Source organism: Dendrobates tinctorius, unplaced genomic scaffold (genome assembly GCF_039654945.1).
Source record: "Dendrobates tinctorius isolate UK_male_01 unplaced genomic scaffold, ASM3965494v1 ptg000038l, whole genome shotgun sequence".
In the NCBI taxonomy this organism is placed as follows: Eukaryota; Metazoa; Chordata; class Amphibia; order Anura; family Dendrobatidae; genus Dendrobates; species Dendrobates tinctorius.
Genome location: NW_027361706.1, coordinates 14,318,141 through 14,390,229, shown reverse-complemented (window position 1 = coordinate 14,390,229; position 72,089 = coordinate 14,318,141). Strand labels below are relative to the sequence as shown.

The following is a 72,089-nucleotide window of genomic DNA, read 5'->3' as shown; positions in this document are numbered from 1 at the left end:
GCGACCCAGTGCATTACGGCAACATTCACACTAGGCGTTTTTGAGGCTTTTTTATGCAAATTTTCAGCTGCGTTTTACAGTACCAGCAAAATCTCATGCACACACATTGTTTTTTGTTTTTTCTTTGTATAATGGAGCATGTCGGTTCTTTCAGTGTTTTTCACCCATTGGCATGAATAGGTGGTGAAGAAATGCTGAAAATCTAAAGTAAAAATGGAGGCATCAGGTTTTGCTGTGTTTTTCTTTTTTTTGTGCTAAAACCTGCTTTTATAGAATAGGACTTTTTTTATCAACACTAAACTTTATCAGCACGCAGAAGAGACAAATCTAGCATGCCAAAATTGCAGCAAAACAAGCAAGAAAAACCAAGGAAAACATGTTTTTGTTTTTTTCTGCAGCTTCTTTCCATGAACAAATAGAACAATCGGTAATAAAAAAAAATTTAAAAATTTAAAAAAAATAGCTGGGCATCAGAGATCAAATGAAAGGTGCCAATAATAAAAGTATATATAAACACACTAAGTAAATACGAGTTCGGGGAAAGAGGTAGAAAATTAAATGCTAGAAAAAATCCCTATGTGGGACAAAGGAATCCCCACGCGTATCGCAGAGATTCGCCTTCCTCAGGAGCTTAAAAGAATGGTTTCTTAAAATATTTCTCACATCTGTACTTAGGCCGGTTTCACATTAGCGCTTTTTAAGCGCACGCACGGCCGGGGGTAGCTCCGCCCCCGAGCCGGCTCTCTGCCCGGCGTGCCCGCCCCTTGCTTGTAGCGCCGCCTACTAGCGGACAGCGGCGCCTGCGATCGGCGCACCCTATCTTTAGCATAGGGTGCGCAGATCGTGCGCAGGCCGTGCGCTAGTTGCGCTTTGACCTGCGCTGCGCACTTTTGACGGTGCGCCGTGCGCGCCAAAATCCAAAAAGTTTGATTTTGGCGCGCACGGCGCACCGTCAAAAGTGCGCAGCGCAGGTCAAAGCGCAACTAGTGCACGGCCTGCGCACCCTATGCTAAAGATAGGGTGCGCCGATCGCAGGCGCCGCTGTCCGCTAGTAGGCGGCGCTACAAGCAAGGGGCGGGCACGCCGGGCAGAGAGCCGGCTCGGGGGCGGAGCTACCCCCGGCCGTGCGTGCGCTTAAAAAGCGCTAATGTGAAACCGGCCTTATTCAACCACCTTGATAGAACAAACCTTCTAAATAATAGAGATCGATGGATCTTTCAAAATTTCAAGTCGCCAGATTCGATTAAGTTTCCTAGAAAAATCTATTTGTAGAAAATCAAGAGTACTCTAAAGACTCGACGTGTATGATGATATTCTTTTTTCCTCCCACACTAATCTTCTTCACTGCTGCGCTATCACACGCCTTATGTACAGTTTCTACGGTGTTTTATGACTCTTTCCCTATCTATATTTTTAAGCCATGACATCCTTTCAAGATCCAGATTCGCCATAAAATGACTGCTGCACTTTTCTGCTTTTATAATCTCTCCAGATTGGCTGTGATTTGATATCTGCAAGGCATTATGAAGTGGAACCATCGGAGGTCATCTGATCCTTCTTTGGCTAATGCAATCTGTAAAATAGGTGATCTTCAGATTGATAAAATTCACCAGGTTCGGTGAATTCCTAAAAATTTGACTTGCTCATCTCTAATCTAATCTGTAATTAGGTTCTTTTTTTTAGACGTTGAATTGCTTTATACATTGATTTTACCCTTTTTGGGATAAGTGGTTGCTTATTTATTCAGTACCATGTGTGATTAAATCACCAGAAGCCAGGCAGCGTTACTGTGCAGCCAGCTCTGTGTGGTCCACTTTCCTAATCCGTGTAAGAAACCGAGCACAGAACTTTCTCATCCGCCCGAGTCTCGGTCTTGTCACAACCTGTTTTATTTGTGCTGACGCTGTCAAGAGCGTCTTCATGTTGACTGAGTATTTCTTAATTCCAGTGCTCCACTTTACAATGTGCTCAAGCTTAAGATGTGCTCTTAGCTACTGTGTCAAGCTTTGCTCTGAAGGCTAATACCTAAATGGCATGTTATACAACAGTCTTATGAGTGTTTGGAAATGTCATGTCACGTCACTCACCTCTTCCAATAATGAATATTACAAAAAATGGATTATTCAACTGTGTCGTTCACCTGCGTCCCCAACACTACTGACTGTGAAAGTCCTTCTTATTTAGAACATTCTTTGCAATGTCCTTGGCCAAACGTGAACCATTCCATCTAATGCCCTTTTGTTATTTATCACATAGTATCAAGTGCAATTATGCACTGATCAGCCATAACATTAAGACCACAACCGATGAAGAGAATATTGATCTTGCGACAATGGCATACACATGCGTTAATAGGTCATATAATCAGGGGTTTTCTTAGAAAGATATCCCCTTTTGACGCTGTCTTTGATAGACAGATGTGAGTACACACCACAGATTAATGTATATGGAGCTGCGTGGTCAGAGTGCCCATGGTGACCAGTCTGCTACCAAAGTTGCCTATAATGGACATGTGAACATCAGAATTGGACCCTGTCGCAATGGAAGAAGGCGGTTTAATCTGATACTTACTTCCATGTTCTCTTCTACATCATGAGGAAGGACAGGCATGTGCATTGTTTGCCTGGGGTAGACATGCAAACAGAATTACAAGCTGACAAAGGAAGTGTGGTGGTGCATAAAAACTTTGGTCTTGACACTCATGTTGGGATTCAGCATTTGTGTTGGACCCTGGCACTGGTATTGTGTTTCTGGTGCTTGTACTAGGTATCGTCACTTATGTTGGGTCCGGGCCCTCATGTTGGTGTTGCTTTCACAGGGGCCATCTACTGTAACATGGCACCGATATTGCCTAATGACAGTGATAACACATCTTGTCATTATTGTGGAGTCTGTGTCAGAGCTAGTTTGGACCTCCACAATATTAAGCAGATGGGTTTAATGTTATGACATATACACTGCTCAAAAAATAAAGGGAACACTTAAACAGCAGAATATAACTCCAAGTAAATCCAACTTCTGTGAAATCAAACTGTCCACTTAGGAAGCAACACTGATTGACAATCAATTTCACATGCTGTTGTGCAAATGGAATAGACAACAGATGGAAATTATTGGCAATTATCAAGACACACTCAATAAAGGAGTGGTTCTGCAGGTGGGGACCACAGACCACATCTCAGTACCAATGCTTTTTGGCTGTTGTTTTGGTCACTTTTGAATGTTGGATGTGCTTTCACTTGTGGTAGAATGAGATAGACTCTACAACCCACATAAGTGGCTCAGGTAGTGCAGCTCATCCAGGATGGCACATCAATACAAGCTGTGGCAAGGTTTGCTGTGTCTGTCAGCGTAGTGTCCAGAGGCTGGAGGCACTACCATGAGACAGGCCAGTACACCAGGAGACGTGGAGGGGGCCGTAAGAGGGCAACAACCCAGCATCAGGACCGCTACCTCCGCCTTTGTGCAAGGAGGAACAGGAGGAGCAATGCCAAAGCCCTGCAAAATGACCTCCAGCAGGCCACAAATGTGCATGTGTCTGCACAAACGGTTAGAAAGTGACTCCATGAGGATGGTCTGAGGGTCCAACGTCCAAAGATGGGGGTTGTGGTCACAGCCCAACACCATGCGCGATGCTTGGCATTTGCCACAGAACACCAGGATTGTCAAATTCGCCACTGGCACCCTGTGCTCTTCACAATTGAAAGCAGGTTCACACTGAGCACATGTGACAGACGTGACAGAGTCTGGAGATGCCGTGGAGCACGATCTGCTGCCTGAAACATCCTTCAGCATGACCGGTTTGGCAGTAGATCAATAATGGTGTAGGGTGGCATTTCTTTGGGGGGTCGCACAGCTCTCCTTGTGTTCACCAGAGATAGCCTGACTGCCATTAGGTACCGAGATGAGATCCTCAGACCCCTTGTGAGACCATATGCTGCTGCGGTTGGCCCTGGGTTCCTCCTAATGCAGGACAATGCCATACCTCATGTGGCTGGAGTGGGTCAGCAGTTCCTGCAAGATGAAGGCATTGAAGTATTGGACTGGCCTGCCCGTTCCCCAGAGCTGAATCTGAGCTGAATCTGATTGAGCACATCTAGGACATCATGTCTCCCTCCATCCACCAACGTCACATTGCACCACAGGCTGTCCAGGAGTTGGCGGATGCTTTAGATCTGTTGTGAATTCACTTTCTGGCCTACCTCTGGTTACTGGTGAAGGTAGTGGAGATGGTTATATTGACAATGGGGTGGCGAGTTCTCTTTCCGGGCTCGCATAGCATCATCTAAGACCTCAGGAGGCAGGAAAAAAATCACCAGCAGGGATAAAGGGAGTCAGCTGTCTTAAATCCAGTCAGAAACTCCCAATGTCCAATCGTCCTCCTCATTATCAGGTGGCAGGTCTTTGTTAATTACCTCCTGTAACCACCAGAGCGAGTCGGGAAAGAGAATTCTCCACCCCTCTGTCAATATAACAACTCCACTACCTTCACCAGTAACCAGAGGTAGGCCAGAATGTGAATTCACCACAGTACCCCCCCTTGAGGAGGGGTCACCGAACCCTCATCCACGCCACCAGGCCGATCAGGATGGGCCCGGTGAAAAGCACAAACCAATCTATCGGCATGAATATCAGAAGCAGAGACCCAAGAATTATCCTCCTGGCCATAACCCTTCCATTTGACCAAGTACTGGAGTCTACGTCTAGCCAAACGAGAATCCAATATTTTCTCTACCTCATATTCCACATTGCCTTTAACCAATACAGGGTCAGGAGGTGCCGCCATAGGAACTACTGGCTCCACAAACCTCTTCAACAGAGATTTATGAAACACATTATGGACCTTAAACATAACTGGAAGAGCCAATCAAAAAGAAACAGGATTAAGAATCTCCAAAATCTTATAAGGTCCAATGAATCTTGGCTTGAACTTTGGAGACACCTCTCATACTATTTCTGTCTTCCCTAAACGAGAGAAACCTTTTTGCACACACATTTGCTGTGGGCAGTGTACAACCTAAGTTCCTTTTGGCAATTACTCTGATCTGCTCCTTATCTACATTTTCCACTAAAGCTTTTGTGGATTCAGGAGCAGCTTTGAATCTGATGGATTTGGACTTTGCTAAACGTTGTGGTTTTCCCATGATACCCCTGCAGACTCCTATCCCTTTGAGGGGTATTGATGCTACTCCTTTGGCGGAGAATAAACCCCAGTTTTGGACCCAGGTGATAATGCGGGTCGCCCCGGACCACCAAGAAAATTGTAAATTTTTGGTGCTGCACAATTTGCATGATACTATTGTTCTGGGTTTTCCCTGGTTGCAAACTCATAATCCTGTTTTGGATTGGAAATCTGTATCTGTGGTGAGTTGGGGTTGTCAGTGTGTTCTTAATGACACTCCTGTTTTCTCCACCTCTCCCCAGTCTCATGATATTCCTGATTATTTGGCTGATTTTTCTGATGTATTTAGTGAGAGTAAGTCTGCGTCTTTGCCTCATCATAGGAGTTATGACTGTGCAATTGAGTTAATGCCCAGGTGTAAATTTCCCAAGGGTCGGCTTTTCAACTTATCGGTACCCGAACGTGATGCTATGCGATTTTATATCAGGGAGTCGTTGGAGAAGGGTCATATTAGACCATCCTCGTCACCCTTAGGTGGTGGTTTTTTTTGTGACCAAGAAAGATGGTTCATTAAGGCCTTGTATTGACTATTGTTCTCTTAACAAAATCACTGTTAAATATCAGTACCCGTTACCCCTGATTTCTGATTTATTTTCCTAAGTTAAAAGTTCCTGCTGGTTTACAAAGCTTGACCTCAGGGGGGCGTATAATCTTATTCGCATCAAGCACGGGGATGAATGGAAGACGGCGTTTAATACTCCGGAGGGCCATTTTGAGTACCTGGAGATGCCTTTTGGGCTCACTGATGCCCCTTCTGTCTTACAATCCTTTATGAACGATATTTTCCAGGACTTTGTGGATAAGTTGTTGATCATTTATCTGGATGATATTTTGATCTTTTCCAGTGATTGGGATTCTCATGTGGAACATGTCCGGACTGTGTTCCGGATTTTGAGGGAAAATTCCCTGTACGTTAAGGGATCGAAAATGCCTCTTTGGTGTACAGAGGATTTCATTTTTGGGATTTATTTTGTCTCCGTCGGCTATTGAAATGGACCCGGCCAAGGTACAGGCCATTTATGATTGGGTTCAGCCCACTTCTTTGAAGGCTCTCCAGAAGTTTTTGGGTTTTGCTAATTTCTATCGTAAATTTATAGGTAATATTTCTGGTATTGTCAAACCACTGAATGATCTGACCAAAAAGGGCGCTGATGTGGTGAATTGGTCTCCAGAGGCAGTCTCGGCATTTCAGGAGCTTAAGCGGAGATTCACTTCTGCTCCGATTCTACGGCAACCTGATGTATCACTTCCATTTCAGGTGGAGGTAGATGCTTATGAGATTGGTGCAGGAGCTTTTTTGTCCCAAAAAGATCCTGTGACTTCTAAAATGAATCCCTGTGCCTTCTTTTCTCGAAAATTCTCCCCATCTGAACATAGCTATGACGTGGGAAATCGGGAATTGTTGGCCATGAAATGGGCATTTGAAGAGTGGAGACATTGGTTGGAGGGAGCTAGAAATCATGTTGTGGTCCTCACCGACCACAAGAATTTGATTTATCTTGAATCAGCCAAACGCTTGAATCCTAGACAGGCTAGGTGGGCCTTGTTGTTCACGCGCTTTAATTTTGTGGTCTCTTTTCTTCCGGGCACTAAGAATGTTAAGGCGGATGCCCTTTCTAGGAGTTTCTTTGCGGATTCTCTTATTGTGACCGAGCCTACTGCCATTCTAGGTGAGGGGGTAGTTCTTTCCGCCATCTCGCCCGATTTGAGACGTGCTCTGAAGGAATTTCAGGAGGACAAACCTGAGCGTTGCCCTATGGGAAAATTGTATGTTCCTGACTAGTGGAGGAAGAGAGTAATGTCTGAAATTCATTGCTCCCCATTGGCTGGTCATCCAGGTATTTTTGGTACCAGAGATTTGGTGAATCGTTTTTATGGTGGCCTGCCTTATCTTGTGATGTCAGGAATTTTGTGCAGTCCTGTGGGACTTGTTCTCTGTCTAAACCCTGTTCTCGTTCTAGTGGGTTGTTGATGCCCCTGCCGGTGCCCAAGAGACCATGGACCCATATCTCAATGGATTTTATTTCTGATCTTCCTGTCTCTCAGAGAATGACTGTTATCTGGGTGATTTGTGATAGATTTTCTAAGATGATTTATCTTGTACCACTCACAAAGTTGCCATCTTCTTCAGAGTTGGTGCCCTTGTTTTTACAACAGGTGGTTCGGTTGCGAATGGGGTTCCTGAGAACATTGTGTAAGACAGAGGAGTCCATTTTGTTTCCAGATTTTGGAGAACTTTTTTGTTCCAATCTGGGAATTCAGTTATCGTTCTCCTCTGCGTTTCATCCTCAGACCAATGGGCAGACTGAGAGAACAAACCAGACTTTGAAGTCCTATTTGAGATGTTATATATCTGCTGATCAGGATGACTGGGTCTAATTTTTGCCCTTGGCCGAATTCGCGCTAAACAATAGAGCTAGTTCTGCCACTTTGATGTCGCCCTTTTTCTGTAACTTTGGGTTTCATCCTCGATTTTCTTCAGGGCAAGTGGAATCTTCGACCTGCCCAAGTGTGGACACTGTGGTAGAGAGAATGCAGCAGATTTGCGACCAAGTGGTGGATAAGTTGTCCCTCTCTCAGGAAAAAGCCCAATGGTTTTCCCACCGGCATAGGACCATTGGTCCCCGGTTTAAAGTGGGTGATATGGTTTGGTTGTCATCAAAAAATATTCCCATGAAGGTTGAGTCTCCAAAGTTCAAGCCAAGATTCATTGGACCTTATAAGATTTTGGAGGTTCTTAATCCTGTTTCTTTTCGATTGGCTCTTCCAGTTACGTTTAAGATCCATAATGTGTTTCATAAATCTCTGTTGAAGAGGTTTGTGGAGCCAGTAGTTCCTATGGCAGCACCTCCTGACCCTGTTTTGGTTAAAGGCAATGTGGAATATGAGGTAGAGAAAAAATATTGGATTCTCGTTTGGCTAGACGTAGACTCCAGTACTTGGTCAAATGGAAGGGTTATGGCCAGGAGGATAATTCTTGGGTCTCTGCTTCTGACATTCATGTCTATAGATTGGTTTGTGCTTTTCACCGGGCCCATCCTGATTGGCCTGGTGGCGTGGATGAGGGTTCGGTGACCCCTCCTCAAGGGGGGGTACTGTTGTGAATTCACTTTCTGGCCTACCTCTGGTTACTGGTGAAGGTAGTGGAGATGGTTATATTGACAGAGGGGTGGCAAGTTCTCTTTCCGGGCTCCCTCTGGTGGTTACAGGAGGTAATGGAGCTGATCTAATTAAAAAGGCCTGCCACCTGATAATGAGGAGGACGATTGGACATTGGGAGTTTCTGACTGGATTTAAGACAGCCGGCTCCCTCTCTCCCTGCTGGTGATTTTTTCCTGCCTCCTGAGGTCTTAGTTTTCAGCTCAGTCCCTGCATGCTCAAGCTAAGTGTTCTTTTGCTATTGTTCACATTTGATTTGGTTTTGTCTGTTTCAGTTTTGTGTGGTCAGCCAGCCCCGCCTGGGGCTGTGCTGAATTTCCATTATTATGTTACTGCTTGTGCCAGTTTGTTTTTGTCCCTTATTAGAGTGGCCTCTCTTTGCTCTGTTTTCAGAATATACCAGAGTGCTGATATAGTGGGCGAAGTCTAGCGACTTCAGTATTTTTTTCTATCAGACGTGTTGGGCATTTTTGCAGGTTTTTTTGCGTGATTGCAGACAGTGTCTTTCCTTTCCTGTCTAGTTAGTTTGGGCCCCATCGTTTGCTCAGCCTATTTTTCTACCTGCGTTTGTGTTTTCATCTTGTCTCACCGACAATATATGTTTGGGGGCTATCTATTCCTTTGGGGGTCTGCTCTGGGGCAGTTTAGATTTTCCCTTTCTTGCTTTAGGCTTCTTTAGTTCTCTGGCTGTGTCGAGGCATCTAGAATCATCGTAGGTACGCTCCATGGCTACTGCTAGTTGTGTGGATAGAATCAGGGGTCTGCATTCCGCTTAGTTACCAACCTCTCTGGTTTTCTGTGGCTTAGCTTGGTCTTGCCTTCCTCCTCGGTGACCCAATCATAACAGAGATCCCTCAGGAGACCATCCGCTGCCTCTTCAGGAGCATGCCCAGGCATTGTAGGGAGGTCATACAGGCACGCGAAGGCCCCACACAATACTGAGCCTCATTTTGACTTGTTTTAAGGACATTACATTCCACCTTAATTTTGTGTGTGACTCCAAATCCAGGCTTCCATTGGTTAATAAACTTGATTTCCATTGATGATTTTTGTGTGATTTTGTTGTCAGCACATTCAGCTTTGTACAGAACAAAGTATTCAATGAGAATATTTCATTCATTCAGATCTAGGATGTGATATTTGAGTGTTCCCTTTATTTTTTTGAGCAGTGTATAATTCTGTTTTGTTTTATTATCGGATAGTGAGGACCTCCTATCTATCATCAAGTGCAGGTATAAGATCAAAAGAAAAAGTCTTACCTTGACTGTAGGTTGTGGCTAGTATAGCATGTCAACCTATTCTCTGCTGTAATACCAGACATAGTCTACCATGAAGGAAAGAGGTGCTGAATTAGGCCGGCGTCACACTAGAGAAATACGGACAAGTGAGAGGCGATAAAAACCACGCACTGCACACTGACCAATGATTCTCTATGGGGTAGCTCCCATCAGCCTTATATTTCTGTCGCATTTTTTACGGGCCATGCCAATCGCAGCATGTTGCGATCAGATGTGTGACTTGTGAGAAATACGCACCCGGTGTCCTTTAGAAAAGCCGGCAATTCAGTGCACAATACAGTAAAATCACAATGACAGGTTTAATAAAGAAACAAAATAATAGCTATATACACATAGAATACACACATATATATATATATATATATACACAATATATATACACACACACACGTCATTGAGACACATACAGTATATAAATGTATATACTAGCTCAAGAGCCCGGCGCTGCCCAGGCATTGTAACTAACTACGGTTAGTTATAACAAATTATAATGATTATATCTATATATAAAAATCTGAGTGTAGAGCCCCGCCCACTCCGCATAGCCACATTCACTATAATATCCCACATCATCTCGTCAGCCAGAGCTACCGGACTACTACCCCTAATATCCCACATCATCCCGTCAGCCAGAGCCACCGGACTACTACCCCTAATATCCCACATCATCCCATCAGCCAGAGCCACCGGACTACTGCCTCTAATATCCCACATCATCCCATCAGCCAGAGCCATCGGACAATTACCATTAATATCCCACATCATTCCGTCCGCCAGAACCACCGGACTACTACCACTAATATCCCACATCATCCCGTCAGCCAGAGCCACCGGACTACTCCCCCTAATATCCCACATCATCCCGTCAGTCTGGGGTCAGAACCAGAGCGCAGAGTGGATTTGCCCCAACTTCCATAATGTGGATCCCTTTAAGAGAGCCTGGGATCAGAACCACAGCGCTGAGTGGATTTGCCCTTACTTGCATACCAATGATCCCTTTAATAGAACTCTGGGGTCAGAATCAGAGCGCTGAGGGATTTGCCCTATCTTCCATACAGGAAATCCCTTTAAGAGAGCCTGGGATCAGTACCAGAGCATTTGAAGGCAATTGCCCTGACTTCCATACTGGAGATCCCTTTAAGAAAGGCCTGGGGTCTCTCTCTCTCCCCTTTTCCAGAGTTCTGTTCCTTTAAATTTCATACACTGGCTGCTGCTGCTGCGACGGATCCATCCAAAAACCGGATCCGGTGCATCAGTTTTTTGCAAATCTGCAACGGATCCATTTTTTCACACTTTGACTGTTTGGTATGAAGGATGTGTTATGCGTATATAGGCACGGGAGGGGGGGATTCATTTCTGTCATGTGCTCTCTGCTCCTTTCAGGGGGGCAGACAATGGCTGGGAGCTTATGGTCCCAGGGATGCTAGATTTCTCCCACCATGTCAGTGTCTGCTGAGGTGTTGTCAAGTGGGAAAACTTGCTCATAGCAACCAATCACAGCTCAGCTTCTTTTAACCAGCTCTGGTGAAATGAGAGATGCTTAGTGATTGGTTGCAAGGAAAACTGTTGCTCATAGCAACCAATCACAGCTCAGCTTCTTTTGAACAGCTCTAGTGATATGAAAGATGCTTCGTGATTGGTTGGTGATACACACATAAATACATACATTGAGTTATATATATATATATATATATATATATATTTGTACTTCATAGAGTTCTACATAGCAGAATAGCCGCAAAATCCATTGCCGGTTTCTGTAAAATCATTCCCCAACCTGTCATGAAATGACACATGGTTTACATACAGTAAACCACTTCATTTCATGTTTTTTTTTTATATGTCCCTGACTATTAATTAAATTAGGGTTTGTGTGTAAAATTTGGGACATCTAGGTGTTAAATTATGGGGTTAATTATTTGCAATAAAATGCGAGGGCTCCCACGGCAAAATCGCAACCAGAGAGGTAAAGCAGGTGAGTGAGGGCAGATTTTAATAGCCTTGAGAGAGACCATTGTTTTTGCCCCCAGACACCCCAGAAAAGGCGCATCTATAAGATGCACCTTTTCTGGCACTTATCCTCTCTATTCCCATTGCCCTGTAGCGGTGGCTAGTGAGTTAATATTAATGGGTTAATGTCATCTTGCAATTGGAAGGTGACATTAAGCCAATTAATAATGGAGCGGTGTCAAGAAGACACTGATCCATTATTAACCCTAGACTATTAAATGGTTAAAAAACACACGCAGACATTAATTAAAAATTATTTTAATGAAATAAAGACACCTAGTTTTTGACAAGATTTATTGCTCTGGTAATCCAAAAATAAACCATTGACCTGTAACAAAAATAAAACAAAAAACCAACCATATCCTTACTTCTCCGCTGCTCAGTCACGTCCCCCGCTGCAATCCATCAGAAAGGGTTAACTGGTTTACACAGGGATCGGTGCTAATGCAACCAGCCCCATGTAAACCACTGCCAGAATTAATTATTTCATCTCCGCGCAGTCTCCCTGGCTGCCCTGAAATGAACTAATTACCATGGGAAAGTTTCTACATTTTTTCCAACGCTCATAAGATCACCGCAGGTCAGCCATGGGACTCCACGCAGTGTCAGTGACATCAGCGGGAGTCCCCGGCTGACCTGAGGTGAACTGATGAGCATGGGAGAAAAGTCAGAAACTTTCCCACACTAATTAGTTCATCTCCAGGCAGCCAGTGAGGCTGCGCAGAGCTGAACTAATTCATTCTGCAGTAGTTTACAGTGGGGCTGGTCGCTTTAGCACCGGTCCTCATTGTAAACTATTTAACCCCTTGTGAAGGATTACAGCGGGGGACAAGACTGAACGGTGGAGAGGTAAGGATACTGTTGCTCTTTTATGTTTGATTTTTTGCAGGTCATGGTTTTATTTTGGAATAGCAGAGTAATAAAAATATGTCAAAAACTTGGTGTCTTTATTTCATTAAAATAAATTTTAATTAATGTCTGTGTGTGTTGTTTTTAACCCTTTCATAGTCTAGGGTTAATAATGGATTGATGTCTTATTGACACCCCTCCATTATTAATCGGCTCATTGTCACCTTCCAATCGAATCGTGATATTAACCCTTTGTTATTAACCCATTAGCCACCGCTACAGGTCAACGGGAATAGAGAGGATAAGTGCCAGAAAAGGCGCATCTTATAGATGCGCCTTTTCTGGGGTGTCTGGCGGCAGATTTTTGTAGCCGGGGGGGGGGGGGGGGTGGCAAAAACAATGGTCTCTCTCAAGGCGATTAAAATCTGCCCTCACTCACCTGCTTTACCTCTCTGGTTGCGATTTTGCCGCAGGAGCCCACGCATTTTTGTCCAAATAATTAACCCCTTAACTTAACACATAGACGTCCCAAATTTTACACATAAACCCTAATTTAATCATTAGTCAGGGACATATAAAAAAAAACATGAAGTGAAATGGTTTACTGTATGTAAACCATGTGTCATTTCATGTCGGGCTGAGGAATGATTTTACGAGAGCCGGCAATTGATTTTGCAGCTATTCTGCTATGTAGAACTCTATGAAATACAAATTATTGCAAGCCTGCGAGAAAATCTCGGCATACGGATCACATACGGATGCTTACATGGTAAAAATACACGGCAACACCCTGACAACGGATGACATACGGAGCACCATTTAGGGACCATTTATGCGTATTACAGCCGTACAATACGGTCTGTATTTTTATACGTTGTGTGTGACGCCGGCCTTAGGCAGAAAATACAGCTGTGCTCAAGTTTACATACCCTGGCAGAATTTTTGCTTTCTTGACCTTTTTTCAGAGAATATGAATGATGGCACTAAAACATTATCTCCACTCATGGTTAGTGGTTGGGTGAAGCCATTTCTTGTCAAGCTACTGTGTTTTCTATTTTATATCATAATGACAACCCATTCACAACATGCACTGTACATGTATGGCACATGTCATGTCTCCCCCTTTGATGTGGGCTCCGGCGCTTAGCCCACATCTTTCCCGGCACATGTCACCTGTTTTGAACAGCTGACATGTAACCCTAACAGCCTCGGGTGGAATCGCGATCCATCCGCAGCTGTTAACCTGTTAAATACTGCTGTCAATCTCTGACAGCAGCATTTAACTTGTGCTTCTGGCAACCGCGCCGGAAATACCGCCCATCGGTGATCGCAGGTCACCAACGGGTTGGCATGACAACCAGGGGTCTCCAGGAGACCTCTATGGTTGTCATGGACTGATTGCTATGAGCACCACCTGGTGGTCGGCGCTCATGGCAAGTGAGAATGTCTGCAACACACAGGCGATCTGATCATCGCCTGTATATAGCAGAGCCGATCGCACAACTGCAGCTTCTGGTGAAGCATGCAAAAAGTAAAAAACAACTTAAAAATATATTTAAAAAAAAGTTCTTATTACCCCCCTTTTGCCCCATTCAAACATACACATATTTGGTATCACCGCGTTCAGAATCATACGATCATTATAAAAAAAGAATTACCCCAGAATTACGCTTTCTTGGTCGCCGCAACATTGCATTAAAATGCAATAACGGGAGATCAAAAGATTGTTTACACCCCAAAAGGGTATCATTAAAAACGTCATCTCGGCACACAAAAAAATAAGCCCTAACCCAACCTGATATCACGAAAAATGGAGACGCTACGGGTGTCGGAAAATGACACAATGTTTTGTAAAACAAATTTTGTATTTTTGTATTTTTTTCACCACTTGAATAAAAAAGAGCCTAGACATGTTTGGTGTCTATGAACTCATAATGACCTGGAGAATCATAATGGCAGGTCAGTTATAGCATCTAGTGAACATGGTTAAAAAAAACAAAAACAAAACTGGAATTGCACTTTTTTTTTTGCAATTTCACCGCATTTGGAATTTTTGCTTCCCATTTTTGAGTACACAATATGGTAAAACCAATGATTTCATTTAACAGTACAACTCGTCCCGCAAAAAACAAGCCCTCACACAGCCATATTGATGGAAAAATTAAAAATTGATGGCTCTGGGAAGAAGGGGAGCAAAAAATAAATGCAAAAATGAAAAAGGGCTCCGTCATGAAGGGGTTCAAATATATCAACTTCTCCTGCTGTGTGTTTTGCTTTTTTTTTGCTGCAGCACAGATGAGTTTTCATAAAATCTCATTCATTGTGCTACTAATATAATCCACATATTAGGGGGTAAAATCTCTTTTTAATATCCTATATATGTTTACATTTCAAAACATTAATTTTTCAAATTGCCTCTTTGAGGGGGAAGAGGACCTTAAGGGTACTGTTACACCTAGCAATGCACCAGCGATCCCGACCAGCGATATGACGCAGTCAGGATCGCTGGTGCATCGCTAGGTGGTCGCTAGTGAGCTGCCACTCAGGCAGATCTCACCAGCGACATCGCTGGGGACGGGGATTGCTACTTACCTGTCAGACGCGGCGATCCTGCGTCCTCCCGCCCGCGTCCACGCGTCGCTCATCGTCACAGCAGGAAGCGCCGCAGGAAGCTGATGACGAGAAAGGGTCCAGCAGCTTCTCGCGCGATCAGCGATAACCAGCGGGGGAGCCGGTCGGAGGTAAGTATCACATGCAGCGATATCGCTAGCAATATCGCTGCAACGTCACAAAATCGGTGACTTTACAGTGATATTGCAAGCGATATCGCAGTGTGTAACGGGGGCTTAACTCTGTTGTCACCTATTGGATGCTCCAATCCTAAGTCAATATCGACCCTTTAACGATCCTTGCTACATAACTTGGGATAAGAAGCCAAACCATACACTCTCTTTGCAGCCTTGTGTTTTCAGGGTGCTTGCCCCTCATCAGTACAAATCAGAAGATCTAATTTGGCTGCGTGTCAAGTCTGTGATGGGGAGTGAGGTCGAGTCTAAATGGGAGGAACATTTCTCATTTGAAGAGCACCAGGCTGGCATAAAAAGACTTATTGACCATGCAATGGTCATCTGGAAATTTATATATGCAAATAGCCTCTTTAGAGAGGAAGACCGGAATTATAGTGTACCTATTGGATGTAGCAATATTTATTGACCATTTAACAAACCACTTTGGATGAGAAGCCAAACGAGACACTCCATTTTGCAGACACATGTTTTGGGGTACTTGCCCCTCATCAGTGCAAAGCAGGTGGTCTGATTTTCTGATTTTGCTGGGAGAGAGGCAGAGCTGAATGGATCGATATGCAGAGTGTCAAGTTCAAGTTCGTATGGAACTGTTTATTTCAGGAAATTCGACTTGAACAAAAATATAGCCTACCCGCCATGTGAATCATAAAGGACTGGCAAATGAGGCAAAAAATAATAACTCATCTCTGACTACCCCATTACCCAGTCCTCTTCTTTCAACTATCACTTGCCTCATCTGCCTGTTTTTCACTAAAGGCCGGGATTTTCTGTCACAACTAGTCCCTGTGGGCCACCGTGGGTTGTAAATCGTGACAGGCAGTGGGGCAGTAAGGTAGATTAGGTATTTAGGGGTTTTTTTGTATTTTACCTGTTATTATGCTTTGGGGTCTAGAGATAGCCCAAAGCATAAAAAGGGACATTCAATTCACGGACAATAACTTTGCTGCAAATTTTATTTCCCAGAGAGATTAGCACACACCGGCAAGTTCGAAAAGATCCACTCATCCACTAGTATATAAGTTTTGAAAAGGACCTAGGGCCATTGTCCCATTATAAATGATACTTTACAAACATTTTAACCAGTGACTATACCTCACATATGTACACAGTGACATCTGCAGGCTATTTATTTTTAATTTTGTAAGGATCAAAAAGAATTACTCTCCTACTTATACCATAAATACAGGTCAGGCAAAAACTAAGAGACCACCACATCTAAACCCTGTCATGGGCAGCCCATTCTCCAGACCTGAACCTCATTGAAAACCTCTGGAATGTAATCAAGAGGATGATGGATAGTCACAAGCCATCAAACAAAGAAGAACTGCTTAATTTTTTGCACCAGAAGCAGTGTGAAAGACTGGAGGAAAGCATGGCAAGACGCATGAAAACTGTGATTTAAAATCATGGTTATTCCACAAAATATTGATTTTTGAACTCTTCCTGAGTTAAAACATTAGTATTGCTGTTTCTAAAATGATTATTAACTTGTTTTCTTGGCATTATTTGAGGTCTGAAAGCACTGTTGTTTTTTTTTTAATTTTGGCCATTTTTCTTTGACAGAAAAAAAATATAAAATTTATTGCTTGGAAATTTGAAGACGTTTTCAGAAGTTTATAGAAGTTTATAGTTTTACGCTTGCCGTGTTTTTTGCCGCCCGTTTTTATGGGCTGGTTTTACGGGCCGTATTGCCGTGATTTTTGTGGTCTCCCGCAAAAACGGGCCGCAGAAAACCTTCTCAATTTTTCCTTGCTAGTTATAACAGGGAAAAACGGCGATCTGCAAATACGGTGTACCACAAAAACAAGCTAAGGTTGTTTTTGCGGCACCATTGAAATGCATTGCGGCCGTGTCCATAAGCCGTAAAAATATTGAGCAAGCTCGATATTTTTTCACGGCTGTAAATACGGCCCTCACGGCTATACGGAGCATGGCCCTCCTACTAATTTTTGGAGCCCCATAGAAATGCATTGGGGCCGCAAAAACGGCCAGCAAAAACACGGCAAATGTAAAACCAGCTTAAAAGAGCGATTTTACTCAAAAATAAACCTATGAAGAGAAAAATCAGACAAACTGAACATTTTGCAGTGGTATCTTAATTTTTGCCAGAGCTGTATACTTGGTAGTAATAGTCTAATACTTGTTGAGGGTTCTCTGTACTATGCGGCCATATTAACTCATCTCACAGCTTGTTTAATGATGCTGTAAACTTATTGGAATCCATGACAATCTATGAAACGTGTCAAGGCGCATTTGTGACCTACGCACGGAACATGATGTAATGTGGGTAGAAATAGTGTGTGGTGAATCTATTTAAATCCAAAATACCATTTCAGTAACCAGAAGGACAGCGAGCATAATATGCTGTAAACCCGCGTGGGTGCGCATGAGGAATAGAACTCCATCCTGCCAAATGCCATTCACTCCCAAGCTGTGAATAATGTGCAAAGAGGAAACGAATATTGGAAATTCCAAACAATGAGGATTTCTGTGAGATCTAAATTCTCATAATAGAGTCACAATCTCTGTCATCCAATTTATATATGGGCACCTTAAAGGAATTTTTTTTCTTACAAATACATTTATCACTGATCCACAGCTTAGGTAAAAAATGTTTGACCTTGCCTATAGGACTAACAAATATTGTCGAACAGTGTATTTGGTTCTGTCAAACCCATAGACATCAATTCCAACCTCAGTGAGAAGAATCAAGAGGAAAATAAAGAATCCTTCTTCGATTGCTCCTGATAAAACCTTAAATGCCACTATCAATCACTGACAGCAGTATTTAAGGTGTGCGGTCAGGAGGCACACCGTTCTATGCTTCCATACCCCCCCAACCAACGAGGCAATTGCAAGGTGATGGTGGGTTGAAAAGGCAGCCGGGGGCCTACTGAAGGCCTGTGAAAAACAGCCTATGGCTGAGCTTCATATTAAACTGTGATTTGTTCAATATACTGCAATACTTTTGGCATTTCAGAAAATAGTACAACTGATTACACAATTGCAGGATCAAGTCCCTAAGGGAACTGAAAACAAAAGTTGTATACATGTCATGCTGTGATGGTCTTAATTAAGGGAGAGGGGTCTCAAACTGTCCCTGGAACTGGGACCCTAACTATCCCTGTCCCGGGGATACTCTTGATGGTAGAGAGGCCTGGGTCACAATTCTTACTATGCTCCTGTTAAACCCTAATCTGTCTCCTCCCCCATCCCATGATGTATGTGACGATGTATGAGACAGAAATATAAGGTAAACCAGTCACACAGAGGAAACAGGGATAATAGAAAACCACTATCCCACAAACGCACTCGCCAAAAATAGGGATAATGGGGACAGGGAGGAATAAACTAAATAGGAATAAGGACAAGGAGATAAACACTCACGTACTACAGCAAACTACAGATCACTACAACTACAACTCCACAGCTTAGCACAGGAAGATTCTTTCACCAGCAAGGAAGAAATGCCCAGAGCCAGTTCATGTAGGGAGTAGAGGAGATTAGCAGCAGCAACAGAAAAAAGTCCTTAACCTCTCCAGCACTGAAGGAAAGGAAATCCATTTAAAATGAGACACTAATCACACCGTTTCTAAAGAGGAACTGTGATATCTTACCCGATGTGACCTTCAAACTCCAGGTCTCTCAGGGGGACGTGACACCCTCTTAACCATACCACAGCATAAGAATAGCCAGGGGGTCAGCTTCCAGGGAATGTGCACTCAAAATAAAAGTTGTGTTGCCCCGGCCGATGTTTCATTGTTGTACCTTTGCGATGAAGAACATTTAGGGATGTTAGCCAAGCCAGACACTATTGGTGGTGCGAATCGATTCACAGGAGCCAGTCCATCAGTAATTTGTGGCCATTGAATGGAATCCTGGAGAACCCTATGGATCCATTTGCACCAACTCTAAAAGACACCCATCTATAGACAGCTGTTTCTGGGGACTTGACTCTTCATTGTAGAGCAGGGCTTGGATGGCTAAATGAGAAGCCCTGCTTTGCAAGGATTGGATTTTCTTATGAAGAACTGCTTAGTATGGAGTCTTATTGGCAATGGTCCATGGGAACAGTATGAAAATTAGCTCTCTCCCAGAATGAAAGCCTCATTAAAAGGGCCAGGATAGCTACTTCCTATAGGTGACACTATAGGAACCTAAGTGAATTTCACCATGTGCCTCTTCATATTACCTCCATTTAAGTCACAAAAATGTGAAGGTTCCCTGCGTATCAGGAATGTGTAGTATTCGGTGTCATCCAGGGAGTACAAACAATGAAGAGCGAGACCCATATCTGAGCATAATTATGGATGCTTATTGTCATCTATGAACACAGAAATGATTCAGCCTGGTTGTTTGTACAAAAAAGCCAAGCTGCTAACCCAACAGCGAGTTCCAATATACGCTGGAAATGTTCAGTGGGTAATGAGGTAGAAAGTGTTTATCTAATCGCAGGGAGCATTTCAACACTCTCTAAGCCATTGGCATGTTAGCGGTAACACGATGACTTATAAAGTGTTGAAATACTGAAAAAAAAAAAGTTACAGTGGAGGTCCCGGCTTCAGACACAAGGGAAGCTGTCACCTGTTGTTGGGTTCAAGAAAAATGCACAGAATTAAGATATACAATCGCTGCTAAAAAGTGCTTGAGTATTAGACAAACATAGTAATGCACCTATCAGAGAATCCTGATTGATGACATTTCATCACTCCAGACCTGTCCGCTCCACCCACCTTCATGAAGATAAATGCGGGGGATTGTTATTTCTGCCTAGATCTTGTCTATTTATCTTCCATGGCCCCAATGTAAGCTTATTAACCTAGTATTACTTCCGGGGATAACCGCTGGATTAGGGAGGCTCTAAATGCTTTACACCAGATTTTCAGATAATCTGGCAGAGATGTGGGAATGTCACAGGAAATGATCATAGAATGGCAGAGTTGGAAAGGACCTCCCGGGTCATCGTATCCAATCCCCTGCTCAATGCAGGATTCACTAAACCATCTCAGATGTCTGTCCAGCCTTTGCTTGAAGACTTCCATTGAAGGAGAACTCACCACCTCTCATGACAGCCTGTTCCACTCATTTATCACCTTCACTGTCAAAAAATGTTTTCTAATATCTAATCTATCTTATCCCTTTCAGTTTCATTCCATTGCTTCTTGTGTTTCCATGTACAAATGAGAATGATGATCCCTCTACACTGTGACAGCCCTTCAGATATTTGCAGACAGCTATTAAGTCTCCTCTCAGCCTTCTTTTTTTTGCAAACTAAACATTCCTAGATGCTTTAACCGATCCTCATAGTACATACTTTGCAGTCCGCTCACCATCCCAGTAGCTCTTCTCTAAACTTGCTCCAGTTTTTCAATTTCTTTTTTTAAAATGTGTTGCCCAGAACTGGACACAGTATTCCAGATGAGGCCTGACCAATGAGTAGTAGAGGGGGTTAATTACTTCATGTAATCTAGCCTATATGCTTCTCTTAATACATCTTAGAACTATGTTTGCCTTTTTTGCTGCTGCATCACACTGACTCATGTGCAGTCTGTAATCTTAGTATACCCAAGTCTTTCACATGTGCTGTTGCTTAGTTCTATTCCTCCCATTCTGTAGCTGAAATTTTAGTTTTTCTTGCCCAGATGTAGAATCTTGCATTTCTCTCTGTTAAAGAACATTCTATTAGTTGCTGATCGTTGGAGGTCCAACTGCTGGAACCTCTCCAACCATCCTTCACAGCATCAATGGATTTCTTGAGGTTTTACTTCCATCAGGGAGTGTTCCTATATTCTTCATCTTGGTATCTCCATAGGATATGTAATAAATGTAATTCGGTCCAAATGAATGCATACGCCCGAGAAATATATGGCTGTTGGGAGCAAACCCATAGAGAATCATTGGTCCGTGTGTAATGCGTGCTTTTAATGTCTCTCACTTGTCCGTATTCCTCGCCAGTATGACCCCAGCCTTAGCGGCTTTTCTGCTATGAAGAACTCTGTGAAATATAAATATATATATGTGTGTCTCAATGACATGTATATATGTATTCTATAGCTTTTCTTTTGTGTTATAAAACCTGTCATAGGGCTCCATTATATGTCCATTTTGCAAGCCGGCGAGAAAATCTCAGCATATGGATGGCATAGGATTACATACGGATGCAGACATGCGCAAAATACGCAACCACACTGATTTACGCCTGTAAACTACGGACCGTATTTTGCGTCAGTTAGTGTGACCCCGGCCTAATTAAATTGCCGACTTTTGTCAAATCATTCCCCAAGCCGACATGAAATGACACATGGTTTACATACAAAAAAAAAACATGAAATGGTTTACTGTATGTCTTTCATTTGTAATTAGATGAGGGGTGATGTGTAAAATTTGGGAGGTGTAGGTGTTAATTTAAGGGGTTAATTCGTTGTAAAAAAAAATGTGTGGGCTCCCGCGGTAATTTGTCAACGTGGGAGCCCACACATTTTTTTTTTACAGCGAATTAACCCCTTAAATCTACACCTCCCAAATTTTACACGTCAACCCTCATCTAATTACTAATGAAAGACACACAAAAAAAAAACATGAAATGAAATGCTTTACTGAATGTAAACCATGTGTCATTTCATGTCGGCTTGGGGAATGATTTGACAAAAGCCGGCAATTTAATTAGCGGCTATACTGCTATGAAGAACTCTGTGAAATATAAATATATGTCTCAATGACGTGTATATATATATATATTTTTTATGTGTCTATATCTATTCTTTCGTTTCTTTATTAAACCTGTCCATGTGAGTTTACTGTATAGCGCACTGAATTGCCGGCTTTTCTAAAGGACACCGGGTGCGTATTTCTCGCAAGTCACACATCTGGTCCGTGTGTAATCCGTATTTTTTGCGCACCCATAGACTTGCATTGGCGTACTACGGGCGTAGTACGCTGACAATCGCAGCATGCTGTGATTGGCACGGACCGTAGAATACAGACGAGAAATATACGGCTGATGGGAGCTGCCCCATAGAGAATCATTTGTCCGTGTGTAATGCGTGCTTTTAGCGCCTCTCACTCGTCTGTATTCCTCTCTAGTGTGACCCCGGCCTTAGGAAAACAGACTGATGAAATGGTCTGTGGGCGTCGTGTCACATTTGGAGAGGCCCCGATGTTCTTAAACAGTGAAAAAACCCACAAGTTATCCCATTTTAGAAACTACACCTATACGATACGATACACTTTATTGATCCCGAGGGAAATTATGGTAATCTAGGGGTTATCCAGGGGTATAGTGAGCATTTTGAACCTACAAGGTACTACACAGAATTTGATAACATTAGGTCGTCGTATTGAAAATGTTCATTTTTGTCATGAAAATGTTGTTTTCGCCCCAGATTTATTTTTTTACAAATCGATAATAGGAGAAAAGAGACCCCATCATTTGTTGTGCAATTTGTCCTGGACAAAACTAGACCCCATGTGGTCAAAAACTTTTGCTTGGGCACATGGCAGGGCTCAGAAAGGAAAGACCAAATGCAAAATAACATTCACCATTTATCCCAGGCAAATAAATAGTGAAGAGCCCCTGACATGTGAAAACAGTAGAAACTTCCTCCCACAAGTGACCCCATTTTTTTTAAACTAGACTCCTCAAGGAATTCATGAAGGGGTGTAGTGAGTATTTTGAACCCATAGAATTTTATAACGTTGAGACGTGGAAATATCATAGTGGTAAAAATGTAATTTTTGTATTTGTTGCAAGCTTGTCAGGTACACAAGGGTTAATAGGTGAAACAAGACCCCACAATTTATTGCGCAGTTTCTCCCCCTCACGGTGATGCCCCACATGTCATCAAAAATTACTGTTGGGCAACAAATCAGGGCAGAGAAGGAAGGTGCGCTATTTGGCTTTTGGCGCACAAATTTTGCTAGAATAATTTGCGGGTGACATTTGCGGAGCCTCAAAAAGGTGCCAGAACAGCAGAAAGCCCCCCAAATTAACCCCATTGTAGAAACTGCACCTCTCAATGAATTTATCTAGCTGAAATGACTATTTTGTAACATCCACGCCACGATTTTTTTTTTCCTTCTGAAGAATTGCAAATTTGCCAGTCTTGTAGCCATACATTGTGCCCGTGGCGATACAAGCCCGTAAATTAAGTGCCGTCTCTCCATTACAATAATGGCCAACATGTGGCTGCTTACTGAAGTTTAGGCACAGCGGGGCATTTGGATTTGGGAGCGTAGAATTCACTGGATTTTATTTGAGGTGATGGGAGTCGTCGCTTTTCCAGTCTTTGTTCTACCAGTAACGTAGAAACCCACCATAAGTCCAATGACAGATGACTGACCTTAGCCGGGACTGGGTTTTTTTTTGCGGGATAAATTAGGGTTTTTTTTGTATAATTTTGGGGTACATAATATGGTTTGCTTCCAGAATGAGGCTGGATCACATTCTTGTGTTCTACGCTGAGGACTTACGTTGGGGTTTCTGTATAAATCCCACAATAAATGCCATTCAGACGAAACCTCAAACAGTGTCACCCACCATAATGAGGCAGCTGGAGACACTTCGTACTCCCCATTTGGCTCCGATGGTATCCATCTTTTTAGGCGTGCACAGATCTGTGATCGCCCACACTTGTGCACTAAAACACGCCTGAAATGATGGAATCGCTTTGGAACGGTCTGTGCTCCGGTGGGGTCTCATATGCCTATAACTGAGTGGTTCTGTCAAGGGTTTTGTATGAATTGCAGTTTTGGGGAATTTACACGGAAACCCCGAATTCAGCAGAGAGCGCTGAATATTTATCCTGGACATTTGTGAACTGAGCCTTATTCAGATTTTTTTTTTTTTTTTTTTTTTAGGTAGAATGAACAGACAGCAGTACAAGAAATTTTTTTTATTATTTTTGCGCGGCTCACCATGCGGTATAAGTGATAAGGCGCATATATTCTATGGGTCAGAGCGATTACAGCAATACCAGATTTAGAGGTTATTTTTTTTAGGGTTTTCTGCAATCCCACAATAAAAATGCTTTTTTTTTAGAAAAAAATTTTTTTGCCATATTGTGAGATCTGTAACTTTTATTTTTTGTGAACTGAGCTGTATGAAGGGTTATTTTTTGTGCGGGACGAGTTGCATATCATTTTGGGGTGACATAATTTTTTGATCACTTTTTATTCAGATTTTTCAGACATAGAATGATCAAGACCCAGCAATTATTATATTTTTTGCGCCATTCACAGTGTGGTAAGTGATGAGATGGATTATGTTCATAGGGTTGGTACGATTACAGTGATACCAGATTTTTTTTTTGTTTCACTTTTTTTTTTTTTTAAAGACAATATTTTACAAAAGAATGATTTTGCATCGTGTTCTGAGCTGCAAATTGTTTTATTGTTTTGCCAAATGAGCCATGTTAGGGCTTATTTTTTTGCTGAACGGTTTGGGGTTTTCATTTATACCATTTACAAGAGACGTTCAATAAAGATTTCCCCTGACCCACTTCTGCAATGAAACTTGGCAGTTCGAAGTCCTTCTTCTCTGGGTGCCACCTAGGGACACACACTTCTCACAATTACACTTTTTTCCCCCCACTAAATTATCCATAACCCACAATGTTATGTGTATCGAGGAAATCATCCAGCAGTTTTTAAAAGCTGTCAGTGTCTGCCATTACTACCTCTTCTATTAGAGCATTCCACATTTTGACTGCTCTGTGAAGACCCCTGTTAGGTGCCGGAATCGCCTTTTCTCTGCATGTAGTGAATTCCTCCTAATCCTTTACAATAAACGAACCATGGGCCAGTCCTTTATTAGCCACAAATATATTTGTATATAAAAATGAGATCTCTTCTAAGACGTCTTATTGTCTAAGCTAAACAAGCCAAACTTTTCCAGCCTCTCATCATATGAGGCATCCATCCTGTGTAGTAATCTAGTTTCCCACCTTTGAACTGACTCCTGAAATATCCTTTTTAAAATGTGGAGCCCAAAACTGCATCCCGTATTCCAGATGTGGCCTCACCAGTAATTTATAGAGGGATAATAATATGTTGGGATGGCGGGATTTTCTCTTTTTACACATCCTAAAATCTTGTTTGCTTTTGCGGCTGCTGCCTGACATTGAGTGCTGCTGCTCAGCTTACTTGTAACCAGAATACCCATGTCCTTCTGTTCTGTAGTCCCGAGTATTCTCCCATTTAATGTATATGCAGGAATAGGATTACTGCGTCCCAAGTGCATTACTCTTAATGCTGATAAATGTAACCTCATTTGCCAAGTGTTTGCCCATTCAGTCATCTTATCCAGATCGTGTTGCAATATTTTAATGTCAAGGTCAGATTATATTATCCTACATAGTTTTGATGTCAGCAAATACTGACACTTTACTCTCAATCCAATAGGTCATTAATAAAGAGGTTAAAAGAATTGGTCCCGGCACAGATCCCTGCGGTTCCCCCGCTGCTCCCAGGCACAGATCCCTGCGGTTCCCCCGCTGCTCCCGGGCACAGATCCCTGCAGTTCACGCTGTTCCTAGTACAGATCCCTGCGGTTCCCCCGCTGCTCCCGGGCACAGATCCCTGCGGTTCCCCCGCTGCTCCAGGGCACAGATCCCTGCGGTTCCCCCACAGCTCCCGGGCACAGATCCCTGCAGTTCACGCTGTTCCTAGTACAGATCCCTGCGGTTCCCCCGCTGCTCCCGGGCACAGATGCCTGCGGTTCCCCCGCTGCACCCGGGCACAGATGCCTGCGGTTCCCCCGCTGCACCCGGGCACAGATGCCTGCGGTTCCCCCGCTGCACCCGGGCACAGATGCCTGCGGTTCCCCCGCTGCTCCCGGGCACAGATCCCTGCAGTTCACGCTGTTCCTAGTACAGATCCCTGGGATCCCTATTGCTGACTACATCCCATTTAGAGAATGTGCCATTTATGACGACTTTGTTTCCTGTCATTTAGCCAATTCCTCACCCATCTACATATAGCTTCCCCCAGTCCCTGCTTCTGGAGCTTCAGTATAAGGCTGTTTTGTGGTACAGTATCCAATGTCTATGGAAAATCCAGATAAATCACATCAGCCGCATTACCAACATCCAAATTTGCACTCACCTCCTAGTAGAAACCCACCATGTTCATTGGACACTGCTTATTCTTCATGATTGCTGGTTATCAGTTATTATAATATACTCTGCCCTCTCTCTCTGCAGGTCATCTCTTATGATGCTCTCAAACACTTGCACACTACTGATGTCAGGCTTAGTGGACGGTAGCTGCCACGTATCTTTGGCTGACACTGGCTTCCCCCGTCCACTGACAGATCTCTCCCTGTACAGGCACTCAAGGCAGAGCGTGTGGGCAGTAGCCGCCGTGGCCCGGCCTCTCCGCCTAGTCAGCTGTTCGTCCTGGTTTCCGGCAACTTAGAACGTATTGGTTTTTTTTTTCTCTGAAACGTCATGTTTCAAATCAAACATACCTGGCTGAAATCACACACACGTGGATCGGACTCCATGGTTCAGCTGGCAGGATCCTTTTAATATTAACGCTGAAAAAATCACAGACCACGTATTCAATTCACAAAAAGTTCTTTATTCAAGCACAGTTATATGTACAATCACATGTAGTTACCACAACCGTTAGAAAATCAAATCTATAACATTTAATACAAATAAGGCATTACTAGAATCTCATCCCGACGCCTTAATAAACCCTAAGAAACGCAGAGGGCTCTCCAGCTGTCTCCTCCAGGGCAAAAGTCACTGCTCTAAAAACTGTGCAACCTACTACCTCTTCATAGAGGTCCTAACCACCAGATCAGGACCCAGGTAAAAAAAAAAAAAAATAATATATATAAATATATATATATATATATATATATATATATATATATATATATATATATATATATATATATATATATATATATATCTTTCATATTTTCCTTCCACTCTTCCAAGAGCTGTAGCTTCATTTTTTCCGTTAACAAAGGCTTGTTTTATTTTTTTGCTCGCCAAACTGTAGTTTTTAACAATGGAAAAATTGTCACTATTGTAATTTTTTATATATATTTACATTTTACTTAATTTTCCAATTTCCTTAGGGGACTTGAACCTGTGATAGATGCAATATAATAGTATTGCCATATATAGTAAAAAAAAAAATAAAAATAAAATCAAATCTGGGGTGTGTCTTCACAGGGACACTAGCTTGGCAGAAATAGGGGCCTTCAGTGTGCAAAACTATGCAATGTGATTTTCTGTTTTTTTTTTTTTATTTTTAGATTCTATCTCACACTTCAACTGTGAATCTATGATTAAAAGAAAAAAAAATTACAGACCTCTCCATTCTTTGGAGGTGGGAAAACTTGCAAAATCAGAAGTGTATCAACCAATATGTGTATAGACGCACGTAATCTACAAAGTGCAGAAACTTATATAAAATAAAATGATATGTCTTGAACAAAAAGAGGTAGAATGTAAATAAAATTATTACCACCTCTGTGCAGCAGGGGGCGCAAGATGACAGCGATTCATGAAGCAGAAGCTTCCACAGCTGCAGTAGATGAAGCTCCCTCTGGATGCTCGTCTGCTCCCCAAGGAAGGCAATAGATTGTACAGTTATCTCCAGAATAAGGTAAAAATCACTACCTTACAACTATACAATCTACTACCTCACCCTGACGCTGGAGCACTGGACCAGGAGGGGGCGCTGACGGCCTTTACCATACATTTTCACACATTCTGAAAAGCGAAGAGCACTTGCCACGAAGCTGATGACTGGAGGAAGGTGATCGGGTTCAGAGTCGTCCCAGTTCTGCCACTTTGGGAAAGACAGTAGATTGTATAGTTATCTCCCATTGGTGGGTGTGACCCTAAAACTAAACAACCTACTACCTCATCTCACAGCGCAGGGGGTCTTCAGGGTGGCCCCGACCTGCTATCACCTACAGTAACCAATCAGCAATGTAAGAGTTAAAACACCAGCTCCGCATATAAACAGTAAAAACCACATTTAAATACACTTTCCCATCTCAAAGGCACAAATGGGACCACATAATCCGGTAAGGAAAGGGGAAAAAAATTGCATTATGTCCGATATGGACTTGCACAGTTAAGTACGATCCGTAAGTGCGTGGAAGCCACCGGACTGCACTCGGATGACATTTGAGTGCAGTCTAATTTACACACACTGACATAATGGAGAATATATATATATATATATATATATATATATATATATATATATATATATATATATATATATATATATATATAACATATATACACACACTTTTTCTTTGTCCAGCATGGAAAGTTAAACTTTGCAAATCAGTTTCATTTTTATATTTTTTTTTTTTATTTGTCTTTCTTCTTGCAAAAAAAAAAAAAAAAAAAAAAAAAAAAAAAGGATGCAAGTGGCTTCCAAACCTCTGCTTTTCCCCACTCTATTTGCCTTCATGTGCGCTGATCTGCTAATAACAGAATTTATTCACTTGGAGAACAGATGATAGCAGTGATGTCTGTGTCTCGGTAAGGCTCTGCACATCCATTAATGATCAGTTAGAACGGATCCACCGGCAAAAAAAGTTGTGCAGACAACTTTTTAGTCCATTTTTAATTCATCTCTGCTATATGCTTAACAATAAAGTCTATGGAAAACCGATCAGTTAATCAGCCATCCGTTTACTGGATCCCTTCTAACAGATGATTACTGGACATGTGGGGATAAGCGGCTGCAGAAGATTTTTCTGATAAGGCCGGGGTCAGACTTGCAAGAAACTCAGAGGAGTCTCGCACATCAATACTCAGCACTGCCGCCGGCACTCAGGGTCGGAGCGTTCAGCTGCATGTATTTCCATGAGGTGCGAGACTCGTCCGAGTTTCTCGCAAGTCTGACCCCGGCCTAAGCTGAACACTCAAAGAAAGGAGACATGCACTGGTTGACCCATCACTGCCATTAGCTGTACTCCCAAATAAGTACGTTCTGATATCAGTGCAAGTAAACAGACTCCCAATTCCTGGCTTTTCCGCAGTCAATTGCATGGAATTTTTATTTTTTACAAAAAGCAAAGAAATTTCCTGTGAATCGTAGGATATCACTTTTATCCACGGCGGATAAAACTATAAAAGAAAAATGATGAAGTTTAGTTACTTATTAAATGACTGTTGCACAGTTGTGCGAAGTTCACACAATCCATGAATGCTGCAGATTTTTCATTTGGATTTGTGAGCAGAAAATCTGCAGCATCACACACTAGCGGGCAATTGGTAGATATATTAGCGAGTCTCATCCAATCGCTGCGGGAGAAAAAAAAAAAATCTCTAGTGGAAATAGACCTGCAGTGCAAGTCAACTTATGCTTTTCAAGTCTGTCCGTATGCCTATTCCTTACCTTAGGTGTTAGATCACATATGTGACGGCAGACAGGTTGTCAGGGTCCTCGACCAACAAGAGGAATTGCCAGGAATGCAAGGGATGAAGTTATAGGAAATAAATATGATGATGACATAAGCAACATGGTAAAAAGAGTCTCAAGACCGGGATCACACGAGAGGAATACGGCCGAGTCTCGCATGTTAATACCCAGCACTGCCGCCGACACTCAGGAGCGGAGCGTGCAGTTCCATGTATTGCTATGCAGCTGCACGCTCCGATCCGAGTGCTGGGTATTAACATGCGAGACTCATCCGTATTCCTCGCATGTGTGATCCCGGCCTAAAAAGAAATACGGTCGCCGGTTCTCAGGATTAAATATTGCCAATTTCAGCACAAGCACGATTCACACCACCACAACCTGTGGTTGGAGCACAATACATGGCCCTAACACTGGTCTCCTGACCCGAGCCACATCTCATACAAGGAGTTAGTTCAAATCGAAAGAACATGTTAGTTCAGCCGTAGGGTATGTGCAGAGAGAAATCCAGGAACAAGGGCTCCACATGACCTCCTTTTGGTAACTATTAGTACAGAAAAATAGGGATTTTTGTGTACTCACCGTAAAATCCCTTTCTCCGAGCCAATCATTGGGGGACACAGAGACAGTGGGTGTTATGCTGATGCCACTAGGAGGACACTAAGTAAACCAGAAAAAAAAGTTAGCTCCTCCCCTGCAGTATACACCCTCTCGCTGGCTGGGATTTCTCCAGTTCGGTGAAAAAAGCAGTAGAAGCATAAACAGTCAACAATAACCATAACTAAAGTCAAAGCCTAAGACTGCTACAGTCAGCCAATAGGCTAAACTGGATGGGTGCTGTGTCCCCCAGTGATTGGCTCGGAGAAAAGGATTTTACGGTGAGTACACAAAAATCCCTATTTCTCCTACGCCTCATTGGGAGACACAGACAGTGGGACGTTAGGGTGACCGGATCTCATATGGGGGGAAAAAATGTCAGAATCTTGTTCGTCTGGACCCCACAAAACGATTCCCCTTTCCAGATATTGAGATAGCCAAAATTTGAGCTCGATCAAACGACGTTAACCCGTGCCGCTCGTCGCTCAAAGTTTAAAAAAATCCAAATTGAGGTATTTTAAGATTTAGGTATTTTGCATAGTCTGTTAGACTATAAAGAATGTGACAACAACATTGCAGAAATAGCCCTGACCAAATTTTCGAACCATTTGTGGTATTTGAATGCAGAGTTGGTGGGATTATCGTTTTTTGATCCCACCATTACAGACAATGAAAAGTTGTTAATGGCTAATAAATTGCTCAGTAGCACAAATTTGGTCAGGGCTATTTCTGCAATGTTGTTGTCACATTCTTTATAGTCTAACAGACTATGCAAAATACCTAAATCTTAAAATACCTCAATTTGGATTTTTTCAAACTTTGAGCGACGAGCGGCACGGGTTAACGTCGTTTGATCGAGCTCAAATTTTGGCTGTCTCAATATCTGGAAAGGGGAATCGTTTTGTGGGGTCCAGACGGACAAAATTCCGACATCGATTTTTTGCGGTCACCCTAGTGGGACGTCCTAAAGCAGTCCCTGGGTGGGGAGCATACATCTGCTAAAACCCCATGCACCACTGAGGTACTGCCGACTGCCGGCTGCGTCTGCCGAGAGCTGCATCCGCAGAGGCCTGAGAATGAATTAAGCAATGTTTGTAAAGATATGCAGGCTGTCCATGTCGCAGCCTTGTGGACAGGCCTGAGAATGAATTTGGTAATGTTTTGTAAAAACTATGCAGACTGGACCAAGTCGCAGCCTTGCAGGCCTGTTCTGTCGAGGCCTGGTGCCAAATGGCCGAAGAGGCGCCCTGACCGGGTAGAGTGCGCCTTAACCCCCGCTGGGACAGGTGCGTTCCTGACACAGTAGGAATCATGAATCGCCAAGGGAATTCACTTGGCTAGGGTGGTTTTGACGCGGCTAAACCCTTCCTATGCCCCTCTGGAAGCATGAACAGGGCATCTGACTTATGGAAGGGAGCTGTCCGCGAGATATACCGTCTCATCGCCCTAACCACATCCAGGGTGTGGAGGGCTTTTTGAATGTGATGTACTGGTGCCGGACAAAAAGGAAGGTAAAACAATTTCCTCGTCGAGGTGGAAAGAGGAGATGACCTTGGGCAGGAAGGACAGGGACGTCCTGAGGCTGGTTTCACATTTGCGTTTTTTAGCGCTGGAAAAAAACGCATATGTGCGCATGCGTTTTTTCCCCTATATTTAACATGGGTGCGCATACCTGCGCGCTTGTAAGCGCATGTATGCGATTTTCATGCGCTGCGTTTTTTTGGGGTGTGCGTTTGTATTTTCCAGACGCAGCATGTTGCATTTTTTGGCCCTGCAAAAAAGCGCATGCGCACATATGCGCACGTTTTGCGCTAAAAATGGCCATTATAGCCTATGGATGCGCATATGTGCGCACTGGCATGCTCATGTATGCGTTTTTTTGCATATGCGTTTTTTTTTTTTTAACCATGGAATTTAGGGGTTTGGTTTAGAGTAAGGGTTAGTTAAGGGGGTTTAGGGTTAGGGTTAGGGTCAGGGTTAGGGTTTGGGTCAGGGTTAGGGTTAAGTATGGTTTGGTTAAGGGTTAGGGTCAGGGTTAGGGTCAGGATTAGGGTTAAGTATGGTTTGGTTAAGGGTCAGGGTTAGGGTTAGGGTCAGGGTTAGGGTTATGGTCAGGGTTAGGGTTAAGTATGGTTTTGTTAAGGGTTAGGGTCAGGGTTAGGGTCAGGGTTAGGGTCAGGGTTAGTTAGGGTTTGGGTTAGGGTTAAGTATGATTTGGTTAAGGGTTAGGGTCAGGGTTAGGGTTAGGGTTAGTAAAGTCATGGTTTGGGTTAGTGTGAGGGGCCACCTAATGTTGGAAAAAAACGCAAACGCGGTAAAAACGCACTAAAAACGCATACAAACGCATAAAAACGCTGCGTTTTTTTCATGCATGCTCATAAAAATGCTTGAAAAAAACGCAGCAGTTGTATGCTTTTGTATGCGTTTTTTCAATGCGTTTTTTTGCGGGAAAAACGCGCTGCAAAAAAAAGCAAGTGTGAAACTAGCCTGAGAACTACATTTTCCTGATGAAAATTCAGGAACGGAGAACGGCAGGACAGGGCTGCCAATTCCGAAACTCGTCTGATTGACGTAATTGCCAGTAGAAGACCACCTTCCAAGAGAGGACGGACAGTGACACGTCCTGCAGCGGTTCGAAAGGAGCCTCCTGTAAGGCCCCAAGAACCAGGTTAAGGTCCCATGATTCCAATTGCCTTCTATAAGGCGCCACATGGGAAACTCCCAGAATGAGCGTCTTGACCTGAAGTTTGGTGGCAATTATGCGTTGGAAAAGTACTGACAAGGCCGAACTTTGGCCCTTGAGCGAGCCAAGTGCGAGGCTTGCTTTTAATTCAGATTGAAGGAATTCCAATATGGCCAGAATGAAAAAACACCAGAGGTGATCGACCATGATCCTTGCACCGTGAAAAGAAGGTTTTGACCAGGTGCGGTGATGGATGCGCATGGACACAGGCTTCCTAGCACTAATCATGGTGGAAATCACGTCGTGAGAGAACTGAGCCTGTGGTAAAAACCAGGATTCAACGGCCACGCCGTCAAAGACAGGACCTCGGAGTTCTGGTGGAAACTCGGGCCCTGCGAAAGTAGATCCATGCGATCTGGAAGTCGCTAGAAGACGTCGGCGACCAGTTGTATTAGTTCTGCATAACATGCTCGGCGCAGGCCAATCTGGCGCGACTAGGATCACTGGTACTCCCTCCGCTCTGATCTTCTTGATGACCCTAGGAAGCAAAGAAAGAGGGAGGAAGATGTACGGGAACCGGAACCATGGCAGAACTAGGGCGTCCGCTCCGATGGCGCATGGATAGTGTGATCGGGCAACGAACCGAGGAACCTTGTTGTTTAGTCTTGAGGCAATGAGATCCACATCCGGAGTCCCCCAACATTGACAAATCTGCTGAAAGACTTCCGGATGAAGAGACCACTCTCATGAGGCGATGCCTTGGCGACTAAGAAAATCTGCTGTCCAATTTTCTACTCGGCCCAATGGAGGATGTGACTCACTTCGTGCATGGCCATCCTGCTACGGATACCTTCCTGGCGGTTGATATACACTACAGCTGTGGCGTTGTTGGATTGGATCCTGATGGGTGATCTGCGAGGAGATGTATAAACTCCATAAAGCTAATCTGATCGCTCGTATTTCCAAAATGTTGACGGGGAGACGTGACTCTTGGTTCGACCATTGACCTTTGTGCCGTGTGGTGACAAAAGACCGCACCCCAGTCGAGAAGACTTACGTCGGTGGTTAGTACCAACCATTTTACTGGGAGAAAAGACTTCCCCTTGTTCAGGGAGGACCTCAGTGTCAACCACCTGAGGGCTTGCCTGACCAACAGGGACAGAAGGATCCGACGATCCAGGGAGAACGGGTTCTTGTTCCAAGCTAACAGCAACGCATGTTGTAAAGAACGGAGGTGGAACTGTGCCAATGGAATTACTTCCATTGCTGCCACCATATTTCTGAGAACTCCCATGCTGAAATGAACAGAGCGCGAAACCGGTGGTTAAAGAGTCCACGCTGCCTGTAGTAAGGCTTGGGCTCTTTCTGGAGGGAGAATGACCAACTCGCAGTAAGTGTCCAAGATCATTCCTAAAAAGGACATCTGCTGAGCCGGTTTTGGGAAAGACTTTTCGAAAATTATGTTCCAGCCCAGGCGAGAAAGTGTATCACTGTTATGTCCATGGATTCCTTGCAGGCTGGAAGGGATGGGCCCTTGATGAGCAGGTCGTCCAGATACAGTAACACCGCCACTCCCCGCGAGTGGAGAATGGCCATGACAGCCGCCATGACCTTAGTAAAGATCCTGGGGGCATTGGCGAGTCCAACGGGTCAGGCAAGGAACTGGAAGTGTTGCTCGTGAATTGCAAAAAAACGCAGGAACTGCTGGTGAGACGGGCAGATCCGGAATGTGAAAGTAAGCGTCCTTGATGTCGATGGATGCTAGGAACTTTTCCTTTTTCCATGGAAGTGACAACTGACCGGAGGGATTCCATTCGGAGTCGCCGAACTTTGACAAACTGATTTAACAGTTTGGGATCCAGAATGAGTCGGATCGTCCCGTCCTTTTTGGGAACCACAAAAAGAGGTTTGAATAAAAACCCATGAACCTCTAGAGATGAGGGCCTGGAATGATGACTCCGTCCCTTATCAGAGCCTGAACAGCCCGAAGGAAGACTCTTGTCTTTTCCTTGGGGGATATGAAAGGAAAAACAGAGTTGGAGGGGAGAAACTTCTATCTTGTATCCGGAGGACACCAACTACCTGACCCACTTGCCGTGGGCAACTGTGAGGCAAGTGTGGCTGAAGGAAAGCAGGCGGCCGCCAACTTTGTCGGTGCCTGCCGGAAACCGCAACAAGTCATTGGTTAGATCTATGAGATCTGGCTCCCCTAGATCCAGAAGCCCTAGACCTGGGTTTTCAAGAGCGGATAGGTCTGTATGAGACCTGGGAGCCTCTGTCTCCTCACGGGGACCGACCTGATCTGGAAGAGAAAGTAGAGGAGGACCAACCGGAATTGTTGCGAGAAGATCGAAGACGCGTCGGCTGTTGGTTGCGAAATGGCCGAACAGCCCTTGTGTTGAGGAAGGAATTCACTTTTCCCTCCGGTAGTATCAGAAAAGAGCTAGTCCAGTTTCTCTCCTAAAGGACGACCCGTTTGAAAGGGGAGAGAAGACAATGCTCTTTTAGATGTGGCATTCGCCCGCCAGCCGCGGAGCCACAGGGCTCTTGTAATGGAGGTCGCATTAGCGGCAGTTTGAGCCGCACAGTTGGCGGCATCACCAGAAGAGTCTACTACAAAGTCCACTGCGTGAATTATCTGCCTGGGGACAGTGGTTGCCTCCGGAGGAAGAATGGTGCCCTGGAGGGAAGTAATTAAGGCTTCTGCCCAAGCGGCCATTGCCTTAGAGACCCAAATGCAGCAAAAGAAGGCAAGATAGTCAATGTGACGATCGGAGGAGTTTATGACCCTCAGAAACAGATAGGAGCGTTTTAGAAGCAAGACGCGATACAGGAGGGTCCACCGGAGGGACTGTAACCAATCCTTCATTAGGTCTGTATCAATAGGGTATTTAGCCTGAGTAGACTGTTGCCCTGAGAACCATTTATGTGGCCGGTCCCTATGTTTCTGGACGGCTGGTAAACAACCTACGCACACGCTTGGTTTTCTTAATGAGATAGCGTGTGCTGGAGCGGCAATATTTTCCTCATACAACTTCAGAATCCTGTTGACTGATTCTATAAGAGAATCAAGCGACTCCTGACGAGATGGGGGATTCTGAGGGGCCGACGAGTCAGATTCGAATTCAGAGTCGTGCTCGCTGTGAACCTCAGAAAAAGGCGAGCGAGACAGGAGACGCCGATACTGAGGCGCGAACGTGACTAGGGGACGCGTCATGGGTCATCTTTCCAGAGCCATGACCATCCCTTGAACGAGGATGGCCCCCGGAGGGAGAATATAGCCTGGGTCAGAGACTTCAACGACCGTGAGAGGAACGTGGCCCCCTCAGGGGTACTACGCGCAGGAGGCCCTTCAGCAGCGCGGCGAAAGGCGTTGGAGCGCAGATCGGGGCGCAGGCCGGGTATAACGGATTAGTCTGTCCACTGGGTAATGCAGACTTGCAAATGGTGCACACGGTATAGAAATGCAGTGTGCTTATTAACCGTCTGTTTAGCCTCCTTAGATTGAGGCATAGCGCTCCTGAAAGGGTTAACGGCAGAGTCTGTCTACAGCTGCAGAGAATGTGCCAGGAAGGGGTTAAGCTTTAATCTGAGGGCAGATGCAGCTTACCCACGGTCCTGCGCCGTGTCCCCCGGGAAGAATAGCGGTGGTCCTGTGGTGTCACCCGGTATCAGGCTGTCCAGAGTAGGCGTAGCGCTCCTGAAGCGGTTAATGGCCGCTGAGGGAAAAGGACATGGCCCCCGAGATTAGAATTGCGCGTCTCGTAAGAGGCGCCAAGAGCGCGGGTGGCGCTAGTCAAATTGCGGCCTAGTAGGCCGGGGGGCAAAATTTCTGGCCTACCCGAGCGCGGGGGGGAGGGGTTGGGCCGCGAAGGGGCGCTGATGCACCGCCGCTAACGCCAAGTCAGCGCTTCTCCCGGGGGTAAGGAGACCCGACCCCATACCTCCACTCCTGAGCTCAGGCAGGTCGCGCTCCGCGTTCCTCCAGCTGCAGGGTCTTCATCCTCCAGGCCATGCAGCAGAGCTGGAGGAGATCTTAAAGGGGTACTGGTCATTGATCCACCCTGTGGTAGAGGGATGGAGAGCTGTGGGGCTGATTCAGGGCATCGGAAAGCGCTGCTCAAGTCCTTCTCCATGCACTCCTGGGCTACGTCCTGTTGCGCTTGCCCTCGTATCCGTGGAGTACCGACAATAAGGGAACTATCGTCAGAGGAAACATCCCCATTCGTCGCAGGAAAGTGTATGTGAAGTGTTACTCCACGTGCTTGCCTGTTGCTGGTTCGGGGGAGAGCAGGCCGTAGAAAGGAACAGTCGCCCCCTTCACTCCGTTAATTAAAAAATAAAAATTTACAGAAAATTCAAAAATAAAATAGAAACGGTGGGGTCTGAAGCCAGACCCAAGTGCCTCCTACAGACACTAAGCAAAGAACTGGAGAAATCCCAGCCAGCGAGAGGGTGTATACTGCAGGGGAGGAGCTAACTTTTTTTTTCTGGTTTACTTAGTGTCCTCCTAGTGGCAGCAGCATAACACCCACTGTCTGTGTCCTCCAATGAGGCGTAGGAGAAATCACAATATTTCATCCATGCAGGGCCTTTATCAAGCCATAAAAAATGGCTTGATTGAGGCCCTGTGCAGCGAAACGTTGTGATTCTTCTCGACTAATAAAGTTACCAAAAGGAGGAAGTCTGGGGCCCCAGTTCCTGGATTTCACTGTAGTCCGGAAATCTTCTGGAGAATTGCACCGTGTGTGCACAGACAGCAGAGTGTTACATGGGACGCCTCTATTGGAAATATTAGAGTATGTGCACACGGCCTTTTTCAGGTGGTTTCCTCCTGAAAAAGAATCAGAAAACACTTACATTTGATTTTAGTTCTATGTCAAAACAACTCGCTGTTCATATGTTCAGGCTTTTGAACGTCTTTTAACCGCTTGAGGCTTCTAAAACCGCCAAGATGTTAAAAGGAGCGACCAGTCTGTTCTTCTGGAGTTTGTTGCTCAGAAGATGCTCTGCGTTTTACAATACAAATCAATGGGAAATCTCAAGAGACGTGTTCTGGAATGTTTTACCCATAGTTTTTACCAGGGTTGTCGGAGTCGTGGATTCAGAGTATTCGAGTTTAGCTCATTAACTCCACAGCCCTGGCTTTTACCCGTAATTAAAAAAAAAAAAAAAAAAAGTTGTAAAAACAAATTTATGACTACATTATACTTTGAGATCTTGGATTTGGTTCAAATATTTGGGGAAAAAAAAAATTTAAAGTTGAATCCGGCTACAGACTTCTTTAAATTCACATGGACTTCAGCATTAATGCCATTATATCGTAGTAAACAACAAAAAGCAGCCGACATAGCTACAGCCTGCATTACACGGGGTAAATCTATGAATGGATACACTTACCCATCTATCCGCGCTGGCACGGGGAAGCTATAAACAGTAATACCTGCCACATGGGATACCCGCAGAAGTGCTGTTGTAATGGGGTCTGATCCTGGAACGAGAAACACACACAAAGAATATATATATGTAAAATGGATCAAGAGGACTACGAAGGTAACAAGAGCGGCAAAGTTATGTAATGGCGTACAGGAAGAGGTCTGGATATAATACATTAGATATGTCTCCAAACAAATGGCCACAGAATGCTAATGCCTGGTAGCCGGCTAGCCACCCACCATCACAAAAGAGGACGCGCATTAAAAAGGCATAGTAGCGAATTTAGCCGCTGCTGTTATACCTGCCTTTTACTTGGAGCATCTCCTTTAAGACAGAAATGATCCGCTGACAATACATTAATACAGAATGGGCCATTTAGGATTCTGCCAGCGCCTGGCATATATCCCAGACAGCCTTTCACTGGCTCCTATCATCAAAATCAAAAGCATTTTTTTTTTTTTTTTTTTTTAAAGTATTCCTGCACACAGATGGGTTCAGGCAGTTGGTCCAAAATGCCCAAAACACAGATTAAGGGGGGAAAAAAAAAAAAAAAAAAAAAAAAAAAGATGGCACAGAGACAATAACTGAGGCGCTGACACAATAACCGAGGCTCTGGCACCCAGCCTTCATAGATCAGTCTCCGGTCATTACAAGGAGGCCAAAAAACTGCATGGCATCCCGAGACCGCTTTTGGCTTTCCCTCCTCTCTCGCAGTCAAAACATTAGGGTCTCTTGCCGTCCGGAGAGCGCTGGTGGACCCTGCCCGGTGATGTTGGGTCTCTCTACATCAGAGGAAGCATCATACGCAGGACAGGCAGGAATACATAGGACTTTCTTTATTGTGGCCACTATGGGGCATCTTGTGTGACACAATAATAAGAAAATAAATATTACGTTTCCTAGTGATTCTTTTAAAAGTAGCAGCATATACACGACAGAGCTTCTCCGTATTTTTTTCTCTGGGATTTTAGGAGTTAAATCCACACAGCCCAATTCGCGTCAGACCCTGGCGGGAGGACACAGCAGAAGGGGTGCGTTTAATGACGACTTCTCCTCCAGCCGGCCCCGGCCAGCGTGCAGCTGCATCCGATCAGGCCCGTCATATGTACACCCCATCGGGGAGCCCTGGGGGGTTTGGGTTTTTTAACCCTTAAAAAGACAACGCTGGGTTCAGAAGAAATCCTATAAGAATGTTCTATGCCAAATAAGATGACCGGATGCAAGTCCGGGGGAAAGAACGGACGCAGGCAGAAGGGGTCGGAGTAGAGGAATTTTTTTTTTTTTAAGTCAAAGGTGGCAAGTTAAATGAAAAGACAACAACAACTGTGTCATATATGGCGCACTTCTTTCTTTTTTTTTGTAAGTGCTGTTCTTTCGTCAATTTTCCTGGAAATTTAGGATTAAACTATCAACGGGGGGGTTATCGTGACCCGTCTCGACAGCATGTTAGCTGCATGATGCATCAACATTGCCAAAAAAATCGCTGTATGCCATGGCTGCATGGCAGCAAAGTGCACGTAAACGGGGTCACTCTACATCCCACACGTTGCAAAACTCCACAATACCAACTTTTTGTTGTATTCACTAGCACTAAACTGCGGTGTAACCTGTGTTGCTGCCAAAGTCATCATGTGCCCCCCGCCTACGGAAAGCTACATTACTGTACGGCTGTGTTCCCACTGTGAATTTTTGATGTTGCAGATTTTCCGCACTTATTAGGATACTTGCTTTTTTATATTGGTGAGGTTTGTGTCTCTTTTTGGCATGTCACACTTTAAAGGGAACCGGTCACCTGTTTTGGCAGCTATAAGAAACGGCCACCGCCTTTCAGGGCTTATCTACAGCATTCTGTAATGCTGTATATCTGCCCCCGGTCCAACCTGCAAGATAAGAAAAATAAGTTACTATACTCATCCGGGAGGCGGTCCGGTCTGATGGGTGTTGCAGGTCCAGGTCCGGCACCTCCCATCTTCTTGTGATGCCGCCCTCCTGCCTGCTTCATGGATCCCCGGCATCGCACTCCTGCGCAGATGTACTTATCTGTCTTGTTGAGGGCAGAGCAAAGTACTGCAGTGCACAGGCGCCGGGAAAGGTCAGAGCGGCCCAACGCCTGCACACTGCAGTACTTTGCTCTGTCCTCAACAGGGAAGATAAGTACACCTACGCAGGCGCGCAATGCCAGGGAGCCATGAAGCAAGTAGGAGGGCGGCATCACAAGAAGATGGGAGGCGCTGGACCCGGACCTGTGACACCCATCGGATTGGACCGCCCCCTGGGTGAGTATAGTAAAACTTAATTTTTCTCATCTTGCAGGTCGGATCAGGGACTTATCTACAGCATTATAGAATGCTGTAGATAAGCCCTGAAAGGCGGTGGCAGTATCTAATATCAGCCAAAACTGCTGACAGGTTCCCTATAAATAAAGCAACTTTGTTTTTGATACTTCCTTGTATTTGGCTTTGAAGAAACTTTATGGATACACTCATGGACAGATTTGATGCATCAATGCAAATCTATGGGGACTAAGTGTGCGGGTTTTAAACTTGCTGCAAATTTAAAACCCACATAGCAGGTCAGTTTACACATTGTAAAAAAAACGAAAAAAATAATGGGCATAAGTAGTCTATAATCCCCCACTTTGTTGGAACTGCAAGACAGGGTTTTTTTTTTTTGCGCAAGAAAAATAAGCGGCGTCAAACACTCGTGGTGGGACCTTCACCTAAAACTGTGGATTTCTTGTCTACAAATCTGCAGAACGTTTGCTACATATATCCTGACTAGTGACGAGCGAACGTGCTGGGATAAGGTGTTATCTGAGCATGCTCGGGTGCTAACAGTGTCTTCAGTGTGCTCCAATATTGTCTTCGAGTCCCTGCGGCTGCATGTCTCACGGCTGTTCGACAGCCACAACAGATGCAGGGATTGCCTAACAGCCGCGAGGACTAGAACAATAATAATATTTATTTATATAGCGCCAACATATTCCGCAGCGCTTTACAGTTTAACAGTTTCAAAACACAAGTCATAAGTAACAATGTTAACAATACAATAATTAAATCAAAATAAGACAACCCTGCTCGTGAGCGCTTACAATCTACAATGAGGTGAGGGAGATACAAAGTACAGGGATGTATTTACAATTGGTTATTTACAATGATGGTCCAGCCATCTTGAGGGAGTGAGGGATGGATGGAGATAGTGAATGGGCTACTCATGTACACTTACACATAGAATGACTGATTAGTGAGCGTGATAGGCCGCTCTGAACAAATGTGTTTTGAGGGAGCGCCTAAAACTATGCAAATTGTGGTTAGTCCTAATTTCTTGGGGTAGAGCATTCCACAGGATAGGAGCAGCACGGGAGAAGTCTTCGAGTCGGGAGTGGGAAGTACGGATTAGTGCAGAGGTTAGTCGAAAGTCGTTTGCAGAGCGCAGCGGTCGGCTAGGCCGATAGACAGAAATGAGGGAGGAGATGTAGGGGGGTGCCGCACCGTGGAGAGCTTTGTGGGTGAGAACAAGTACTTTGAATTGGATCCTATAATCAATGGGCAGCCAGTGTAATGACTGACGAAGAGCGGACACGTCCGAGTACCGATTAGCCAGATGGATGACCCTGGCCGCTGCATTAAGTATGGACTGGAGAGGGGATAGTCGAGTGACGGGGAGGCCAATTAATAGAGCGTTGCAGTAATCCAGGCAGGAGTGGATCAATGCTACAATGAGGGTTTTTGTTGTTTCCATGGTGAGAAAAGGGCGGCTTCTAGAGATGTTCTTTAGGTGTAAGTGGCACGAGCGGGCAAGAGATTGTATATGGGAGGTGAAGGAGAGATTGGTGTCAAACATAACACCCAGACAGCGCGCCTGCTGCCGGGGTGTTATTGTGGTACCACCCACGGAGAGGGAAATGTCAGATTTAGGGAGGTTAGGAGACGGCGGGAGCAGAAGAAGCTCAGTTTTGGAGAGGTTGAGTTTCAGATAGAGAGTGGACATGATATTGGAGACTGCGGACAGTCACTGGCTTTCTGTAGTACAGCGGAGGTAAGGTCAGGGGAAGACGTATATAGTTGTGTGTCATCAGCATAAAGATGGTACTGAAAGCCAAATCTGCTGAAGGTCTGTCCAATTGGGGCCATGTAGAGAGAGAAAAGAAGGGGGCCAAGGACTGAGCCCTGAGGTACCCCGACAGCAAGAGGAAGAGGAGAGGACGTGGACCCAAAGAACAAAACACTGAAGGAGCGGTCAGAGAGATAGGAAGAGAACCAGGAGAGAGCAGTGTCCTTAATGCCTAGTGACTGGAGCCTAGAGAGTAGGAGATGGGGGTCAACAGTGTCGAAAGCTGCAAATAGGTCAAGAAGAATGAGCAGAGAGTGGTCACCGTTACATTTTGCTTTCAGAAGGTCATTGGTCACTTTGATGAGTGCAGTTTCAGTCGAATGTAGGGGGCGGAAGCCAGACTGTGAAGGATCTAGAAGGGAGTGAGTGGAGAGGTAACGGGTAAGGCGGGAGTAAACTAGGCGCTCCAAAAGTTTAGAGATGAAGGGGAGATTGGAGACTGGTCTGTAGTTGTTTGTGCAGGATGGGTCGAGAGCGGGTTTCTTTAGTAATGGAGTAACGATGGCATGTTTGAAGGAGGATGGGAAAATGCCCGAGGAGAGGGAGAGATTAAAGATTGTAGTTAGGTGGGTTGTGACTGGAGAGAGAGACTGGAGGAGATGTGAGGGAATGGGGTCGGTAGTGCATGTAGTCGGACGAGAAGAAGAGGGGAGTCTGGAGACTTATTCTTCTGTGATGGGATCAAATGTGGAAAGTGAGTTGGGGGAGATGCAGGAAGGGATGGGAGTCACAGCACTTTGGTGGTTGGGAGCAGATTTCCTGACGGATATTATCTATTTTTTCTGTAAAGTGGGAGGCCAGGTCATCAGCACAAATGTCTGTGATAGGGGCTTGTGCTTTTGGCCTGAGGAGGGAATGAAAAGTGTCAAAAATTTTCTTGGGGTTGTTGGCTAGTGAGGAGATCAGGGTGGTGAAGTAGGTCTGTTTGGCGAGGTGAAGGGCAGCGTTATAGGTTCTTAATATAAATTTGAAGTGGATGAAGTCTTCTGGTGTGCGAGTTTTTCTCCATAGGCGTTCAGCACACCTAGAGCATCGCTGGAGAAGTTGAGTTTGCGATGTAAGCCAGGGCTGTTTTACTCTGTGCTTGGTGGTTCTGAGGGTGAGGGGAGCTACTTGGTCAAGGGTGCTTCTAAGTGTCATTGTAGTGATGAACAGCCAGATTAGGACAGGAAAAAAAGGAGATTGGGGACAGTGATGAGTGTAGGGAATTTTAAAGTGTCTGAGGGTTAATGGCTTGTAGATTTCAGACTGTGTGGTAGGTAGGAGTGAGCTGGGGTGGGCGAGGATTTGTGAGCGTGAAGGAGAGAATGTTGTGGTCAGAGAGTGGAAGTGGTGAGTTATTTAGGTGGGAGATTGAACAGACACGGCCGAAGACCAGATCAAGGGTGTTACCGTCCTTGTGTGTCTCAGAGGTTGAAAGCTGCGAGAGGCCTAGAGAGGTGGTTAGTGATATAAGCTGGGATGCAGATGTGGAAGTAGGGCTGTTAATGGGGATGTTGAAGTCTCCCAGGATAAGGGTTGGAAGTTCTGAGGACATGAAATGCGGCAGCCAGGCTGAAAAGTCGTTAAGGAAGTGGGTGGGTGAGCCTGGAGGCCGGTATATGAACGCTACCCTGAGGGGGAGGGGACGGAAGAGCCTGATGGTGTGGACCTCAAAAGAAGCGAATAAGAGTGATGGAACTGGGGGGATGACCTGGAAAGTGCATTGTGGGGACAGGAGTACGCCGACTCCACCACTATGTCTGTTTGTAAATCTCAGGGAGTGAGAGAATAGTAAGCCACCGTAGGAAATGGCAGCAGGAGAGACAGTGTCAGAATCCTGAATCCAGGTTCCAGTGAGGGCCAACAGATTAAGAGAGTTGTTCAGAAAGTAGTTGTGTAGGAAAGGAAGCTTGTTACAAGCAGACCGTGGAATCCAGAGGGCACAATTAAAAGATTGAGATGAGGTAGTGCAAGTAATATTAATAAGATTATGTTTTAGATATGAGGTAAGGTAGGGGTTGAGGTTGGGGGAGATGTCCCCTAAAATCAGTAGGAGTAGAGAGATAAAGAGCAAATAGTTGTTGGAATTGTAAGTAGTTTTTTTCTGCGATGTGTTTGGGCAAGATGGGCTGAGGTTTCTCAGCAAGGTGAGGAGTGCATGGGAGCTGTACATGGGAAAGTATAGAGGGGCTGATTTGTATGAGTCGTGATGGAGGGGGGATAGGGTGGTGAATGTGGATGGCAAGGGAACTCAGGAGGATAAAAATAAAGCACATGGTTAAAGGGGGAGAGCAAAGTGTGGGTTACCTGACTCCTGCCCTGACTAACTGCCATGTATAACTGCCGTTTTCCTGATGCTTAGCTTCTGTGATGCTTTGCTTATGGGATTCTTACGTGCTGCTCCCCACACTGCGTGCTTCCCCTTAGGAACTACTACATATATAGGCCACACTACAGGGTCAGGAGAGAGGGATTGTGGGAGCTGGTTGGGTATAATTTGGCAGCTGGGGCCAGCAAACCAGGGGATGGATAGATGATCAAAGGCACTAGACCAGGCTGTGTCAATATGCTATAGCACCTTCCACCTGATAAGATCTAGAGAGGCCCCAGTCACGGATCTAAAGCAGTAAGTATTAGGGTACCGTTACACTTAGCGATGCACCAGCGATCCCGACAACGATATGGATCGCTGGTGCATTGCTATGTGATCGCTAGTGAGCTGCCAAACAGGCAGATCTCACCAGCGACATAGCGGTTGTCGGGGGTCTCTACTTACCTGTCAGACACGGCGATCCTAACGTCCTCCCTAGCGCGTCCACGCGTCGCTCGTCGGAGCCACAGGAAGCGCCCAACGAGAAATGGTCCAGGACGTTCTCGCGCGATCAGCGATGGACAGCGGGGGAGTCGGTCGGAGGTAAGTATCACATGTAGCGATATCGCTACCAATATCGCTGCTACGTCACAAAACCAGTGACGTTACAGTGATATTGCTAGCGATATCGCTATGGGTAACGGGCCCTTTACAAACAGTGCAACAAATTATTTATACCAAAGCTTTAGCAAGCACATAGTATTTAGCAAGAACATAGTATTCGAGCACACTGAAGACACTCTGCTAGCATCCGAGCATGCTCAGATAACACCTTATCCCAGCACGCTCACTCATCACTAATCCTGAGAGAACATAGTTGGATGTTGAAGAAGATTTTAGAGAATTACATGAATGAATGAAATAATTCACAGATGTTACTATTTTACATTCTTCTCCCAATCTATAAAAAGTTACAAATAGCAGTGCGCACTGCAGCCTATCGACGGCTCTTCTTCTCACGAGACAATTCCTATTTGGTTCTGATGAGCGTATTTTTAGCCAACCGTGAAAAATCATATGAATTATGCAAATGACAATCTGATCAAACTGTAATAAGAAAGTAATCAGAGTGTGATCACCGTGTGCTTCCATTCTCTCAAATGAGAAGATGGAAGGAAAAAAAAAAAAAATGTCTCCATGTTTTCCACTGTTAGTCCATGGAAATTGGACTGCGCTCACATGCCATTCCGAGGGCAGTCCAAGGACTCAATGACTTGCATGGCCGATCCAAATAAACTCTGGCATGCAGAGATTTCTTCCTAGGAATGACTCAGTCCAAGGGAGAAAAAAAAATTAAAAATCTGACATGCGCACAGCCCCATTGAATAATATTGTTCTGAGCGTGATAAGATGTTTTTGTCAAGATTGAATTGAAAATACAGCCATGTGCACAAGCCCTTCTTTTATTAAAAACGTGTCTTTCTTTTCTTGTATTTGTGAAAAGAATGCGAAAAAACGTAATTTTTTTCAACTTGAACAGCATCACGTGCCTAACTAATGAACTCTGACACATCACACACTGTCACGTGCCATTTTCGGCTCCCTATTTCAGACCTCACGTCTGTATAAACCCTGCAATACCCTGTATATGTTTTGTTTTTTTTAATTTCCTGAAGGAGAGGGATACACTTTGAAACACGTAGAAAAATAAAAAATAAGTTATTTTATAATAATTTTGGGGTCCCACGTTTCTTCACAAGCTGGCAGCGCTGACATGGACCACAAAACGTTCCATGTTTTATTTAGCTACTACATATTGAGGGATAGGATCGTGGAGATGGGTATACCCATTTTTAAGGCCGTATTCAGACCTTGACAAGGGTGAACTGCACCGGAGCAGTTCATAACGCTGAAAAAGGGACGATTCATAGACGCCTATAGCCGCCATGTTTAATGGAAAGTTCCCGCAGTGCTCGTCCACCTCTACACAGATGTCAGCCGCTTGGCCCCTCTCTTTACTCTTCGTCATCAGGAAGAGATCAACAACCCCAAAATATAGCAAATGCCCGTCATCTATGTAACTCTACAGGGAGTGTCTGCTGGCCGAGAGGACACCGGGTGATCGCCTTACCTTTTCCTGCAGATTGACAGAAATTTATTTAGTTGGATAATCCCTTAATGTTTTGCATCCTGAATTTTATCATCGATAGGTGATAGATAGATGGCCATTAGAGGTCCAACTGCTCGGACAGCCACCGATCCTGAAAAGAGGGTCCCCAGTGATGCACATGCTCGATCACTTCTATGAGACTGGTGAAACAGCTACCTACAGCAGTCCCATCGGGGCAGTAATTGAGCACTGACATCAGAGAGGACCTGTTCTTGTGACTGGTGGAGGTCCTAGCAGTCGTATGTTTATCACCCAACCTGTAGTTAGATAATAAATGTATTTAGAAGAGAACTACTTTACCTCCTAAAAAAAAAAACGAGAAAAAAAAAAAATGCTGTATGCTCTTAAACTTTCGCTGGCCATCCGGACCCTACAATCTATTAATTCAATATGTGTCAGGGCAAGAGGAGCTGAGATTTACCGCAGATATTTAATTCCCTCCTGCTGATGTTATAGATAAAAAAAAAAAAAAATTGTCATAGAAACAAAATAACTCAACTGTCCAACCCAGAAGAGAAGCGGTGTGCGTATGGACAGAGTGAGCGTGCTCGTTACTCCATCCCTGTGATTACAGCAGCATAGGCACTTATTCACGTGAATCACTTCTGCACTTTGCATTGTTGCATTTGGTGACGAATCCGATGTAAGTAACAACACATTGTGCCAATAGGTGCACGAGTGCCACGGCCAGGGTGTCTCTCTAGTGGATGCAGGTCTAAAGCCACAGCACGCCTTTACACTTATGTCTTGGCTGTCAGAGCATGCTGGGTGTTGTAGTTATGCGAGATAAGCAGGTGATTGGTACTATCATGTCTTCATCAGGTCAGTATATTCGGCATTTTGCGTTTGCCATAGGCTTTTATGGGTCTGCTTCATCTAAAATTAGGAAGGAAACAATCAAGTCTACAGAGCAAAAGCGAAACGGCCCTTGCCTGTAAGCAACTCAGTGTCCTGCGCCTGCTATTTTGTGCTTTGTTTTGAGCACTATGCAAAAAGAGGAGGAGACCCTTGAAGCATTGGCGAGCGCCGCTCGTTCTCCCTTTCTGCTTCCACCCTTGACCTGCCGCGCTATGCGACAGCGTGCAGACTAATGTATCCGATGATAAAGCCATGTGCTTGCCCTTGCATTCATTCTAGAGAACAACCACCAGCACTTCTGCAGAGGTCACAAGTAGAATAAAACATCACGAACATTAAGGTTTTTCACTTTGAAATATCTCGGAGAAATACTAAGTGCAACACTTACGCAGCTGCGTCTCGGAAGAACAGGCCATTGCCTGCGAGCGGCCTCTCCCTGCAGCCATTAATAATTCAGGCGGCTGGATGGGAAATCGGAGCAGAGTCCGCTAGTGGTTTGTGAGATCATCAGACGCTGTCCTGCAGCCCATCAGCGAGCGGCGTCCAGTCACCGCGCCGGCTAATCAATTCCGGCATTTCAATTTTCCTCACATAACAGGATCACGATACCTGCAAAGCTTCTCCGCCTTACAAGAAGGCTGCTTTTAATTTCCCAGGTCTTCTGAGGAAACGCTGGATCTCGAGAATGTACACTCTACAACAAAACAAAGAAACCAATAAAATATTTATCAGGACACGTCTATCCTTGGCTACATAGAAAGAAAACATGACATTGTTTGTGATTGCAGTAGATGTGTTCTATTATACAACCACGCACAGTACCCGAGCGCTCTACATAAAGGGAACCCGACACATGCACAGTACCCGAGCGCTCTACATAAAGGGAACCTGACACACGCACAGTACCCGAGCGCCCTACATAAAGGGAACCTGACACACGCACAGTACCCGAGCGCCCTACATAAAGGGAACCTGACACACGCACAGTACCCGAGCGCCCTACATAAAGGGAATCTGACACACGCACAGTACCCGAGCGCTCTACATAAAGGGAACCTGACACACGCACAGTACTCGAGCGCCCTACATAAAGGGAACCTGACACACGCACAGTACCCGAGCGCCCTACATAAAGGGAATCTGACACACACCAGGGCTGTGGAGTCGGTAAACCAAACCTGCGACTCCGACTCCTCAATTTCCCTTACACCGACTCCGACATATATTGCTTATATTTAAGTGAAAAATTTATTGTAGTACAATGTGAACATCAGACATTTAATCATTTTTATGATACAATAATCAAGATATTTAGATAGAACATAATATATATTTATTGGAATACAACTTTAGAACACAAAAAACTAATAAAGTGTAAATATGTAATACACTGTATAATATCGATTACACATAGAGATATTATATATATATATATATATATATATATATATATATATATATATATATATATATATATATATATACACACACACACACAGTGCCTACAAGTAGTATTCAACCCCCTGCAGATTTAGCAGGTTTACACATTCGGAATTAACTTGGCATTGTGACATTTGGACTGTAGATCAGCCTGGAAGTGTGAAGTGCACTGCAGCAAAAAAGAATGTTATTTCTTTGTTTAATTTTTTTTTTAAATTGTGAAAAGTTTATTCAGAGGGTCATTTATTATTCAACCCCTCAAACCACCAGAATTCTGTTTGGTTCCCCTAAAGTATTAAGAAGTATTTCAGGCACAAAGAACAATGAGCTTCACATGTTTGGATTAATTATCTCTTTTTCCAGCCTTTTCTGACTATTTAAGACCCTCCCAAAACTCGTGAACAGCACTCATACATGGTCAACATGGGAAAGACAAAGGAGCATTCCAAGGCCATCAGAGACAAGATCGTGGAGGGTCACAAGGCTGGCAAGGGGTACAAAACCCTTTCCAAGGAGTTGGGCCTACCTGTCTCCACTGTTGGGAGCATCATCCGGAAGTGGAAGGCTTATGGAACTACTGTTAGCCTTCCATGGCCTGGACAGCCTTTGAAAGTTTCCTCCCATGCCGAGGCCAGGCTTGTCCGAAGAGTCAAGGCTAACCCAAGGACAACAAGGAAGGAGCTCCGGGAAGATCTCATGGCAGTGGGGACATTGGTTTCAGTCAATACCATAAGTAACGTACTCCACCGCAATGGTCTCCGTTCCAGACGAGCCAGTAAGGTACCTTTACTTTCAAAGCGTCATGTCAAGGCTCGTCTACAGTTTGCTCATGATCACTTGGAGGACTCTGAGACAGACTGGTTCAAGGTTCTCTGGTCTGATGAGACCAAGATCGAGATCTTTGGTGCCAACCACACACGTGACGTTTGGAGACTGGATGGCACTGCATACGACCCCAAGAATACCATCCCTACAGTCAAGCATGGTGGTGGCAGCATCATGCTGTGGGGCTGTTTCTCAGCCAAGGGGCCTGGCCATCTGGTCCGCATCCATGGGAAGATGGATAGCACGGCCTACCTGGAGATTTTGGCCAAGAACCTCCGCTCTTCCATCAAGGATCTTAAGATGGGTCGTCATTTCATCTTCCAACAAGACAACGACCCAGAGCACACAGCCAAGAAAACCAAGGCCTGGTTCAAGAGGCAAAAAATCAAGGTGTTGGAGTGGCCTAGTCAGTCTCCTGACCTTAACCCAATTGAAAACTTGTGGAAGGAGCTCAAGATTAAAGTCCACATGAGACACCCAAAGAACCTAGATAACTTGGAGAAGATCTGCATGGAGGAGTGGGCCAAGATAACTCAAGAGACCTGTGCCGGCCAGATCAGGTCTTATAAAAGACGATTATTAGCTGTAATTGCAAACAAGGGTTATTCCACAAAATATTAAACCTAGGGGTTGAATAATAATTGACCCACACTTGTATGTTTAAAATTTATTAAAATTTAACTGAGCAACATAACTTTTTGGTTTGTAAGATTTATGCATCTGTTAATAAATCCTGCTCTTGTGTGAAGTTTGAAGGCTCTAACTTATTTGCATCTTATCAAACCTGCTAAATCTGCAGGGGGTTGAATACTACTTGTAGGCACTGTATATATATATATAATAAACTATGGAAGTGGCAAAAAACAGTTTAACAAAAACATACTAAACATTTGTGCATTCTATGAATTTGTTCTAAGAAATAGAATTGCCTCCATCAGATCCTCCTTCATAGATTACCTAAAATCTGACCTAATAATTTTAAGGCCAGAGAACATCTCTACACTAACTTGGGTTGGAGGCAAAGCCGTAACCACATGGGCAACATCTCTAACAATTTCCAAGTATAAAGGAATTGCCTCATGCACAGTCAGTTTTGATGAACGGTTGAATTTTTCTTTTTCTTTGAGAGCAAGTGAAACATTTTGCTGAAATATGGTCAATCTTCTTGTTATAGGAGACGGAGTGAAATCTTTTTCCTTGCAGCAATGCTTTGCCTGCTGGACTGAGGTTTCTGGACCTCCTTAATCTGCATTGTGTCTCTGACCGCCTGAACCAGATTGTCAGTATCATCCGAGGAAAAGAGGTGTCTCTTCCCATACTCCGGTTCGCTAGTGCCCAGCTCACCTTCTTCCTGATCAGACTCCGAGGAGTAGGACCCTTCCTCCGAACTAAGCTCCATCTCCTGCCTGGTTCGCTTAGCACTGGGGCCTGGACTGGCTGGCTGGGACAGGGTGGCCACGGAAGCCTGGACCTGCTCTCGAATCAGCGATCTAATCTCCAATAGGAGGGACAGCTGTTCGCCCTTCATTACTTTGGCCGTACAGGTGTCGCACAGCAACTTCTTGTGCTTGCTGGGGAGCTTGACCATGCACACGGGGCACTTATTGGGCTTCCCTGGGTCTTTCTCCGCCTGCTTGTTCGTGGGAGTGGGCGCTGTCGGTTGTGCCTTTTCCTGCATAGTGCAAGAGAGGGACAAGTCAGGCTCTGATCTGGGCAGTCCGGGTCTCCGCTATGCGTACTTACCCCATCCGGGTCGATTCTGGTTCTCCATTGCTGTTTGAGAGCCTCTGCGAGGTCAGGACAGGAGGACGCTGCCTGACTCGCTGGTACCGCGCTCTGGTCCTTCAGAGCGCTCGCCGGCTGCCTGTATTTCCGGCGCTCTGACGTCACCGGAAGTGCGTTGCGGCCTCTCTGCACGCGACTTCTGGTGCCCACGCTGTAGCCGGCGTCGGAGCTGAGAGCCTGTGCTGCGGGAGGAAGCAGCTCCACCCAGGGGGCTCGTCCTCCCCTGGTCTCTGCGGCTGAGGGACCCCCACCCAGGAGGGTTTCAGCGCCGGAGATCACTTCGCAGGAGGAAGGATTGGCAGGGCCGCCCGATCCCCCTGAACCCCTCCGGTAAGCCGACTCCTCTTGTGCGTCCTTCCGTGCAGGGACCGGAAGAAAACACTGAGGGAATGGGGGTGGAGACTGTTTTTAACCTCTTGTGTGCTCTTCCTGTCCCTGCAAGGAGGCGAGGGACGTCCTGGAAAAAAGGTTACAGTGGCCATGGAAGACACTGTGCTACTGTGCCACTATCTATGCAGGTGACGGTTTGGAACGAGCAAGGCTGAGCCGTCATCATTTCGGAGCTGTCCCCTCAGGGACAATGACGGCATTTTAAAGTATAACGAATTTGGCCCTTAAAACCTGTCTCAAGGAATCCTTTCAAAATCCTCATTGATGCTATTTGGAGCCATATTCACTTGTAGAGTAAGAGGCTCGAATTATTGGAGCCTTTTACTCCCTTCTTGCTGATGGCAGCTATAGATTCCAAAGAGATATTAAAATATTACCGATAAAGGGAATTACCAGCAGTCTGTCTGCAAAGGCAACTTGGTTGCTAGAGTCTTGTGATTACAGCAGCCACGGGGTCTGATACAAGTAATGTGTAGGAGTGTACAAACATAAGGGAGGGCCGGTATGAAGTGTAATGTGAACTAGTAGGATTGGAGAAATAAATGCCAACACCTACTAATGCCATCTAGTCTTTATACAGTGTAAACCGGGCAGTTACAAGAAGCGGCAAATTTATCACATTGGTGTAAAATGTCATTTAGATTTGGCTCGGGTTCCGAAATATAGACCATTGTTGAGCACCAACAAACTGGCACACCTTTAAAAAAAAAAAAAAAAAAAAAAAAAGAAACGAGTTCATTTTTAGACTCCCGAAGACCTTGCATCATTTCAAGACCATTTTGACAAGTTTCTGGTAATGATCACACTTTGATTTAGGTGAAAATCAGTAATATGTGTAAAAGAAGGCACAACTTATAGTACGCCAGAGCAACACCAATACTGCCATAAGAGTCTGAAAAGTGCAGGTCACATCTATCACTGAACTCCATTCGGCTAGGCGAGTGCAATCTGCACTCATTCGTAACCTAGACCCACCAGTATTAGCACACATGGAAAGAGTCAAGGAGGGGCTGCACTGCCCCAAGTAATGAAACATCTTTCATGCAGAGTAGCTGCGTCCTCCTCTCCACCATCTAAATATCTAAAACCTTTTCTTTATGAACGCTAAGTGACTGTTGTGACCGAGAAGTATCTTGGCAGTCAGTTTTATAGATAATCTACAGGTCACAGCAACCGTTCAGCATGCAAAAAGACAGCAGTGTGAGCAGCCTCTTTTTACTACATCACCTCCTGTATCTCCAGTATTAGATCAGACAGACAGAATAGACAGCAGTGAGAGCAACCTCTTCCTACCTCAGCACCCCTGGTATCTCCAGTATTAGATTAGAAAGACAAGGGTGGACAGCAGTGTGAGCAGCCTCTCATCTCAACCATCTGGTATCTCCAGTATTACATCAGATAGAATAGACAGCAGTGCGAGCAGCCTCTTCTTACCTCAGAACCCCTGGTAACTCCCGTATTAGATGACGTAAACATGGTATAGAACAGTGTGAGCAGTCTCTTCTTACCTCAACCCCCTGGTATCTCCAGTATTAGATCAGATAGGTAGTAAGTACAGCAATATGGAGGGGGCTTATCTTCCTACTAAACTGCACACAGTCTCTTGTCCTTTTAACATTCTAGTACAGGATTCTGCTAGTGTAATAAGGTGGTGGCCATTGTAATTCTATAGGATTTACCTCTCTAGACAAAAGGATACTGATTTGTTAGGTATTTATTTATGACATTTTCTTTTTGTTTGTATCCTCGAGGAACCCCTTTAATATTGATTACAAGGACATATTTCTATCAATACCTGTTAAAAAAAATGTCCTTTCTTCACTGGGAAAACGAGTGGTTGAGTTGTTGTAAAATTTGCTTCATATAAAAAGAACCTGCTAAAAAAAAAAAATAAAAAAAATCAGAATTAAACTTTAGTGAAATAGTTATTGTATACTTAAAACGCTAAATTCTCTAGTGTGCAATTGGGCTTGGCAAATAAATTAGATTATTTCGCCAGTAGGGTGTCTTGCGATTATAACGGTTGAATTAAATTTGGGAGCTGTCGGAAGTGCGCAGAGCAAAAACCGAGCTCCAACGGCAGTCTCGCTTCTTGTACAGACTAGTCGCTATTCATACACCAGCATGTACTAGGGCTAGTCCTTCCACAAATACAAAGAAGCCATAGGTCATTAATATACTGTACGTGGTAGTTTATGGCCTGATCTCTATGCAAAGTACAACGGTGAATGATCACTATTTTACTCTGCAAATCCAGAGATCGGGCCAGGACCATAGAGTCAATAAATTAACCAATTATGTAACAGGATGGGGTTTAATAAAATAGTACACATACTTTGGGGATGAGCTCATTAACTTCTTGACACCCTGTTCAGACGCTCTCCTGGGCCTGAACAAGTAAAGCGTGACCGTAGCGGTGACATTACACTACTGCGACCGGTAACAGGCAGCCATATGACAGTCAGGTACACAGACCAGTGGAGACATGGAAGCATTGACCATGAACTGGTAAGGTCATTAGTACTCATACTATAGTTAGGTCCAGAAATATACAGCTCCAGAAAAATAAAGGGAACACTAAAATACCACATCCTAGATCTCACTGACTTAAATATTCCAGTTATAAATCTTTATTAATTACATAGTGGAATGCATTGATAATGATAAAATAAAAATGATCAATGTAAATCAAAATTAATATTCCATGGAGGTCTGGATTTGGAAGGATACTCAAAATCAATGTGGAAAATCAAATTACAGGCTGATCCAACTTCAGTGGAAATGCGTCAAGACAAGGAAATGATGCCCAGTAGTGTGTGGCCTCCACATGCCTGTACGACCTCTTTTCCATGCCTGGGCATGGTCTCCTGAGGGATCTCCTTCCCAGACCTGGACTAAAGCAACAGACAACTCCTGGACAGTCTTTGGTGAACAGTGGCGTTGGTGGATGGAAAGAGTCATGATGTCCCAGATGTGATCGATTGGATTCAGGTCTGGGGAAAGGGCAGGGCAGTCCATAGCATCAATGCCTTCATCATGCAGGAACTGCTGACACACTTCAGCCACATGTGGTTTAGCATTGTAATGCATCAGAAGGAACCCAGAGCACCTGCATGTGGTTTCAAAATGGGTCTGAGGATCTCATTCTGGTACCTAATGCAGCCAGGGTACCTCTGGCGAGCACATGGAGGGTTGTCGTGCCCTTCAAAGAAATGCCTCCTCACACCATTACTGACCCACTGCCAAACTAGTCATGCTGGAGGATGTTGCAGGCAGCAGAACATTCTACGCGGTGTCTCCAGACTCTGTCTTGTCTATCACAAGTGCTCAGTGTGACCCTGCTCTCATCTGTGAAGAGCACAGGGCGCCAATGTCAAATCTGCCAAACACTGTGTTCGCTGGCAAATGCCAATCATCCTGCACGGTGTTGGGCTTTGAGCACAACCCCCATCTGTGGACGTCAGGCACTCAGACCATCCTCATGGATTCGGTTTCTAACCGTTTGTGCAGACACATACACATTTGTGGCCTGCTGGAGGTCATTTTGCAGGGCTCTGGCAGTGCTCCTCCTGTTCCTCTTTGCACAAAGGCGGAGGTAGCAGTCCTGCTGCTGGGTTGTTGCCCTCCTACGGCCCCCTCCACGTCTCCTGGTGTACTGGCCTGTCTCCTTGTAGCACCTCCAGCCTCTGGACACTACGCTGACAGACACCGCAAACCTTCTTGCTACAGCTCACATTAAGGTGCCATCCTGGATGAGCTGCACTACCTGAGCCACTTGTGTGGGTTGTAGAGCCGTCTCATGCTACCACAAGTGTGAAAGCACAACCAACATTCAAAGTGACCAAAACATCAGCCAAAAAGCATTGGTACTGAGATGTGGTCTGTGGTCCCCACCTGCAGAACCACTCCTTTATTGAGTGTGTCTTGATAATTGCCAATAATTTCCATCTGTTGTCTATTCCATTTGCACAACAGCATGTGAAATTGATTGTCAATCAGTGTTGCTTCCTAAGTGGACAGTTTGATTTCACAGAAGTTTGATTTACTTGGAGTTATATTCTGTTGTTTAAGTGTTCCCTTTATTTTTTTGAGTAGTGTATTTAGACAGTGACATGAGTTTGGTCATTTTAGTCGTTTACCACAACATATCCAAGATACAGTTATACAATAATCAATATGGGCTCACAGCGCAGACCATCAGCTTTAATGTGAAGGTATTCCCAACATAATTGGAGTAAGGGTTTAGGAATTAAGAGCTCCTTAATAAGTAAATGTCTCTTTAAAGAGACTAAAGGTAATTAGACAATTATTTCAAAAGCTCTTTAATGGGCTGCATGGGCTATTCTTGTTAATTCATCAACAATTAAGCAGGTAAAAGGGCGGTGCTGATTCTAGTTGTGGCATTTGCAAGCTGCTGCTGTGAACCCACAACATACGGTTGAAGGAGCTCTCAATGGAAGAGAAACAGGCCATTATTAGGCTGAAGAAAAAAAATCAACCAGAGATAGCAGAAGTGATAGGAGTGACCAAATCACCAGTTTGGTACATTCTGCAAAAAAATAAAAAAATAAGAGCGCACTGGTGAGCTTAGGAACTTAGAAAGGCCTGAACTTCCACAAAAGACAACACTGATGGCTGATCAGATTCCTTTCCATAGTGAAGAAAAACCCCTTCACCACATCCACTCAAGTGAAGAACACTCTCTAGGATTTAGATGGTTAGGTTTTTTACCATAAAGAAAATACTTCATGAGAGCAAATACAGAGGGATCGCCATTACATACAGAGGGTAACCATCAGTCTGAAAAATAGAAAGGCCATGTTAGGCTTGCCAAAAAACATCAAAAACCGCAGAGTTCTGGAAAAGCATTGTTTGGACAGATACAACTAAGAAAAACCTATACCAGAATGATGGGAAGAAAGTATGGAGACTGTTTGGAATGGCTGATGATTACCACACCACATCCTCTGTAAAATATCCCAGCCCCCGCCATGCACGCTCCCCTCGTCCCAGCCCCCGCCATGCACGCTCCCCTCGTCCCAGCCCCCGCCATGCACGCTCCCCTCGTCCCAGCCCCTGCCATGCACGCTCCCCTCCTCCCAGCCCCCGCCATACACGCTCCTCTCCTCCCAGCCCCCACCATACACGCTCCTCTCCTCCCAGCTCCTGCAATACTCCCGCCATACACCCTACTCTCCTCCCAGCCCCCGCCATACACGCTCCTCTCCTCCCAGCCCCCGCCATAAACGCTCCTCTCCTCCCAGCCCCCGCCATACACGCTCCTCTCCTCCCAGCCCCCACCATACACGCTCCTCTCCTCCCAGCCCCCACCATACACCCTCCTCTCCTCCCAGCTCCCTACATACATGCTCCTCTTCTCCCAGATCCCTCCAGTGTTATACTTCTCTCATCCCAACTCCCCACATTCAGGCTCCTACAGATTCCTTCACACCTCGTTCTCCGGTTCTCAGTTCTCACTAACTTCCAGCCCAGTTCCTTCTATCTACACACTGTCCTACTGCTACAACCTCTCCTTCCTATCCTCTGCTCTCGGCCACAGTACCTCCATGCCAGTAGTTACGCCCCCACATTCCTACTCGCTTCCCTCTGGAGGAGGAGTTGGGACAGCTTCCCAGTCACATTTCTCTCTACTGAGACTTCTGATTCCAGGTCTAAAATCCACAGTCATCTCCCTGTGGGAACACAACACAGTGCCAGCTTCCGGCTGGGCCACCTCTACACTGCAGGCCTCAGCCAGTGACCGCTCCACATTGGCATCCTCCGCCAGTCACCCCTTATGCTGTCAATTTCATGGAGTGACCCATCTACGCTGCAGGGTCACACAGTGACACAGTCTGCATTGCCATTCTCCTCACTCCCAGCCTCCAGCAGCAGCAGAGACCCCTACACAGTGACAGCCTCCAGCAGCAGCAGAGACCACTGCACAGTGACAGCCTCCAGCAGCAGCAGAGACCACTGCACAGTGACAGCCTCCAGCAGCAGCAGTGACCACTGCACAGTGACAGCCTCCAGCAGCAGCAGTGACCACTGCACAGTGACAGCCTCCAGCAGCAGCAGTGACCACTGCACAGTGACAGCCTCCAGCAGCAGCAGTAACCCCTGCACAGTGACAGCCTCCAGCCTCAACAGTGACCCTGCACAGTGACAGCCTCCAGTAGCAGCAGTGACCCCTGTACAGTGACAGCCTCCAGCCGCAGCAGTGACCCTGCAGTGACAGCCTCAGCAGTGACCCTGCACAGTGACAGCCTCCAGCAGCAGCAGTGGCCACTGCACAGTGACAGCCTCCAGCAGCAGCAGTGGCCACTGCACAGTGACAGCCTCCAGCAGCAGCAGTGGCCACTGCACAGTGACAGCCTCCAGCAGCAGCAGTGGCCACTGCACAGTGACAGCCTCCAGCAGCAGCAGTGGCCACTGCACAGTGACAGCCTCCAGCCGCAGCAGTGGCCACTGCACAGTGACAGCCTCCAGCAGCAGCAGTGACCACTGCACAGTGACAGCCTCCAGCCGCAGCAGTGACCCCTGCACAGAGACAGACTCCAGCCGCAGCAGTGACCCCTGCACAGTGACAGCCTCCAGCCGCAGCAGTGACCCCTGCACAGTGACAGCCTCCAGCCGCAGCAGTGACCCCTGCAGTGTGACAGCCTCCAGCCGCAGCAGTGACCCCTGCACAGTGACAGCCTCCAGCCGCAGCAGTGACCCTGCAGTGACAGCCTCAACAGTGACGCTGCACAGTGACAGCCTCCAGCAGCAGCAGTGACCACTGCACAGTGACAGCCTCCAGCAGCAGCAGTGACCCCTGTACAGTGACAGCCTCCAGCAGCAGCAGTAACCCCTGTACAGTGACAGCCTCCAGCCGCAGCAGTGACCCTGAACAGTGACAGCCTCCAGCCTCAACAGTGGCCCGGCCCTGCACAGTGACAGCCTCCAGTAACAGCAGTGACCCCTGTACAGTGACAACCTCCAGTAGCAGCAGTGACCACTGCACAGTGACAGCCTCCAGTAGCAGCAGTGACCACTGCACAGTGACAGCCTCCAGCCGCAGCAGTGACCCTGCAGTGACAGCCTCCAGCAGCAGCAGTGACAGCCTCCAGCCTCAGCAGTGACCACTGCACAGTGACAGCCTCCAGCCGCAGCAGTGACCACTGCACAGTGACAGCCTCCAGCCGCAGCAGTGACCACTGCACAGTGACAGCCTCCAGCCGCAGCAGTGACCACTGCACAGTGACAGCCTCCAGCCGCAGCAGTGACCACTGCACAGTGACAGCCTCCAGCCGCAGCAGTGAAGCCTGTACAGTGACAGCCTCCAGCTGCAGCAGTGACAGCCTCAGCAGTGACCCTGCACAGTGACAGCCTCCAGCAGCAGCAGTGACCACTGCACAGTGACAGCCTCCAGCAGCAGCAGTAACCCCTGTACAGTGACAGCCTCCAGCCGCAGCAGTGACCCTGCAGTGACAGCCTCCAGCCGTGACCCTGCACAGTGACAGCCTCCAGCCTCAACAGTGGCCCGGCCCTGCACAGTGACAGCCTCCAGCTTCAACAGTGGCCCTGCACAGTGACAGCCTCCAGTAGCAGCAGTGACCACTGCACAGTGACAGCCTCCAGCCTCAGCAGTGACCCCTGCACAGTGACAGCCTCCAGCCTCAGCAGTGACCCCTGCACAGTGACAGCCTCCAGCCTCAGCAGTGACCCCTGCACAGTGACAGCCTCCAGCCTCAGCAGTGACCACTGCACAGTGACAGCCTCCAGCCTCAGCAGTGACCACTGCACAGTGACAGCCTCCAGCCTCAGCAGTGACCACTGCACAGTGACAGCCTCCAGCCTCAGCAGTGACCACTGCACAGTGACAGCCTCCAGCCTCAGCAGTGACCCTGCACAGTGACAGCCTCCAGCCTCAGCAGTGACCACTGCACAGTGAGCCTTCAGCCGCAGCAGTGACCACTGCACAGTGACAGCCTCCAGCTGCAGCAGTGACCACTGCACAGTGACAGCCTCCAGCCGCAGCAGTGACCACTGCACAGTGACAGCCTCCAGCCGCAGCAGTGACCACTGCACAGTGACAGCCTCCAGCCGCAGCAGTGACCACTGCACAGTGACAGCCTCCAGCCGCAGCAGTGACCACTGCAGTGACAGCCTCCAGCCGCAGCAGTGACCACTGCACAGTGACAGCCTCCAGCCGCAGCAGTGACCACTGCACAGTGACAGCCTCCAGCCGCAGCAGTGACCACTGCACAGTGACAGCCTCCAGCCGCAGCAGTGACCACTGCACAGTGACAGCCTCCAGCCGCAGCAGTGACCACTGCACAGTGACAGCCTCCAGCCGCAGCAGTGACCACTGCACAGTGACAGCCTCCAGCCGCAGCAGTGACCACTGCACAGTGACAGCCTCCAGCCGCAGCAGTGACCACTGCACAGTGACAGCCTCCAGCCGCAGCAGTGACCACTGCACAGTGACAGCCTCCAGCCGCAGCAGTGACCACTGCACAGTGACAGCCTCCAGCCGCAGCAGTGACCCCTGCACAGTGACAGCCTCCAGCCGCAGCAGTGACCCCTGCACAGTGACAGCCTCCAGCCGCAGCAGTGACCCCTGCACAGTGACAGCCTCCAGCAGCAGCAGTGACCCCTGCACAGTGACAGCCTCCAGCAGCAGCAGTGACCCCTGCACAGTGACAGCCTCCAGCAGCAGCAGTGACCCCTGCACAGTGACAGCCTCCAGCAGCAGCAGTGACCCCTGCACAGTGACAGCCTCCAGCAGCAGCAGTGACCCCTGCACAGTGACAGCCTCCAGCAGCAGCAGTGACCCCTGCACAGTGACAGCCTCCAGTAGCAGCAGTGAACCCTGTACAGTGACAGCCTCCAGCTGCAGCAGTGACCCTGCAGTGACAGCCTCAGCAGTGACCCTGCACAGTGACAGCCTCCAGCAGCAGCAGTGACCCTGCACAGTGACAGCCTCCAGCAGCAGCAGTGACCCTGCACAGTGACAGCCTCCAGCAGCAGCAGTGACCACTGCAGTGACAGCCTCCAGCAGCAGCAGTAACCCCTGTTCAGTGACAGCCTCCAGCCGCAGCAGTGACCCTGCACAGTGACAGCCTCCAGCCGTGACCCTGCACAGTGACAGCCTCCAGCCGTGACCCTGCACAGTGACAGCCTCCAGCCGTGACCCTGCACAGTGACAGCCTCCAGCCTCAACAGTGGCCCGACCCTGCACAGTGACAGCCTCCAGCTTCAACAGTGGCCCTGCACAGTGACAGCCTCCAGTAGCAGCAGTGACCACTGCACAGTGACAGCCTCCAGCCTCAGCAGTGACCCCTGCAGTGACAGCCTCCAGCCTCAGCAATGACCCCTGCACAGTGACAGCCTGCAGCCTCAGCAGTGACCACTGCACAGTGACAGCCTCCAGCCGCAGCAGTGACCACTGCACAGTGACAGCCTCCAGCCGCAGCAGTGACCACTGCACAGTGACAGCCTCCAGCCGCAGCAGTGACCACTGCACAGTGACAGCCTCCAGCCGCAGCAGTGACCACTGCACAGTGACAGCCTCCAGCCGCAGCAGTGACCACTGCACAGTGACAGCCTCCAGCCGCAGCAGTGACCACTGCACAGTGACAGCCTCCAGCCGCAGCAGTGACCACTGCACAGTGACAGCCTCCAGCAGCAGCAGTGACAGCCTCCTACAGTGACCCCTGCTGCATCCCCACCGTCATGCACTGCCCCCATCACGCAGAGATCCCCGTTAGCACTGCAGTCTCCTGCAGCGATGCCCCCGCACTGCCGCCGTCCTCCAGCACAGCAGCCTGTCATGCCTTCGGTGACAGTCCCGCTCACCCTCGCTGCAGTCATCCACAGTCCCCTCACACTGCTCCCCCGCCCATGTTACCTGTCACGCGTCCTTGTCGATTTCCTTAGCCCCGATTTCCAGTCCCCAGTTCCCTCCATTCTCCGGCTCCCTGTCACACCACCTCCTCCTCCTGCAGCCCAGCTCCCCGAACACTCTGCTTCCCAGTTCCCAGTCACACCTCCTCCGTCACAGCCCACAAGGTCTCCCGGTCTGACAAGCTTGATTAAGCCGGAAGTGACGTCGTACCGCATGTCAGTTCAGATTTTTTTTTTCACCAATCAGATTGCGGAATTTGCGGGACGCCTAATCGTTAGCCAACCAAAGCGTCATAATGCCGTTTGGGTGCCGTGCAGGGACTCCGTTTGGATGCGAGTCCCGCGCTGGGGTCACGTGGTTATTCATTACAGCTTAACCCAATCAGTGCTGGAGCATGAGTATAAGTGCCCCCGCTCACTGTACCTGAGCTCGTAACACCTCTCCTTCCACCTACCTCACCCTCTTCCAAACGCACCCTCTACCTACCACCTCACCCTCCTCTTATCTCACTTTCCTCCTACCTCTCCTTCCACCTACCTCACCCTCCTCCAACCTCACCCTCCTCCAACCTCACCCTCTACCTACCTCTCCTTCCACCTACCACCTCACTCTCTTACCTCACCTTCCTCCATCTCCTTCCACCTACCTCACCCTCTTACCTCACCCTCCTCCCACCTCTCCTTCCACCTACCTCACCTTCCACCAACCTCTCCTTCCACCTACCTCACCTTCCTCTCTCTCCTTCCTCCTACCTCACCCTCCTCCAACCTCACCCTCTACCTACCTCACCCTCCTCCAACCTCTTCCACCTACCTCACCCTCCAGCTCACCTTCCACCTCACCCTCCTCTTATCTCACTTTCCTCCTACCTCTCCTTCCACCTACCTCACCCTCTACCTACCTCACCCTCCACCAACCTCTCCTTCCACCTACCACCTCACCCTCTCCTTCCTCCAACCTCACCCTCTACCTACCTCTCCTTCCACCTACCACCTCACTCTCTTACCTCACCTTCCTCTCCTTCCACCTACCTCACCCTCTTACCTCACCCTCCTCCCACCTCTCCTTCCACCTTCCTCCATCTCCTTACACCTACCTCTCCCTCCTCCAACCTCTCCTTCCACCTACCACCTCACCCTCTTATCTCACCCTCCTCCTACCTCTCCTTCCTCCAACCTCACCTTCCATCTACCTCACCCTCCACCAACCTCACTTTCCTCCTACCTCTCCTTCCACCTACCTCACCCTCCATCTCCTCTCCACCCATCTCACCTTCCGCCCTCACCCTCCACCCACCTCACACTATTCATCCTCCTCACCTTCCACCTTCCTCACCCTGTGATTCACACACTGTGGTATCTAAGTCACAGGCAGTCATTTGTGATGATGTAATATTTGGTACTTACTGGGCTAGTTGGTCACTTTTGTCGTGCATCGCTGTGCACATAAGTTTGTAGAAATGTGTGATACACCCAGACATATCATATTTGCTCTTGGCCAATGGGCCCCTCTTGGCTTTTGTTTTTTTCCTCCTCGTCCTCACTGGGCTGTAAATGTATTATACTTTTTGATAAATGGTTTTTGTGGTATTAACTTTGTGATTTCATTTTTTTTTTTCCATTCGTTTTTGGATGTGAATTGACCAAAAACAGTAAACTCTTTTTTCCAGTTTTAGCATGCACTGTATGGGATAAATGTAATATTTTAATATTTCAGAAAGTTCTGCATCTGGCTACACCAGATATGTAATTTTGATTTTATTATGTGCTGGGAAAAGGAGGCCTATGTGATATCAACATATCTGTTGTTTTTATTGGGCTCCTTAAAGACCTTGAATAAAGATGAAGAATATTCAGAATTGCGAGTCCTCAGTGGTTGATTCCTTTTAATGGCTAACTGAAAAGATGGTAACACATTGCAAGCTTTCGAGACTACTCAGGTCTCTTCATCAGGATACACCAATACAACATCTGAAGAGTCACATATTTATACACAAGACAGCACAGAAATAACGCAATAGATAAGACAAGTGATGTGAAGCAGAATAGTCATTATGGGAGAGAGATAAGCATAAATATTGAAGCAGTTCATAGATAAGGAGTGTGAAAGTTTTATTGCCCTCTGATTGCCAGAACCACGTGATTTGGTATTAGAAGCCGATTAGATGGAGGGCATTTATAAACAGGGAGATCCCTGGCTAAAGACACGCCCCTTTTGAAAAAGGAACGCCGAAACGCGCGTCAGGGGACACGGAGTGGGTCCCGACACAGCATCACAGGTATTTCAACATGTTTTGCACATAATGGTGGGAGATTATCTCATGTTGTAATATTTACTCATACCCTCATAGTGACATGAGTTCAGCTCTTGGTTTGCACACAGACACTTTATTGAAAGCAGCGGTCAGGCGCCATGATGTAATTTTTGGCTGCACATAGACATTTTGTTCTAAGCAGCGGTCAGGTGTCTTGATATTTTTGACCTAATTTCAGTACACCATCTTTATTTGATTCAGCTGCTTTCCATTACTTATGTTTACAAATCTGTGCAATATTATCAAACTTAGGAGCATTAATTGATATGAGTCATATATGAGTTTTATACCACCTAGCGCTATATACATAATTATTTTTGACCTGGCTGATTGTGTTTGTTCCCAACCGTTTCTGATTGATCTATGAGCACTCATAATATGTATTGTTTTAATATTTGATTAATAAATTGATTTTTTTTTAAAAATAATTAACTTCATACATTCTTGATATCCGTGTTTTGATTTTTGACAATAGAAACGCATGCAAAAAACGCATCATGCGTTTTTGCATGCATTTGCGTTTTTTATGTGCATTCGTTCTCTAGGGGTTAAAACCAGTGTCTACACATTTTTACGCCAAAAAGGCATGCGCACGAAAACGCAAACGAACGCATGTCCATGCCTGCGTTCCCATAGACTGTAATGCACTATTTGTCGCATTCCGTGCGCATGCATTTTTTTTAAGCCTTTCAGCGGACCCAAAAATGCAACAGGTTGGGTCTGGCGCGCCTATGCACACACCTTAAAAAACGCATGCACACGAAAACGCACACGAACACGTGCAAACGCAAGACCATGCGCACGCCATATTAAACATAGGTACGCATGACGCATGCGCATGGACGCGCATGATGCGCTGCGCAAAAAAACGCTAATGTGAAACCAGCCTTATTCTGGTAATATGACAATTTTTACTCACTTTTGGAAGTGCTTTTATAGTGAGGGTCTAAATACGTGGCTATCCAGTATTCATCTTGTAGCGCTATTGCCGGCGCCCCTGCACGGTGTCCCCTTCCCTTGCGTGCAGGGTCGCCGGCTTACTCACCACCCCAGCCCCATGGCGTGGTCTCTGGCGTCCTCTTGCTTCCCTGTTACTTCCTGGTCTCTGTGTGCACACGTCGCAGTTCGGCTACGCGCGTGCCCATGCTTCCCCGTTGTTGCTGAGAGGTTTTTAGCATAAGTAGTACACCTGCAAGATGGCTGCTAGCCAATAGCTTGGAGGCATCTTGTACAAAAGACTCTCTCTCCCCTAGGGAGCTGCCACGCAACGTGTAAACATTTATTTATTTTTTTACTCACTTATATAGCGCCATTAATTCCACAGCGCTTTACAAACATTATTGGCACTGTCATCGATGGGGCTCACGATGTAGAATTGAGTGTGGGAGGAAACCGTAGGAAACCCATGCAAACACGGGGAGAACATACAAACTCCTTCGATAGGTACTAAGTGTGCTGCTAGTGAGTTGTGAGGATCTCTGGTCCCCGTGTAGCCAGAGCCTGAACGTTATCACCTAGGCTTGGTGTAGCCAGTCCTGTGTCCATAGTCCCCCTGATCGGCCAGTGCCTGAATCTTGTCCCCTGGTCCTATAGCGGCCATGCATGAACCTTGTCCCCTCGTCCCCGAGCAGCCAGTGACTGAACCTCATCCCCTGGTCCCGAAGCGGTCAGTGCCTGAACCTGGTCCTGAAGCAGCCAGTGTCTGAACCTCGGCCCCTGGTCCCGGAGCGGAGAGGGCCTGAACGTCATCCCCTGGTCTGAGAGCGGCAAGGGTCTGAACCTTGTCTCCTGGTCCCAGAGTGGCCAGTGCCTGAACCTCATCCCTGGGTCCCGGAGCGGCCAAGGCCTGAACCTCGTCCCCTGGTCCCGGAGCGGCCAGTGCCTGAACCTCGTCCCCTGGTCCCGGAGCGGCCAGGGCCTGAACCTCGTCCCCTGGTCCTGGAGTGGCCAGGGCCTGAACCTTGTCCCCTGGTTCTGGTACCAAACTCCCACCTTAGTGAAATATATAGTCTTTTGGGTCCAGAACGTCAGGCCAAGAAAGATTATATAGAAGACAGTCTGCAGAAAGGCTTCATTAGTCAGTACACATCATTCCCAGATGTGAAGCTACATTACTAAAAAGTTGAAAGGGCATGATGTTACTGAATATACATTTGCAACTCAGGAAAGAGTACTCTGCAGAAAATAATGCTACACAAGAGTGTCTTGGAAAATGTAATATAATGGTAAGTTATTGGGTTTATTTTGGAAAATTCCTGTTTGGACTGTTTGACTTGTTCACTTTGAGTTTGGATATTGCGTTTCTTTAAAGTTATCCATCACCGCAACCAAGAGGTGGTGAGATAACATTAACTACAAGAGTCATAAACATGCGATGATCCTCACCCAAAATGGGGGATGGCCACCAAAGATCCAGGTCTTTGGATGTTAGACATTCCTTGGAGGTGAATCAAATTGAAGGCGTTTCCCGACAGGGCTGGACTGGACATCTGGCAAATGCTGTGGGCCGCTCATTCTCTCCATCGACGTACATGAAAACCTTCTCCCTGGCGCCATATTTCTTCTATATAGATTCCTCTTCTGCGCAGGGATTAACTACTGTAGAATGGCCTAACCTCCACGTCAGTACATGAAGGGGGAAACGGGATGATGCCGATACAGCCGGTCAGCTTCATCATGCTTTGTGACTCATCCAGCCCAGATAAAACAGCTGAGGCATAGTCTGAAGAGCAGCCCAGTGACAGCATTCTCCAGTGAGTTCTGCAGACTTCATTGGCGCACTCCCAGGGAGGCGGCAGTGACGCAGGATTCGGCCACCCGTAAAGTTGGCTAACGGCTGGCAGTAATGTCGCTTTTGAAAATCATGTTGCCCACACCCACAGGGTTGTGATTACACAGCAATAGGGAGGATTAGTTCAGGGAAATCAATACCCCTTGATTAGTTAGTCTTCCACTGATTTACATAGCTCGAGAGTAGGTTTAATTTCTTCTCAATCTCTATATTCACCCTTGTAAACTAACACCTATACCCCCCTCTGGGGCAGGGGGCAGCTCCAGCGGTATCACCACTGGCTCTCCCAGGGATTGCATAACTTTGTTGTGTCATGCGATCCCTGTGGCCAATCACCACTGGCTTCACTTTCTCTCTCTTTTGGACAAATCCAGACACCTCTGAGGAAGAAATGCTGCGGCTGCACTCTCACCACATTCAGATGTCAATTTATCCAATGGAGGGGAGAGTGAACAATATGCTGAATTGCCGCAAGGATCACCTGGAATGGTTCTGGCATCGAAGGTGAGTATAAGGGTTATTGTTTTACTGGAGGAGTAAAATAATAGTGATTGAGACAGGGGTGTCCTAATTAGTGAACAACCCCTTTAAATTTATATTTATCATCAATCAATCATCAATCACTAAGCAACAAAAAGGGGCTAATGAAAATGTAGAAAACGGGGGCAATACAGTCATGGTGGCGGGTTGGGCAGATAGGGCAGCTGACAGTGTCTCTTTAACCCCTTAACGACCAGAGGTATGTTTGTTTTTGCATTTTCGTTTTTTTGCTCCCCTTCTTCCCAGAGCCTTAACTTTTTAAATGGCCGTGTGAGGGCTTGTTTTTTGCGGGACGCGTTGTGCTTTTGAACAACACCATTGGTTTTAACATATCGTGTACTGGAAAAAAATTTCAAGCGCCGTGGAATTGCAAAAAAAAAGTGCAATCCCCCAGTTGTTTTTATTTTTCACCATGTTCACTAAATGCTAAAAGTGACCTGCCATTATGACTCTCCATTAAAAACGTCAGCTCGGCACCCAAAAAATAAGCTCTCGCCCAACCCGAGATCTCGAAAAATGGAGACGCTACAGGCTGCTGTTGTCTGATTGGCTCTGCTACATGCAGGTGATGATCAGGTTGCCTGTATGTAGCAGAAATGTTCACTTGCTATGAGCACCGACCATCAGGTTGCGCTCATAGAAACCTGGCTATGACAACAATGGAGGTCTGCTGGAGACCTCTGGTTGTCATGCCAACCCATCTGTGACCCGCGATCACATGAGGGAGTCACCGATGAGCAGGATTTCCGGCGCGCTTGCCGGAAGCATGAGTCAACAGCAGCCGATGAATGTCAGCTGTATATATCAGCTGTCATGTGCCCGGAAAGCTGCGTGCTCAGCGCCAGAGCCCGCACCAAACGGGGAATCTGGCATCGGCGTACTATTACACCTGATGTCGGAAAGGGGTTAATGGTACAGTTAGGTGCAGTCAATGCACCTTAAAAGGGTGGTCCAAAGCTAATAATGATTTTCAATCTAAATGGCTTTATTGTAATTTAATAACTTTTCTAATATACTTTAATTAAAAATTCCTTATCGTTCTCTGTCTAATCTAACTGCTTTATTTATTTATTTTTTTTAAATATTTCCTTTTTGATGATGTTCGGGTTGAGAATCTCCATTGCATGCTGGGATACTCAAACAAGTCGTCGTCAGGGGGCAGAGGCTGCCATCATTGCTACATACTCTGTCCCTACCCTGAAACGAAGTGTCATGATAGTCATCAGTGACGTCCATTTCAGGGGCTGAGCTAGTAGCCGATGTACTGAACATACTTTGGTTGTCAATTCCAACGTATCTTGTCTCTGTGCAATATTCTTCTCAGTGCATAGTGACAGTGCGCTCCCTCGCCGACTCTAATGAGAATAGACAAGCCGGAAAGAGAGCGCATTGAAAGGAGAGAATGGGGAAAACAGAGACCAACCCTGCCCCTGATAGTAAAGTCACTTTCATGGGTGAGGCTGATCCCTGCATTCCTTCCTTGACTGACAGCCAGCTGTCAGTCAGTGCACAGCCAGCTATCAAAGTGCCCAGGCGTGCTTACAGCTGCTGCTCTCACTGCTGTGAGCGGTGACTGTAATTGCTCCGGGTACTCCTGCATAACTGAAAGCCAGTGGCTCCTGGGAGAAATAAAGATTATTTTCTCCCAGGTGCTGCACTTTGAGTACAGCAGATGGGCACCTTGATGATGCTATTAACTTGCACATTAACCTTATATCTGCAGGTAAAGTTATCTCACCTGACAGTTTAAGTTTCACATAGTGTTATACTGTCTAGGTGTAATGTGCAGGTATCCCAATAATTTGTCCGTATAGTGTATGAACTATGTCAATGGAACACCACCTTAACCCGGATTCCTAAAATTTCCACGTTTTAGATTTGGGTTTTTTTGCAGCTATTTTTCAACAAGAAAACAAACAAAAAAAATAAACAGATCTCGTAATTAGAAGGATTAAAAAGCTTTTATTTATGAAACGGTAAAATGACAAAGATCGATAGAAAGTTTAAAAGAGATCTAGACGGCCGATGACATCCTCCCTCCTCGGTAGCCCAATTATCTTTCCTCTACAAATAAATTTCTGAGACTTTACAAAAGCGACAAAAAAAAAAAAAAAATAGTCCTTGAGAGTTGAACATTTTTTTCTAGATGGCTGCATTTTTAAATATAATAACGATATAAATATACTATCATTTCTAGTACCTAGCGTACCAAAGAGGGCAACCTAGATCGACATACAAATGATACAACATACACAGACATATGTACATGCGCCGGACAACATCCATCCATGATTTGGCCCCTGAAATAAATAGAATGGTAAACATTCGACAGGTAACATGTTTTACGTGGACAGTTACCTAAATGATGTACAAAAAAATACCCTACGCGGCAAATACTCCAAGTCTGGCAACTAAACTGCAGATACCTGTGAGTCCATTATAGGTGTGACACAATCGTGGGTAGAATGGGCCAAGATAGGACACATCTTAGCTTATCTTTCCACAACTAGAACAGACTATCTATGCTCCTCAAGAAGTAGATCAATCCCAGATCATGCTCCATCACACTATTAACTCCTGGATACAAAACTATGTCCAGGACGTCTACCGATGCATACGGCGCAGCATTCAGTGCACATTACTGCCACTGCTGTTGTCCATGGTCTGTGTCTAGTATTGCATTTTAGACCTAATCGCTCAATGTGAGCTGGGCCAAGAGTGAAGAATTCAACCATTTTTGGTTCTCTAACACGATCCTCATAATCAAGCTCTGAGTTGTAGAGTTAGCATCACTTCTTTAGACCATGACTGCCAGAACAGAGCCCTCAAGACCTCCTAGTGATGAGCGAGGTATGCTCTTTAGTCGAGATTTCCAAGCATGCTCGGGTGATCTCCGAGTATTTTGGCGTGCTCGGAGATTTAGCTTGTGTCGCCGTAGCTGCATGATTTTTGGCTGCTAGACAGCCTGAATACATGTGGGGACTTCCTAACCAACAGGCAAACGCCACATGTATTCAGGCTGTCTAGCAGCTGCAAATAATGCAGCTACGGCGACACAAACTAAATCTTCAGGCACGCCAAAATACTCGGAGACCACACGAGCATGCTTGGAAATTTCGAGTAACGAGCATACTCGCTCATCACTACCTCCTACCTGTCAGCATCCCAGATGTCTCTTCTGATTACTAGGCACTGAATGATGTCGTCTGTGCTTCAGGTCGCAATGAAGATTTCACGGTGGATCAGAAGAGGAGCCGGTAATGCCGGCAGGTAGGAGGCGGTTCGTAGGGTTCTGGCCCGGTGGTCACAAGCTACAGATGTAGACTCTGAACCAGGACAAGTCTTGTTGCTCAACTCTACTGAAGAACTTTCTGTCATCGTAGTTATTTGGAGTCCACTGTTAATTTTACTAACATAGCTTATAAAAAAATTAACCTAAACTCATATTAGTTGTGGGAAACAAGACCACGTTTCATATGATGTTTGAGACTTGTTAAGTGGTGCCACATTTAAATAAGACCTGTCACTTGTCGTATATATGTGATTTTTGTACCTTGCTGTAAATTCTGCCGTTCCCCTGAATCCGGCATCATGTTTCTTTTCTTCCTACGTCTCTCCATTCCAGAAATAATAAACCCCTCATCCAAGTCTTATTTAAAGCCAAGCAGGCATAGTCTTCTTCTTGGCATCTTCGTAAGGCCATATCTCAGGAATGGAATGGCAGGGGAACAAAACAAACTACGCCAGACTGAGGAGGACGGCAGCTGGGTTCACACGTAGCGGAAATTACCGCGAGAATTCCGGAATTCCGTTCCGCGGGAAAATCGCATTTTAAATTCCCGCGATATTCCCGCGGAAAAACTAGCATTTTGCAAGCGTAATTAGCTTGTAGAATTGCTAGAGTTTTCCAAGCGATCTGGAGCATCGCTTGGAGAACTGATTGACAGGTTGGTCACACTTGTCAAACATAGTGTTTGACGAGTGTGACCAACTTTTTACTATTGAGGCCGCCTATGCCTCTGTTGTTTAAATTCTATTTTTTACAGGGATATGGTACCCAAAGCCCGGAGGACAGTCTCCTCTCCTCCGGACCGTGGGTACCATCCGCAAATGTTCTGCTTACTTTTCGCATGGTGTGCACAGCCACATGCGGAAAGTAAGCAGAACAATGCATTTCTATGGGTGCGGGATAGCCGTGATTCCGCAAAATTAATGAGCATACTGCGTTTTTTACCGTGAAGCGATTCCGCTGCGGTA

The 72,089-nt window shown here is 45.9% G+C and overlaps 1 long non-coding RNA gene across 1 annotated transcript; it reads right to left on the bottom strand.

Annotated features, from left to right (window-relative positions):
- Positions 1-32,172: 32,172 nt before the first annotated feature.
- Positions 32,173-57,274, bottom strand: LOC141088237 (uncharacterized). The gene is made up of 3 exons (XR_012231858.1): positions 54,091-57,274; positions 48,244-48,549; positions 32,173-38,476 (listed from the first exon to the last, which is right to left on the bottom strand). It is a non-coding gene; the product is annotated as an uncharacterized lncRNA (long non-coding RNA).
- Positions 57,275-72,089: the final 14,815 nt, after the last annotated feature.